Here is a 72089-nt window from a genome sequence, read left to right as displayed (position 1 = left end):
CCTCTTTTGGAAGCAATGCTTCCTGGGAAATGATTTCCTCAGTTGAACTGCTCCTCTGTTATTTGAAACTCTGAAGAACTGTAACTGCTTCATAGCTTTGACTGTCTTCCATTTTGATGTTTTACATAATCTGAAAGGTCATCAAACCATTGGTTTTTGTCTTTTTATGCAATTATTTCTTTGTGTAGGATCTTTTTTGTAAAGGTCCTRCATAATTGAAGGACATAATATTTCAAGGCTTGTAACACTTCTGTTATTGTGTAGCAAAGCCACGATTTGCTCCAGGAATTATTTTTGGACAAAGCAAAGGAAGAAGAGCAAACGGCTGTATCTTCAAGACAGGACGAAAAGCACCTCATTGAAAGATTGCTGAACTGTTTTTCTGAAAATAAATCTGATGTGCCRACCCATAAGGTAACTTGAGTGGTGATTTTGGCCTTTCATCACATGACCCTGCTTCTCACATTTGTAGAATGTAGATGAGGGCTGAAAAATATAAATAACCAAGCTCTATTTGATGCATTTCAAAGGGCATCCTGCATTCTATTGGTAGAAAGCCATATTTGTGACCACTATTTTAAACTGGTCTGCTGCAGTTTTGAACAACTGCTTTGAACATTTTGAAGTACAGCCTGAGAGTTAAGTGATCCTGCTCTTCTGACACATCTAGGGCAGCACTTTGAACTAGTGCAGAGCACAGATAAAATTGAACTGAATGCAGTGTTTCCATACATGGCAGTCTTCATTATGTAACCTACAGCAAAAAAGCAAGTTTACAAACCTATCAGTTTTTCAGAAAATCTATGTTTTTTGCTAGATATACTGTATATATGCACACACAATATGYATATATACACATACCATATATGTATACACATGTAGCTGATCTGTGTATCAGCTAGTAATAGGTAAGCAGCTGGGATAGGTGAAGCAGTGAATGCTCCAATAACTGGTAGTAATGATGCTTTTCCTGTSAGTTCTGAACTCAGAAATGTATTTTAAGGTTTCAAGGCACTAGTAAGTTGGAATATGAAACAAGAAATGCGTCCTTTTCTGCATTCTGATTACAAGTTAGGCTTCATCTACGTTGTGATTGTTTTCCCATTTCAGATCTGACAAAATTTTAGGCTTTCAAGCACCTAATCATGTTCCATTTAYCCACAGGAGTAATCCTGTTTAACTACTCACTTCATAAAGTGAGATATTTTCAAAATTAAAGACTTCATTATGTAAATAAAATTACCTGATTCTTTTAAGTTATCTATGAAGTCTGAACTTGTGTTTTTTAAGACAGGGGGAAGTCATGAATCCGTAGCACCTGTGAAAATATATAATTTTAGTTAAGGTACCTCAAGAAGCAAAGGTTGCTTTAGATGAATTAACTGAAAATGCCATCTTACCAATTTAGCAACTCAGCGTTGTTCCGTACATGCTGATATGTGTTTGGCKTTCATTTATGAAGCATTTTTCTTCGAAGAGATCCAGGTGTTGACTGACTAGAATGTCATTTGTCTCTCTTCCTTTTTATGAAGGYAACAGTTTTTGGCCCATTCAGTCCTTATCAGCTGAAATGCTACAGTCTGACCAAAGTATCCCAATTCAGGTATGAGAAGAGTTTTACTGTGAAGTACAGTCATACTCTTRGCTGTTATCTTGAATAAATAAGCAAAAACCACCTAGTTACTGTTAGAGATTTTCACTGAATTTTTATTCATTGAAAAGATTCAAGTAGTGAATTGTATTAATGCACACACTATTGCTATTTAAAATCTTAGAGTAGTTTTCAGGTGCATTATTGTSTCACAAAGAGATGGTTTAGTAACTGTCATCTAAATTTGCTCACAATGAACAGCTGTTTTGAGTTTGTGTTGTGAATTTAAAATAATTTTTTATTTACATGTTTGAATGAGTTTTGGGATTTTCTAATGTTGAAAATACTTCTTCCCCAGAAATGTTTTCATAAATAAGGAGAGCATAAACTCCGTTGTTGTCCATGATGGTGCAGAAGTTCCCTTTCAGCAGTTGTTGGTTGCCACTGATGTCTCAGTAAATGCAGCTGGTAATGCCTAATAAAAATGTTTGGATGGTTTCTCTAGACTTCTGGTTTTTTTAATGAGTAGTTCTATGAACAAATATGTCACTGTAGTTCTGTTTTTGAGGTTTCATTTTCATTAGATGCTTCTTAGAGTTATTTGAATTTTTTTTTTTCTGGTGGCCAGGGTCTGTGGTGTTAGGGGAATCATCTTTGATGCCTCCTATTCATGGCCTGCTTGCACTCCTCAGCATGCTGTTTGCTCCTGCAATAGAACTCAGGTATTTGTCCATTTTAAAGTGGTGGTTCTTATATTATTTCTTTAGGATCCTCAAAAATTTTTTGACAGATTTTATTTCTTTGTTTTCAGCATTTTATATATTCTCTTCCTGGTATTTTTTATGAGTTTTAGTATAGTATGTAGGTAAAATAACTTGTTTGTGTACTTATGAATTGGTGCTGCAGAGCATCCCCTCATTGATAAGGAATTACAGCTCCTGGCAGTTGTGCTGGAAGCCTGGGAAGGTGGAGCATGTTAAATCTACGTGAGGAGAGGAACTTCCATAACTTTTTGTAAAAGCTGAGTTCTGGCAGTTGCATTACTGTTGTGTTTTCTTCAAATTCTGCTATTTGTCATTTCAACACAGTGAACCTGGCATTCCTTTATTTTGCTTTGGCACGATTTTTTTTGTAAATTTTGTGAGTATATGCTTTTATAACCAGAATTTTAGTTTTGTTTCATTACTGTATTTTAAAAAAACAGTATGACTGAGTATGATGGCTCTCAATTGTTTTAACTTGTTTCAAACATGAATTGCTTTTCATGGCTTAGACAAATTAATTTCAGTCTGTCTCCTTAAGAGTTTAGTTTCTTCATCTCTTGGTGAGACTGTTTCCTTTCTTTCTTTCATACAGAGTTGATAAAAGTGGAAAGTATTTTACTGGTGTTCTGTGTGGTTTGGGTTGTAGTCAGACTTCTGGAGCTCCACTGCTTCCAGCAAATGATATGGAGYTGACATTTGATGTGCATTTTGGAGTGGAAGACATAACAGAGGTAAAACTTGCATAAGAATTTTTGCTACGGTAGGAATTCAGTAGAAGTCAGTGCATCTGAACTTAATGTAGGGTTAATAGAAAAGCTTGTTCGGACCTGTGGGGTTTGTTTTTTCTGTGGTTTTGTTTGAGTTTTTTAATGTACGCCCTGTTAATAATCTTGGATTGTTATCAGGAAAGCAGTTGCCCACTCCTTGCACTTTGAAAAAAATGTTATAGAATGTTACGCACTTTCTAAAATACAGTCATCAATTTTGCAGTAACCAAATGTCAGTATTTACTAGTTTAGTTCTTAGGATTATYGTGGCTTTTACTGACAAGCAGAGCACTGCTGCTTTTCAGGCTTCACTTTTSATTTTACAGCTCTGATAAGTCATCTGTATCGAGCTCTCAGAACAGATCTGCCAAACAAACAATAAAACYCCCTACATTCCTCATTACTGCCTTTTGCAACTCGGAGTGAGGTCTGTCAGAGGGAAGCACGTACATGAACGGTGCAGTGCTGGACAGTGGCTGTGTTTGACAYGTGCCTGAAGTGAAGGACGTGCCCTGGTTAGGTCTGTGTGTGAACTGGTTGCTTGGGGTGGTTCCTAGAGGTTTTCCAAGGACACAGTGGACCTGCTGGTGCACATATYTGTGAGCTGTTATTGTCTGAAAGCCCTGACTCGGTGTGATGTCTGTATTCACAATGCCTTAGACTGAATAGTAAKGCCAAGCTGTTGTACATGTGAAAAATTATGGACAGATAGAGATAATTCTTAAAACTTTCACAGAAGGMATTCTGCATTGGAACAAGTCCAGGCAAGTGGTAGCCAGTGTGTTTCATGGTACACCTGAGTAACCTTAAAGATTGTGATATTAGCTACTAACATAATTGACCATTAGAGGTGCATCTGKAGGAAGTGTTTCTGAAGCTTCAGAAGTTTTTGCTTATGCAAATAATATTCCAATTGAATTTCAGTGATGTGGATGCCACRACTGCCTTCATGTCAGTGTAATATGGTCCAGACTTAGTGCTGATTTAAAGTGCTTTATATTCTGTCACTGATGTTTTGCAGATAAACAGTCTAAGGACAGCCATGAATAAACTGCTCTGTGAAGATGCAGTGCGTTCTGGACAAGAGGAAGTGGCACAGCTGCAGGAGAATATTCGTCAGAAGCTTCTATGGTAATAATTCTGTAGAAAAAGGATCTGTTTCACAGTCTCAGCAAAATGAGTGATTGCTTGGCTTGAAGCATAGTTCAGATTAGGCTTTGGAAAAATAATGCATGCTCTCATTTAATAATGCATTTCATTTACTTTGTTTATTTATAAAACAGTATACTAAACAACCTTGGACTTCTTGTGGAAGCACTGGTTATTCAGGGAAGCCAAATCACTTAGGAGTCATGAAACCTAGACTGTAAAACCTGTTCTGCAGGATATCAGCTCCTAGTTATCCTTGTTTTTTTTGCACCCAGGACAAAGCTAATGGAGTCCTATGGCATAAGAGTGCAGAAAGAGTTAGAATTCTTTCTTCCTGTGCACTAAATTTGAATCGTGTGTGCTGCCTTTGCTCCCTCAGCAGACCGGTGCAGAGTAGGTGTTGGCCAAGTGAATTGGAAGTCCCAGGCTAATTTAGGAACTGACGTAAGGCTACCTGCCTTTTTCCCTAGCAAGCCTCCCTCCTTGTTGTAAGTGAAGCAGTGGTTCTGAAAAGACCATTGTAGTTCAGTGCAGCCAGCCTTGAGAATTTTTTCAGCTTGCATTTTGGGAAGAGTGCAGTGAGCTGTCCCAGGAACAGCTCCTTCTAATGCCTGTMCCTCCTGAGCATGATGTGAAAAATCTTCCCTTGTTTGTGCACCCAGTGTTCACTTTAGTGCTGTCTGTATCATCAGGAGAATTTTCTCATCCTGACTTGGCTCTCTATTAAACTATGTTAAAAAGAGCTCTGGTTCAGAATCCGTAACATAACTCTTACAGCCTCATCTCTGAGAAATGAGACTTCTTTTTCCCTGTAGAGCTTTTCTGAAGTGACTGTATGATGTCAGAGTGAGGCAGTTCTTCATGCTGATAAAGATCAGAACCCTGCTCTTAACCAGGGTTATCAAAATGATTATCAGAGCAGCTGTTTATGGTGATTTTTCAGGTGTTACTTGGTTTTGAACATACCTCCTCTTATATCTGTGGAAGATATTTCACTGGCTTGAGTTAAAAGCAAGCACCCATACTTCCTCTTTTCAAAACTCCAGATAAAATTTGAGTGCATTCCATTCTGAATTAACAAGTCAGCCTTACCTTTTGGGGCACTAGAAATTAAATTAAAAGAGCACAAGCAGTAGAGAAGTCAAGAAACGTGGATAGGCAGAAAGAAGCAAAGCCACAATCTCACAGTGGAGATATGACTGTGACAGTAACAGCTCATGCTAGGACATCAACACTTACATGTTAAATTCAAGGCACTAAATGTCACTGCTATTGCTTTAGATGTGTGAATGAATACTTGCTACGGTTTTGGCACCTGTTTTGGGCTGATTGTTCAGACATCTCCAGCCAGCTGGGAGGGGAAGGGTCAGACCTTGGCACGGGTCCTGGGCACTGATGCGTTCCCAGCTCAGACAGCGCCGACTGCCTGACTCGGTCTCTGACTCTCATCAGCCTCTGGGCTTTTTTGTCTCCAGGATTTTATACCTTTCTCTCCTTTTCTCTCCTGGAATTTTTGTACTTTTACTGTCTCAGTGTTGTCTTCCAGTGATTCTAATAATTTTCATCTAAAATTTTATTTTATTTTATTTTTGTGTGTTGTTATCTGAAGGAATAAACACTCTGATTGTTATAATGATTTCTTCTTTTCCCTTGTGTAAAATCTCTCTTGATTTTGAATATTTTTTTTCCAATTGTACTTTCTGTGTTTAGGAAAAAACATGTATTAATACAAGTACATAGGTAAAAATTTAGTCTGAACAGTCTTTCATAACTGTTTTCCATTTTTCAAAAGCTAATTGTATTTACAACATGTCACCACTACTTAAGACTAAAATCAGTTTTTGAAAAACACATCTAGACAGAATTAATTAATGTCTACTACTGTTGTACTTTGCACAGCTTGAGGAAATAACTGGAGCAGACAGACAATCTATAGTAATTGAGTTGTCATGCAAAACAAAATATCCTAAAAATAGCAGTATTATGCATTCTAGTGAGTAAGCATACATAAAATATAAGGACTAAATTAGAGTTGCAAATTCTACAGCTTTGTAAAAAAACCTCATTATTTTCTTTAGAAGAAAATACATTCTGATACACTTAATGTCCCTGTGAAAAACTGTATTTTGACTTACTACACTGGATGGGGCAAAGTACAGAGAAGTGAACAAATCAGACTGGATAAACAGCAAAATTTAAAATTCCCTTCAGCACAGGCACCTCATAAATACCTGGTTTTACCTAGTACAAAAAATCCTTTTTCTTAAAATTAAACAAGTACAAGTGTTTTTCTTAAGGTTGTATTTATGTAATTTCAGTTTAGTCTGCAAATCAAAGCCTCGAGWTACRATTGATCCTACCTGGTATGAGCAGCCATATATATGGAATCAGGTAAGAGTATAAAGATATTTTTYAAAACATTTTTTGTGAGGAATTTGMGTACCCCAGWACATTTAGTTAAGAGTRTTAAAAGGGCAGMCTTCCTTTGGAAGGATGKCTTTTTTGTTTATTGAATTTGAGAATACTGAAAGCAGTGTAGAGTCAAATTTAAAGTGTAAGAACTTCTATTTATGTAATCACCACTGTCTRTTGATATCCTGTTTTTGTAGAGTCTGTTTAGTTCCTGGGTGGTTTGGTTTTTAATTTCATATATATAKAAAWATTTAATGTTTTCAAGCAGAACTCTGCCTGGGTTTTAAGAGAGAGATTGTAAAGGCATTTGTTCACTCTTGTTGGAAGTTAATATTTTCTATTCTTCTATTAAGCAGCTGTAGTTACATTTTTCTTACATAGGATGTTGCTGAATGCAGTGCATTTTAATTTTATTTTGGGTTGCTGTGCTTTGAGATGGCTTTTCCTTTCTAAGCAGACAGAAATATGGCTTGTTTCAGAAAAAAAAATATGGTGGAATCAGGTAGGAGGGAGGGCAGTTGTTTCAAGACCTAGGAGGGTTTAGTAAGAAAACTCTCCTAGCTTCCTACTCTGAGAAATCTTACCTTTCTTTCTGTAAGGGCCTCTGCAGGCCTCTGGATTTCCTGGAGAACAAGTAAAGTTTCTTAATTAAAAGGGGTTGAGGAATTAGTGAGTGCAGGAGTAAAAGTGTTAGATACACCCTCCCTGTGCTTCTCCCACCCAGAGGCCCATAAAGGAGGGGTTTGGGTCCAACTTCTTGAAAAGAGRGACAGCAAGAGAACAAGCACCAAGGGCAGTTATTTCTAAAAGGCTTTTTTTTGAGAGTTGTGATACGCTGCCTTAGGCTGAAGTGTTTCTGTTTTCATATTTCAGTGTCATTATCCTTGGATTTAGGAAGGTAGTCTATTCACTTTCATTGGTGTTGTAGTTTCCTWATAAGCTAATGTGTAGGCCATGGATCAGGATTTTCCCCGCTGCAGCTGAAGAATCCCAGGACAACTTCCTTAAATCATAAAATAAAATACTACCTGTATTGCTTTGGAGTTGACTGTGGAATAGTGTTTTGACACAGGCATGAGATAAAGTGCTTTGTAGCACTGGCACTTTTGTTGGCAATGTGTGGCATAGAACTGGAATTCTGCATGATTTAAAGCTCAAAAGTCTTCGGGACTTTTTCTTAGCTATGTTATATAGGAAAACATTAAGAATGCATTCTGACTTTCATCTTGCTTTTGACTAGGTGGATTCTCAGCGTATTATTGATGAGCCTGAAAAGCCACATGAACGAGGAAATTGCATTTATCAGCTCCACAAGCTTGTTTTGTTGAATGATTAAGTATTTCTAGAAGCCTTTCAGAGGATGGGGTATTATGATGGGTCTAAAAATTACCTCTGTCTTATATGCATGTTTTGCAAGACTTTGTTAAKATGAGTACAAGTGTACTGAAAGTGTTTGAAAAGTTTGGAAAGTGTTTGTGAAAAAGCTGAGGTTTGGTGGCCTAGAGCAGATAAGTTTGTTCATAAAAGAAACTGATGTAAATCAGGATGCAATTTTCKTTAATAATTCTGCACAGGTTTATCACAGGGTACATGAATGATGAAGCAAATCTAGGCAAAGTTGTTCATTTACTGTCTAAAAGCTCATGAGGATATTATTTCATCTTTAACTGCAAGTTGCATTTTTGTGTTTTCTTTTTTGTTTGTTTTTTTTAAAAAGCATGCAATGAGGGGATTTGGAGTTTTCCTTAACCAAGAACTAGAAGTCAGAGGAAACTGATGATCTAAATTATGTTCTGATCCAAACTGTATCTTCATATACTAGATACAGCTTTTTCATTAGTTTTTTTTGTACAGCAGAACATAACACAATTTATTTTTYGTATGGCAGAAGAATGCTTTTGAATTACTGATTCATGGCACTTTGTTTCATCCTTTCATCTTGTTTTTACCTGGGAGATCTTTAGTCCTAAAAATTAGGTCAATGGTTTCAGAATAAAATGCAGAAATTAAATAAAATGTTTTTGTCTCTTCCTTTAGGCAGTCATGCTTAATAAAAGCTAAATTTAGTTATTAATGGTATGTGATTGCATTCATGAAATACATGAATACAAAAACAGTATATGTGCGAGTGTTCATTTTCACTGTTCACTGAGTGATTTGAAGGTCATGTAATACCCAGTCATACTCTGGAGGACTGAGAATCAGTGGTCACCATGAAGAAGTGGCAGAGTTTTGAAAAATAAGGGGATGCTTAAAATAAGAAATTATTTTAAGCTATAATTAAACAAAGGGATGACTGTGTAACAGGCAATTATGGTGGTTTATTAGAGCATTACTTCCTTAGACCCATTTTACTGATCCTTGGGAATTAGAATAGTTAGCGAGAAAGGTCTAATGAAAAAATTACATCTCAAGTGGCTTCGACGAGAGGATTTCTCAGCCAAGTGTTGTACACCAATTAAGTGTTAAACACCTTTGGGGCTAAGTGGAACAGGCAGGATTTCAAATCTTACTTTGTCTATTAGTGGTAGGAGTTTCCATAGGAAAAGGAAACTTGGCAGTGCAAAAAGGCATGAGAAAAGTAATGGCACTCATTCCCCATAAGCAACGCTGATTTTTATTTTTTTTTTAATTTTTGAACTCTTGTTTCTCCCATGTGTGGGTCTGTGTGTGTGACTGTGCTGCCACCAGGTGGGAGCTGCTGTGATAGAGGACAGAATAGCCCTAAAAGAAAATAGAGCGTACTTCAAGTCAGCCTTGCTGGGAGATGTTGTTTGTTTGCAGATGTATGTATACAATACTAGCATTTAAAAAGTAGCTGTTGTATTKTATTGTTTGATTTAAGCTTCAACAGCATTGCAAAGTCACTTGAACAAGCTTAAGGTAAGTAGCCTCAGGCTATCCCCCTCAAAGATTAATAGTATCTCACACTGAAGAAAGAAATACTGTAAAATAGTAGTGTCTGTGTTGCCATGGATCTGATCCCACTCATCTGTCTGACTTTTGGAGGCTACTTCTATAAGAAAAAAGGCCGTGACTGCTTGTCAAGATTTGCTRTATTTCTGGATGCTTACCAACATTGAGCAGAATGAGATTTCACTTACCATAATTTGTTAGTGATTTATGTACTTCTTCACTGACTTGAGGTAGAAATATTTGAATCTATAAATGGTCAGATCAGTGCTCTTAAAGCTTCCAGTTGTAATGCTAAAGTGACTGTACTGATAGATGCTTCTAGAATCTGAAACAGTGTGCATTGACTGTTATTTATAATTCTCCCACAGCTACAATGACACCTGATAGCAGTTTTAAATCAAAAGGAGATTTTTTTGCTGTTGCATGTAAATTATTTTGAAATTTCTGTCAGAGCCTGTGGCAGTAAATCAAATATATAAACAAATAGAAGAATGAATTCGAACTCCAGGGAAGGCAGATCCTTCAATAACTGTTCAAATTGAGGAACTTGAATTCCCAACCTTACTGAATTACAGAACCTCAGAAAATATACTGAAAGAATGTCTGTTTTTATCCTTGCCCAAGTGTTTTCTTATGGCAGCTATACAGGTAGAGAATATTGGTTACAAATTCTATTACAGAAAAGTCACCTCTAGTTGCTTGACTGGTTCTTGATAGTGCTGCAGAGCACTTGCTCTGTTCTTTCAGGAGAATCACATTGTCAGGATGAACAGTGAAAGGGAAAAGGATGTAACACAGTTGGGAGTGTCACAATTCCTTCCCCAGAGAGGGGTTGTGGGGGTGTGTGTAGGGATTAGGGTGGTTTGAATGAACCTGTATGACTCGTGCTGAGCCTGTGGCCACTTGCACCATGGCAGTTGTGCTCTCTGCAGGGAGTGGGAGCAGGGAGATTCAGGTGAAAGTGGATGCCAATGTAAATGATCCATTTCCAGAGAAAACAGGACTGTCCTTTTTCAGCTGTGTGGAATTTTAGGAGGTWTAGGTGAGTGCATGTACACCCTATGGAAGCTTTGACCTTTCCTAGCACAATTGTGCTGCTGTTGGCACTTGATCTACCTATTCTGAAAGCTTGCCCGTGGTTTATACAAGAGCTTTTGTTCACAGTGCAAAGAGAAAATAGAGTTACCAGGAAAAGGAAGGYCAGAGATGGAATGTGAGTGATGAAGGGATGGTGACTTTATAGGGCACAATGAGTGCCGTCCCAACAAGTTCAATTTAGTGCCAGTGTACATGAACATGTTAGGAGGCTGCATGGATTAGGATAAATTACAAAATTATGGTTTAAATCAGGATACAGGTGTTGGCATAGACTGTGACAGGAGTCGCACTGATTTTGGAAAGTCATTAYGTTTTGCAAGGACCAGAGTTTGTCTACCTCATAGAAAGGGATAGAACTGAACGAAAAAATTAAAACCCCGCCATCAATGCAGAGTTTGATTTGGAGTTTCCTTTCTGTAAAAGAACCTTGAGACAAGCAGMTAAAACCCCAAAGAGGTTAATAAGTTAAAGAAATCTGAGGCAAAGATGGTAAGTCTGATGTGTATATTAGTCCTCTGAAGGAGTGTTGAGGGAAGAGGCAAGCTCTGAGCTGATCTGGTGAATGTGTAGGACGATAAATTGCTCTTTTGTCAGTCATTGAGTGCAGCTACATGGGTAGGTGTGTTTGTCATCCCTGTCTGATGCTCCTATATTTAGCTTTCACTCAGGCTCTGGGAGTGTCTATCTAATCTGTCAGTTCTACGACTTAAATCCCTTGGGGAAGCAGAGCTGGTGGTTGCTGTCTCTGCTGAGAGAGCTCTTCCATCCTGCAGGACAAGAGATGTCCTGTAGCTTCTCAGAGATTCCCCCTTCAAATCCCTATGAGTGGTGGGGAAATCGTGGCAGATGTTTTATGGCACAAGGATGAGTTTGTGGCTGTTTCTTCTTCCCAGGGAAGGGGGCAGAGAGCTGAGCTTGCATGCTGCTGCTCAGTGAGGGCTATGGTGCTCACTGCTGGTTTTGCCACCAGACTGGTGAGTGGGCAGTGGGTTGAGGTGAGCTGCACATACCATGAGCCTTCCCAGGGTCATGGCCTTCACGCCTTTACCCACAATTTCCTCCTTCATAGTGAGCCACTCTGGGCAAAGRGAGAAGTGGCACTGCCATTTGGTTCCGCGGAAGGGCAGAGGCAAAGAGTGTGGTTGAAATGTTGGCATTCATTTCTTCCTGCACTCCAAARAGTGCAGAGGCTGCTTTTTCCTGTGAAAAATTCAATAAAAACAATTTCACTCATCGTGAGATGAGTTCACAACTTCTGCATGTAATGCTTAGGAAACTTGTCTCCTCTCTGTGCRAGTCAGGGTGATGAGCCCCAGGTGCTCCACAAACACACCACTGTGATTGTTTTCGTTCCCCCTCCATTGTTCTTCATACCACGTGGAGAACCACGGAGGGGTTTTAAATATTTCGCGTCTCTCATTTTATTTTCTTCCTAAGCAGAGCATAAACCACCCAGGAGTACCTTTCTCCCTGGATACGTGTCTTTGCAAAAGAAAGAGTACAGCTCTTGGCTGTATTTCAACATTTACAAAGCTCTTTGTTCACTTTTGGTCTGTTAGAAGCAAAAATGTAGAGTGCATAATCAGGGAATGAATAGCACAGAGGATGCATATGTATCTCTGGGGGCTTTTTCRGTCTATCTTTAATAACGACAGAAAGGCCACATTTAAAAGACAGGAAAATAGATGACATTTTATTAAAATTCTTGATAAAGTGTCTTCCACAGCCCAAACTTCAAGAGATCACAGCAAATAGCTGCAGAGAGTTCCTCTCTAGTTTAAGATGTTAGCTCTGTCTTGAGCTAGTTTTACTTGGTCTTGACAGCAGTTGTGCAAACAGCCGCCTCCTGCACAGTTGCCAGGTAAGATGGGAATTGGACGGGCACACTATACATCTGATTGTTTTTCATGTTCTCTAAGGAATAGATACTGCTTGAATTTTATTTGTAAAGGAGAAGGAGGTAGAAAATACACTGGGAAAAACAAAGTGATTGCTGCTGTTGGCAAGTCCTAAAATTAGAATAGTTTCTGAAGCTAATATATTAGTAGASATGCTCCATAGGATGTCTGTGCTCCAGGATGAGGAATCTGCTCGGGAAAGCACAGTCCATGCTAACTTGGGAGCTTCCAGAGCATTTGTGAGCACTTCTGGAAGGAATATTTCTCACTTCCCAAATGGATGCTTTCAGCTAAAGGACAGGAATGACAGCAAAATAATCCATTTAGAGATGGATGTTCTGTAACAGTGTTGTAAACCTTCATACCACAGACTGGAATCAGAATGGAGAGAACTTCTTGTATTCTTCTTCTCTGCATATATGTGAGAAAATATTCTCTGATGTTATTATCTTAATTTTCAAATTAAAATCCAAATTCTTGTTTTAACTTAACTGCTKCTAGTTTTCGTGTTACTCTTTTTCAATTTATTTGATCTGAGACAGTTCTTAATTTTTTTTCWCTGTTCCTCTACTAAAACAATATAATCTCATGTGACAGCTATAAAACCAGTTATATTTCATTTTGATACTCTGGAATGGTTTCACACAGCTCCTGTATTTATCTCATTCTGAGTACTGATATACAGTCAACTTGAGCTGGCTCCCTTTTGCTAAAAGCTTTCCCAGGTCAGAATAATTTCAATAGTTTAAATATAATCTGAAGTAGTATTGAAATGGAAAGAGCTACCACAAACTTTTCTGAATAATAGGGAGATTATAATTTAGGGCCACATTATCTGCTCTAAGAAGCAGTTAAATGTCTGCTAGTTGCAATAAAATACTTTCATTACATGATTTTGTTCTTTACAGTYTCTAAACACAAGAAGGATTATCTGTGCCATCTCAGATTATGTATTACTGCTTGATTCATGTAATGTGGTAATAGAAAAGTTGGCTAGAGTGGTGAAGTATTCTGAGGTACTGGACATAGTTTTCAGTTCTCTTTTATTTAGTGCTGGGGGTTAAAAGGAGGTACGTTTTATATTTGAGCTTTTTGTGGATTAGAGATTTATGGGATTGGAATAAAAAGGATCWTTTGGGCTGAAGAGGCTGTTGGCACTAGCAGCCATTTACAGGAAAATGACCTTTGACTTGTTTGGTTCTCCTAGATATTCAAGGAATTTTAGAGGCTGAGGGAAAATTTATCTAGGGCTACACTACAAAGGTGGCTCCCWTGTGGTTTTCTACCATAAGAAAAAATTGATGCAAGGAAAGAACTTCAGTGATTCAAGCAAGGGTGGCTCAATGTATGTGAATCTGGACATGTAGTCCAGGCACCTGTTGTTAAATGACAGAAGAATATGGGGACACACCGGCAAGGGCTCTGGTGTTTTATGTATGCAACCCTGAATTATGTCAGTGGCTAGTGAAATACCAGTAAACAAAAATAAAAGATTGAATTCCAACTAGACACATCCAATATCAAGGGCTGTAACAAGCTTCTCGGCAGTTGCAGTTAACCATAACTTTTAAAAGCTCAAGACAATCTAGARGCTGGCCAGTTTCCAAAGTACAGTACTTGATGGCCCCTGTGAAGAGCAGGTTCTTYCTAACCCTCAACAAAACAAGCAGTTGTGAACTTCCCAGGACTCCTGCTTGCACATTTAAGGCTATCCATGATGCTGTGTTAGGCTCTGATGCTTTTGGCCACTGTGAGCAGCTCAGAATCCAGGGTGTGTTAATTGGCACTTGTATGATTTCTGYCTCCCTCACTGAACTTTTCAGTAGGTCTCACTCCTCAGAAAGGTAGGAGAGAACTTGAATTTAGCAATTTGCTTTTATTGCAGTTCACAGAAAGGATATTGCTCTCTTGGATATAGCAAAGAAGCCACATTTGATAATGTACCCCTTCTCTTTCAGAGAATTTCTGAGATACAAGAAGGTTGAAAAATKACTTCCTAAATAAGCAAGAAGAGCTTAGAGCAACAAAGCAACTTTCTGTCTCCCTGCCCACTCCCAGTTCATAAGGACTTGGTGTGATGGCTGTCATATTGTTCTAATAATTGTTATTGTAGCTTAAGTTCTGCCAGTACATTGAGTTATTTAGGYTGGCATTTTGACTGAGTTTGAACAGAATGCAGAATTGATGAGCTAAGAAACTCGTGAATTAGCATAATGAACACCACAAAGGGAAAAATAAAGTGTGATTAAGACAGCTATGAATAGAAGAACAGGAACATTGCCTCCCAGTCTGTTCTTTGGAAGTGATTTCCCAAGAGCAGGGAGGAAGAGCATCAACAAGGTGAAATYACTGTGCCCAAAAGCACAGCAGCCAGGCATTTTTGGAGTTGATGTGACTCAGTGAAGCATGAGCTAAGCTTCAGAACTAAGGAGACAAGCCACAGGCTACCTTATTATTTTGGGGGGCTGGTGGTAAATAAAATAACAGCAAAAATCCAGGTGGGGTCAGCAGAATTGGACCAGTGATGGAAGCCTCAGTGGATAAAAACACTTGGCTGTGGAGAGCAGTGTTTTCTCCAAACCTCCTCAGTGCAGGTAGGTTTGCTATTGGAGCTTGGCCAACAGACTGGTAGGAAAAATCTAAGAAGGGTATTTCTGACCTGCTATTCAAAATCTGTGACGTGTTTCACACATCCAGACTTTCCTCTTGTGCCACAAGTACTCCAGATGGACTGTTTTGACCTCATCATCTGCAGGTTTTTGTCCCCCACCCTGACCTGCTCATAAGCTGGTGTGTGGGTCACAGCAAACAGATGTCCTCCCTGAGGCTGATCACAGCATGTGCTTTATTAACTCAACCTCCTGGCATTTGTTCCTTTTTCCTACCTGTATGGCAGGATGGATTTTACAAGTTTTGTTTCATTTTCTAAAGTCTTAAAAAACATTCCAAGTTTATCTTGCCTGCAGTCTCTGTGAGGCCTGAGGCTCATGCTGCACTTCAGTGCTCATTTACCCTGCCTGCCTTCTTCCAGTTTTAYTTTCCTCTTGATGCCAAATTACTTCTCTTACTTTGCCTAAGGTCATTTTCAGCCTGCCATTGCCAGTGCCTACAGCCTGGTGCCAGACTCTGCTCCTGAGCACCAACCTGGTGSAGGATCTGGTGCCAGCTCACACCCCAGAGGTGAAGGAGAGGTAACTGCAGAATTTCTTCTTAGTGAGTCACTTCACTGCTGCTCTTGGCTTACCAGCTCTGGAGTAGCAYGTTTTGTGTCACTGGTGGTTTTTCTAGAGCTACAAATACAAGGTTGAGATGGGATCATTTCTTCATAGAATGGTCACCGATCTTCCCAGTGCCTCCTCAGCCAACACAGCCAGCATTGAGATGTGATTTCCCTGTTACCAGAATGGTGATTAGGGCTGCACAGATCCCAACCCTCAGCTTTCTGGTAGAAGTAAAAACAAAGGCAAGGATTAACAATCGGAAGCYGGAAAACAACCAGGGGTGGCCAGCCTCTCTTGCAAAGTAATCCTTCTCCTAGTTCTGCTACCACTTAAATGTCATATCAGGATTTGTGTCAGCATTTACACTGGTGTTTTAGCAAGTGAGTGTTTCTATGAGACTTGATACATATGACAGACACAATTCCAGTGGATTCACCACCTTTTAACATGGAAATACCTCTGCCACTGCAATCTGAGTGGACCTTATCCTGGACAGGGAAGTTTTGGTCCCATCCACCCCTCAAAGAAAGAGGAGTTAAACTTGTGCAGCCCAGTGTAAAAGTTTAACAGCATCTGCTTTTCATTCTCGTGTCCCTTGTCACTGTAATCCGTGWCTTATGGGGCTGCAGGCTGAGAACTGATGGCACAGCATGAACTCTGACCTCAGTATTCTCTGTCAGCAGATCAAACACAGAAGAACTAAAAAAACTCCACAAACTCAAACAAAAACCTAAGTACTCTTAGCTCATGGTCAACTATTGTGAATGCTGGATGTGTACTATGCCTYTCAGGAAACTGATCGTTATCGTATTATTACTAATCACTAATTACTAAACTAATCAGTTGAGAATAGGTATCTGTCTTCCAGATAACTGGATTTACTAAGAAGATGAATCTTACCTCTGAGGTATATTAATTGATATGTAACTGTCAAAAAAAATTACAAATTAGTCATTTAGTTGAGTATTTCAAGTAGAATATTGCTTGGGTATTTTTCCAGTGCGAAGACCTAATATCTTGATTAGATATTAACACTGTTCTCCCCTCACCACTGATCCAGTCACACAGTCAGAGAAGGCTGTCTGGTTGATCAAGTGTGATAAATCTGACTACTTCTAACTGCCTGTTTGACCTTCATGTTTGGAAATACCTTCCAGATCTATTTGCTCCACCACTTTTCCAGGACTGAGGTGAGGCTGAGCAGTCTCTAGTTTCCCATCTCCTTTTCCTTCTCGCCATTCTTGAAGTTAGAAGTGACATGTTTTCTTCCACTCCTCAAGAACCTTCCCCTGACTGCCATGACCTTTCAGAGATTATTAGGTGTCCTCAGATAGCATCAACCAGTTCCCTCAACTCTCATGGGTGCAGCCCAACAGGTTTCAGGGACTTGTCAGGGTCACCCTTTTCCAGTGACAGGAAGTCTTCCTTGCYCTGCATCTTACCTCAGGTGTCTGGGTTTCCTAAAGGCACACACAACCAGTAAAGACAGAGAAAAGGGKCATTGTCAGCTTTCGCATGTCCTTTTGTCACCAAGTGCCCTGCCACTCCCCAGTGGGCCTACCTTTTCCCTAGTCACTCTTTTTAGCTTTTTTACCTTAGAAACCTTTCTTGTTGAACCTTCATATCCCTCTGTAAATTAAATTTCAGGTGGGCCTTGTCTTTCACGACAACATACCTGCATACTCTTACATTATCTTTACATCCCTCCTGGGACACCTGTCCCTATTTCCACCTCTGGCACACTTCTCACGCTTGATTCTTGCCTGGAGTTCCATGTTCATCCATGCAGGCCTGCTGAGCAGGTGGGAGCCGTGTTTTAATGTGGGCATAGGACAGGGTTTCCYCCAGCCAGCAGCGGGGTGATTAAAGGTGGGCTCTAGGGAGTGGGGAAAACAGGGCGGGCAAACAGACAGGCAAATGGGCGTGGCACATATCCACGGGCGTGACACTTCGCGCAGGCAAGGTGACAGGTATTCTGCTAGTAGGGTTTGGGGTTTTGTTTGTTGTGTTTTGTTGGCTGGTTGTTTTGGGGTTTTGTTTTTTGTTAGTAATGGTTTATACATGATCAAAAACTGCAGTTGCTACAAGTGTGTAGCCAAATGGAATCCCCCAAAAAAGATGTGTCTGTCCAGGCCCATTCTTGCACAGAGTGTTTGTGCTTATACCAGGGGCATTGCAAAAGAAGTGTGCCTGCAGTGTGAACAGGTGAATGATCTCCTTTTGCTCATGGCRGAGCTCAAGGARGAAGTAGAAGGGCTAAGGAGAAAGCCAAAGGGAAATAGAYTGGTGGAGCTYGGCCCTTCCATCCTTGAGGGAGGCCCACCAGGAGTCAGWGGACTCCYGTGCYTYCCACTGTCARRCAATAGGAYACCTGGTGGATGACAGGGAGTGGAAATKTGACCCTACTCAAGGAGGTAATAAAAATTCCTCCYGACCCGTATCACCTACCTAGGTGCCACTTCAGAATAGGTATGAGGCTCTGGATCTAGAGGATCAGCCAGATGATGTAGCAGAGAATGATGAGAGGAGCATCAGGGCAATTAAAAGGGTGTTGGGCATGGGTTGGACTTGAAGATCTTGAAGGTCTCTTCTAACCCTAGGGATTCTGTGTTTCTACCTCTGCTTGGTCTCTTCCTTGTTGGAATGGACAGATCTTGAAATCAGATAAGGTGATCCTCAAAAATGGGTCAAAAATGTATGGAGATTTAAGAGCTTCATTATTTTTGATGGATGATCCAGGAAGGCAATCACCTCAACTGTTGTGAAGCAACATAAATAAAGGTTCACCAGAGCTTACAAAATGCTTGCAGGAAGACTATTTGCTGGACTTGCTTTTGAGACWGTAGTTAGCTGTTGTGTACTGAGATCTCACTATTGGTCACACACAACGTTTTCCTTTCTCAAGAGCAAACAAACTCCACAAATCTTGGTTTTAGAGAAAAGGCTCTCACCTTTGGTTAGCAAGCTGCAGCTTTTCTGTAGTTTCTCCAAGACAATTCTGTTCACGTGGGCCATCATTTGTGTGACCCTTTAACAGTCTTTTGTCTCACCCAGTTCTCACTTTGGGCACGTCAGAGTTCTGCAGGAGGAGGTGGCCACTGTAAATAAACCTGAGACACCTGACCATGGGCCCAGCAAGGCAGAGCCTGTTGGGACTGAACTCACTATGCCCTAGAAAGTCACCATCCTTTCATTACTCAAATTCTATCTCTGGCCTTCCTTTTCTTGGTAACTCAATTTTCTCTTTGCATTGTAAACAAAAGCTCTTCTGGATTACAGAAGTGATCTCCAGTAAAGTTGCACTATTATATCTAGGAAGGATTCATTGTGCAAACTGTAGGGTGGAGGGCAGAAGATAGAAGTAGCATCTTTTCCAGAGAAGCCAACAATAGAATTCACAAGAAATAAGAGATGTCTTAAAAGAGATTTCCTGCACATGGCTGAACAGCAAAGTGGCATTCAATAGTAGAAAGTGGTTATTTAATGTTCTGTATCTAATAGCATCCCACACGTTAGAAGGAATACAATGGCACTCACTAGTTGGAAGGAGTTTCTGCCATCACAGCAATTACTTCTTAATCTGTCCATCAATATCTATGAAATCATACTTTTAAGTRTTTTGAAGAGTAACCATGTATCTTTGATATTATTTGACTGACACCACCATTTAATTTAAGCCTGTGAGCAGCCATGAGGTACTAATGCCTTGTAGTTATGGTTTTGAAGCTGACAMAGCAGAAACGTCTATCTTTGTGTTTTCCTACTACTGACCTATTCTGACTCCTGAAGTCTTAGCTGTTGTACTGTTGCTATTTTACCTTAATCAATAAAGTGCCTTTGTGTTATAGGTGGGAAAGTTGAAATGTCAAGACTCAGATGATGGAACTCGTTGTCACGTTGCATTTTGTGAAGAACCTTTAAAGCTAGTCAAGTATGGAGCAACAGCTTAGGCCAAAGGCAGATGCRGTGCTACCCCACTGAGGAATGCAGTCCAGCTAAATTCTAAAAAAAAATATTAGCATTGTTTTGTTTATTTTTTCTTTTACAAGATGCATTAAATCTTTTAYGTTCTATCTTGGGGGTTTGTATAAATAATTTTGAGTGTAAACCAGAAAGAAAAGTACCTTGTAAGGTGCATAGAACAAATCAATGTACTGTGTATTATTTATCAAAAATATACCCCAAATGCATAAAGTCCTCTACTTAAAAATMTTTTTAGGGAGAAAGCCATCATGAAATTCTTTTTTCATTAGTTGGCTAATAGTTGCTAAAAAGCATTCCCCCAAGTAGGACATTGTGGCAGTGTTTTTCATCTGTTTTTTCAGGCCTTGAAGGGTCTGCATTGTTTGTTTCTCTGACTCAGGTCCCACACACTCATTTCTCAGTCTAGTCCTGTTTAATACACAATGTTCAAAACAACAAAGTGGTACTTTTGTTGCTTCCTAGCTTTTGTTCTGAGATGCACAGCCTGAATTAAAATTCTGAGTTTGAGTTCTCTGCCCTCATCTGCTGCCTGTTGCATCATTACAGGGAAAGGCATGTGTTTTAATCCTCTGAACATCTCCATTATGTTTCTTTTTCTATTGTCAGGATCTCTTATTTATGTGTTATTCTTACGAATTCTGTTGTTGGTTTCTCTGAAAGTGCAACCACTTGTCTCCTGTCCTTCACCCTTCTTTTTGTGTAATGCATCATTCACAGGGGAATTTATTTGGGTCACTTCTYTAATCCAAGGATGCCATTCAGAATTCTGTATTCCAACACACAAAGTGATTAGCAGKTGTATGCAGTTAATAGTATACAGTTTTGATTTTTTAAAATAAAAATATATTTTATGGAAAAACCCAAGATAAATAAACAATATGTAATGTTAAAAAAATCCAAAAAAACCAACAACTTTACTTTTTTTTTTTTCCAGAAACATTTTCAAAAGCTGATTATTCTGTGAAAGAAAGTGTTGAATTCCTGACCAACTCCAGTAATCCTGCTCTAATGGAACTTCAGTTTTGTTCTTTCTGGAGACATTCCCACAGAATCTAAAATGACCTTTCTGTAGAGTTAAAGACTCTTCTTTAATGTGATCTTGATTACGTTTTTTTKCTCTGAGTAGGGAAAAGGGTACAACAATTAAAGATGCTTTGAAATCTGTGCTAGAAATATATGAAGAAGTGGGATGCATTTCTTTGATACATAATAAGAATTAGATGCAAATTGTTCATCCTTTTGAAAAAAAAGTTTCCCTGCAGCAGATGCATAATGTTTGTTTGTTTATTTAGAAATTTGTGTTGTGGATATGTCAATACACATAGTGTACTCTWGCAGCTGCAGTTACTACACAGTTTGTTTCTGCCTTCAGACACTGCTGGGTTTTTTTCAATAGCCTACAGTATAGATAAAAAAATTTAAGTAGCAGCTGTGCCACAAGGGCTTGGGGGTCCTGTGGACAAGTCATGTATGAAGCAGCAAAGATGCTTGCAGCGATGAAAGTGAAGGTGAGGCTGCACTAGCAGGACAATTGTAGCCAGCAGATAGCGGGGAATGATTACTGCCCTCTACTTGGCATTTGTGAGACCGCATCTGGAATTCTGTGCCACGACTTGGGGGGAGTACGTAAAATTTATTTCTGTTGGAGTACTAAGTTGTAGAAATTGGAAGTAGAAGAAATTGCTTAGACTATCCCACAATCCCTATTTTTTCCTTGAAATTGAGTTAAATTTCGTTTAGAAGTTGCTGTGCAGGGTACAAATTAAGTTCATATGACTAGGAGCCACAGAAAGTCCCTATCACTTTCCCAYAGGAAGCATGTTCTTCCTTTGGCATTTTGAGTAACTCAGGCACTTAAGTGACTWCTTTAGCCCCAAGCTACTTGTGCAGCAGCTACTCATCAGCTCCTGCAGATGCTGCTTCTCAGCAGTTACTGTCCCCCGTAACTGGCTCGTTGGGGTTTAGCCAGTTGCTTTGCTGATTTGGCTTTATAGTTGGCCAGTAATAATCTCATGACAACAGACCTCAGGATTTATCAGATTTCCTTGAAAACAACTCCAGCCTTCTCATACTCGATCTCCTACCAGATCCTCAAAAGAAACTACCATATAGTTTCCAAATGCAATTCTTAGAAGTAAAACCAGTAGCTGAACTCGACAGTAGAAGGTTTAATAATTTGTTTTATATCAGAGCTTAATCTGCCTCCCTTTCCACAGTTAATCTCTTCAAGTACATAAGGTACACATTTCTAWTTTTTTCTGTAAAAAACCTTTTCTGTAACATCACCTTTTTCATCATGCCTCCTTCACTTCCTTTAGATACATCTGGATTAGAGAGCAATTTTGTATCTGCTATTCTGACTGAGACATGAAAACCTAAATTTGCATTTTGTTTTGAAGCTTAATATTTCTATACTGAAGTACCTGAGTTGAAGAAGGTATGCCTTGTATGCCTCAAAGCTTAGGATGAGGATGACTGTTGCAGGGAGACAGAGGAAGATCTGAGATACCTGGTACATCGTTGGTAAGGTGAAATATGAACTGGAGCTCATGACATTCAGCTCCTGGTGATAATCAGCTTTTTTTCAGATGGGGCAAATGACAGCAGACATGATCATCAGGATAAAACAGACAAATATTTAGTGTCTGAGGTTGGTGTACTAAGCTTCCCCCTCCTCTTTTCTGTTATTTCTTTTTCAGAGGTTTCAGCTACATGGATAGAGGTGGTATCAGCCCACACACAACTGTGCGTCTCAGCTTGTTTTACCCTGAGCACTTCTGGCAAGMCTGTTGAGAAACAGGAGTTACCTTTCACAATGCCATGTAGGATCTGGCTATACCAAGAAAGATTCTGTGGTCAAGGGTTTCCATGAAATACCATGAAATCCTTGAGGGTAAATGTCCTTCAAGGGACAGAAGAGCTCGAATAAAGGAGTTTGTGGGCTGAGCAACCCGATCTGATGGTCATTTCTGCCCAGGGCAGCAGCATAGGTGAGGGTCTTTGAGGTCCCTTCAATGCAAATMATTCTATCATCTTGTGATAATCTCTGATAATATTGCCACTCTGCAGGAGACGACTGATTAAGTAAGAGATCAGTCTGAATAGGTTGTGGGTTTGCAAGCTGCAAAAAACCCAGCTCTCGTCTTTGCCCAAGACCTTTCCCACACAACCCTTGTGTTCTGTGTTACAGCTGTACATACATCAGGCACTGTCACCCTTTAGCCCGGGGCCCGGTGCAGCCTGAAACTGGAAAATTCCCTTTCTTGCGAGAAATCTGGATGGAAGCCGAGGGTGTAGCTTTAGGAAGGTGGAATAGAGGGGAAGGGGTGCTGCCCACRCCACGCTGTCTCTTTTTGGAGGCGCTGGGTAGGCAGGAGCCCCCTGAGGCCAGGTACGCAGGGGCAGCTCCCGCCTTCTTCCCCTGAAGGAAAAGGAGAGGACGCAGGTGCCGCTGCCGGGCTGGCCCTGAGCTCCGGGTTCCCCTCTCTCCTGGCCAGGCCCAGAACGCCGGGCWGCCGCTGCTCTTGTTTTCTCCTTCAAGCATGAAGGGCTTTGGCGCTGCCCCGCGGCGCAAAGTGCAGGGGGCGGTGCCGGGGCAGCCCCGCCGYGGCCCCGCTGCCCCTCACGGGCGCTCTCCGCGCTCGGGCGGGCGGGCGCGGCGGCTCTCCCCGCCCCCGGGGCAGCGGRAAGGGGCGGCCCCGCCACCGCCCGCCCGCCCCTATAACTCCCCGTTGTCCGGGCGGCCGGGAGGTAGCGGATCTTGCGGCGGGATGGAGGAGGCGGCGGCGGGACAGCAGCGCTCCCTGCGCAGAGCCCTGGCCGGGTCCCGGCCCCAGGAGCGCCCCGGCTGCCCCACGGCCCTCTCCGCCAAGGCCGAGGCGCGGGTGCTGGTCATCAACACGGGCGGCACCATCGGCATGGTGCAGGACGTCAAGGGTGAGGGGCCGGGCGGCGGGGCTGGGGCAGGGRTGCCGGGGGTGGCTGCGGGGAGCGSGGCTGGCCRTGGCCGTGAGGGACCGCGGGGACCCGGTGCGGTTTGCGGAGCGGCATCGCTGGTGTGAGAGGCTTCTCCTAATCCCCGGCTCCCGTCAGCTGGGTCACTCGGTAGCTCAGCTGATGGGCATCCTTGTGAGCGTCACAGCGAGCAGCAGCAGCTTTTGGCAGGGGACAACGTGTTTCCTGCAGCGTGAGTCCTTTCTGCCCTACCTCGCGCGCTGAAAATGAAACCAGCGTAATCGTATTAGTCATGCAGGCTGTTTTTAGCCCTAAATGAGCCGCTGTCACCGGCCACCCTGAGAGCCTGTGCCTGGCATTCCTGCTAGGAAGAGCGTGGGCCGCTGGAGGTGATGGCCGTGACAAGGATTTTCCWGTGGTGACCTGGCAGGCGCAGCGGATGCGAGTGTGGCAGCTGCCAGGTGTCAGCATGAGCGAGGTCACACGCAGTGTCAGTGTTCACCTGCCTTGGGACAGGTTTCTGCTGCTCTCTCACCAGCTCGTGGATTCCTTCATGATATCATTGAAGAGTTCTGCCTTGCCTTACCTTACCAAGGGAGGGGGAGACATACATTGATGAAAGGGCTAGATATGCCAGACTCTCCTCTAGCAGCTGGAAAATGTGTACATCCAATACTAAACTCTGAGATGTGTCAGTATAATGCCTGCATTTTATCTGAAGGCTTCTTAGGTACCAATAGGTATATGCTGTGTGTTTTCAGGTGCTCCTAAATGTCAGCAGGTAGATGCCCTAACTCACCTGACACCTCCACAGGTCCCCACTCCAGGAGCTGGTTGGGGTGCCTCCTAAGCACACCCTAGATCATCACTCAGTATGCACAGATCCCAAGGGGTGCTAGAAACATCAACCCACTAATGTGTGCAGGGAAAAGAATGGATTTCAGTCACGTCTGACTTGCTGTAGTGCTGTGTGCTTGCCAGCATTGGATTAAAAGGAAACATAAGGAGTGGGAGTGAGAGGGAAACAGTCCAGATTTGATGAATATCTATTTAGTTTCTTTCCTCCTGTACTTGAAAGGCAGTGGAGCATCCCAGGGCTTCCAGAGCCTGTGTCTGTCTAGATTCAGAAGCGTGGTTACTTGTGATCCCTACTACAGTGTCATGCTCCTGCCTGTAATACTGTCTCTGCTACTCATTTGTGGGTTTAAAACACTTGGGGCTTCACCTTGGAGCTTCTTGCACTTGATTTTTTTTCTAATGTATGTGCTTTTCTCTCAGAAGACAGTGATTGGGTGATCTTTATTACAGGAAAGATGCTATAGGGTGCTCTTTGTTTTTTATTGGTTCATCTTTGTGCTTAATCTATCAAAATTGTGAAAACAAAGTCTGTATATCAATGATGTGCGGTGACTTGCCTTTCTCAGTTTGCATTGTTTATGCTAAAGTAATTTCCTGCTTTTATTGCCTCAGCTTTCTAAATGCCTCTTTTAAGTAAATAAATCATAATCACGTGTCTCATTCTTTTATGAATGAACTTTATAAYCTCTTCTCATCCTGTATCCTTTTTTTTCCTTTTGCTTAACAAGTATCAATCATTAAAGCATGTGCAAACAATCTAACAGTTATGATCCAATGATGCTGACTTGCTGCATCCCAGTGAAGGTTTTGAGCTGCTTTTCATACCCAGATCTAGCTGCAGAGCAGCCAGAGTACCTCTTTCAGAATATTTGGCAGTCTTTAGTGTTCAGACAGAAGTTGGTGAAAGGGCATGGGAAAGGCAGCATGCTTCAAGGGAAGATACAATAGATGCTCATTGCTTTTATTAATCAGTGGATGGAAAGTGCCTGTTTACAGCCCTCTGTAGAGCCACAAGTATTTTACTTCAAGCACACTGAAGAGAAGTAGCTTATCTGGCAACTTCAGCATGTCTTGGACCTGTTGGAATTTCTGCACACCTACGTGTTACCTGTGCAGGAGTCGTTTTCAGAGGATGAATAGTCTATTTCAGTTTGTGTGAGTTGGATGACAACCAGACTCAGGTGCAGACTCTCTCAGTGTTCATATTTTGCTGTCAAGCCACTTCAGTAGTGTTTTTTTTAAAGTGTTTTTTTTTTCAGTTGTTTTTTTTTATTACTCCTACTTATTTCCTCCTACATTGGTTTCTTTTGGCTCATCAGTATTCATTTCAGAAAGAGAACCTTTCTGCACTCCAGTTTGAGGTTACTGTGATTGTGATCTTTCCATTAAGTTTGTTCTGGTTCCTTCAGGAAGATCTTTTCCCTGGGCATGCAGGCTGGGTCTCTTTTCTAGCTTTTACCTGTAATAAGGAAAACAACCCCCAACAAATCGAAATAGAACTAAGATAAATACCCTTAGAAAGATTACCTGTCTTGCAATAGTCTGCTTAGGTAACGTAGTTATTTGTCTTTTTTTTCTGGATGTACTAGATTGCCAAAAGACTGACTGCTGTAGTCCAAAGCTTTTTATGTTTGAAATCTGACTACCTTATTTCTGAAAGCTCCGAGTACTGCAGCTGCTGAAATTGATATTTCTGGTCCCTGTTCTCTGCAGAAGCACAGATTCTGGGATATCTTGTTTGGCAGGCAGCTATAACTGTGGTGTCTATAGCACCAGAGTGAAAAGCAGTCCTGGACTGTAGGTGACACAGAGCTATGATTGTTCTCCTGGACCACAGGTGTCTGTTTGCTCTCCYGCCTTTGTCTGCCCACTCTGTGATGCAAGGGCTGGCCAGCTAAGGAGGGAAAGGACAWAAGTTGATGAGAGCTGTTTGGACGAGTCACATGGCCTGCCTCTTCTCTGCAGGGGTGACGTTGCTTCAAATACTTGGTCAACAAGCTTGGCTCACAAAAGCTGTTTTCCCTGCATAATAAAGTAGAAGTGTTCTTAAAACGTTGCACTTGAGTTCCCCCATGCTTGCTCCTTGAAGCTGTAAAGCAGAAATCACTGTTCTAAGTGGGTCATCTTGGATACATCTGCAGAATACCTTTAAAAAAAGGTTTACATTCAGTGCAAGCAATTACAGAAAAATCCTGACAGATTGGTGATTAAGAGATGAGGAACCGCTGTTTATAGAGAAGGGATTAAAGAATATTAACGTACATCACTCTCCGCTTCCTGTGGCAAATACAAAAAATACTCAGTCTAATCCATTGTCAATATTCAGAGCAAGATGAACACTAGACAAACAGACAAATAATCAGAAAACACCTAGGAAACACTTGAAACTGGGCTACATTTCTGAGCCAAAATGACTCAATGCCCAAGTACAACAGAAGTGGCTGTTTTGTGACTAAGCTAGGAACATCTTTCACAGGGAAAGCAGRGATTATAGCTGAATGAATGAAACATCCAAGGCTTGGAAGTGTTTTAAGTATATTTTTTAAAACAAAGTGTTACGGCAGTAATCCAGACAAATCCACTCAAATGATGTTGCTGTCCTGTGAGGAAGTTGGCCATGAAGAGGACTGCTTCTTCATTTAAGGCAAGCCAAGAGGGAGATTAGAGAGTTCTTAAGGATTTTTCCATCAGCTTAGGAAATAAAATGAAGAAGAMATACCATTGAAAATATTCTCTGTGTTTTGAGTATTTAAAATAAATCTTGTTGTTTGAAGGTGAACCAAAAAAATTGCAGAATCCAGCTTGGATGAGAATCATGTTTAAATAGAACTACGAAGTAGGAGAGAATTCCCTGACCTCACATTAGAAATAACTAGAACTAACAGAAGTAGAATAATGAGGTTCAATAGTTTGTTCACCATGTGAATAGGTGATATGAAAGACTGAGATTAAACTGAACCTGACTGTAGAATCTCAAAGTCCAGAGGAAAGTACCTCTGTTGGAAATTCCTTGAAGGAAAACCATCTCAAGAAGTCAAGACTTCAGAAAAACAGGGTGGATGCCAGGACTGTCACTGTCATTCCTGAAACAGAGTATTAGGAGCTGAGTTTAAGGTTGGGTTCACAGGTGAGCTCAGTTCTATGATGCTGAGGACTGTAACATCACGACATGAGGTGCCTTTCTGGCTAACAGAGAATGGCATGCAGATTCCCTCTGAAATACCTGGTTGCAAACAGGACACCTGCAGGTCCACGAGACACAAAATGTGTTCCTATGCTAGTTTAAACAGCAGCTCTTTTGGGGTCCCTGCCACAGACAGACCCCATCATGGGCAAGGATAGGGAGAGCAGAGTTTGAGATGCATCCACGCTTTCAACTTTTTCTGTTCAGCAGTTTATGCACCCTTTTACCTTTCTTTCAGTTCAGGTGTTCAATCCTAAACCTGCCAGTGGGAAGTATCTAGCGTGTATCACATTTTGATAGTAAAAAATAGTGCTGGGTGCTTTTTAAGTCTCCTACCACTAGGTAGTAATAGCTATGGCAAATGTGAAAGAGAATGGTGCTTTCCACTACAATTGCACAAAAATTGGCTTCCTGTCCCTGCTTCTGATCAGTATTTGCAGACAAGCAACAATGAAAAATAGGTAGAGCATAAAAGTTTGATGTGGAGGAGGTTTGAAACATTATTTCACTTAAATAAAAGATTTATTTATATCAAGTCAAGAAAAGAATAACTGCATGAATATTTACTAGTTATGTTCATTTTTCATGGTTTTAAACTGGCAATAGACTGTTAAACTTTACTTGGAAGAATGGGCAAACTGCTGTTGAACGTGTCTTCTTTCCTCCTTATTGTGTCACTCGCTTTCTTCCATCCCTCCTCCTTCATTTATTTCCTTTATTCATTGTTTTTAAGGTCTTGCTCCCGAGGCCAATAAATTAGTACACAGCTTGAAAACGATGCCAATGCTGCATGATGAGGCATATGCCCGGGAAACAAAACTGAATAACTCCCATGAATTTCCAGAGAACACATTGGTGCTCCCGTAAGTACAACTTCCTTGGGGAGAGGAGGGGTTAGGGAGTATCTTGTTATTTTTCAGGTAATTACATCTCTAGACATTTGACATGAAAAATCCTTAATGACATTAGCAATAATGTTTATATTAGTTTAAAAGAAAAACGTCCACCATGTTGGACATGACAGAAAATACTTGTTTGGATATATTTGCAATGAAATGCCTTAGAACTGCCTTAGAAATAATTTTTAATTGGGCAACAGATAACCATTCTGAGCAATCTATTCCCAGATTTTTTCTTTTGTATATTAATTTGCTGCTGTACAAATTCTACGGAAACTAAGAAAACTGGATATACAGCTCCATGTGAGTTATCTTCAGCATATGTCTGAAAAAGTAGCATGTAATTAATGCATCTGTGAATAGGCCTCATGCTTTAATTCTGTAGGCCTTCTGTTTTTACAAACCCTAAAAGGTGATTGTTTTTCCCAAATTTATGCAACATTATGATAATAAACTATGAGCTTATAATTAATCTGCATGTTGGGCAATGATTAATAATCTTATAGGTTTTATTTAGAGGGTGGTATACTGATTTGAAATATTCCCCAGCTGTGATGAATGACTGTACTCCTGTAAATATGCTAACTTTGCACAAAGGATGATTTTACGGAGTTGTTCAAAAATAAATAGGATTTTATCTGGTTTGCTGTAAGAGTCAAAACAGATACTCAGTAATATTTAAGGAGAAAACCAGGACATTCAAAGAAAAGAAAATGTTTATTAATATTTTTCTAGTTTTTATTGAAGCCTCTATATAAAGCTTTTAAAAGTAACCACTTAAAAGGCAGATAGCAGCAAAAAGAGTAAAGGGAAAAACTAATGGACACCTGGTCCAGTAGTATTTATATGAATATACTGTTTGTGTTAAATACGATGCTTACACTAAGAAAAATGGAGCTTTATTATGATGCTGTGCATGAATAACTTCTAAATACTTAAGAGATTAGAAACATAACAAAACCTGCACTAATATACCCATATGAGTCCTAAATATACTTTTCCTGGCACATCTTTTCCATGAAAACCAGAAAAGCTTAAAACAATCATTCACATTAAAAACCRAAGTTTAAAATCTAATCTAGTTTTGTTTTTCTGGCACTGCTGAGTGCTGTTTCTGGAGGTTAGTTATGGCAATTTGCCATCTTGTCTTTTGTGCTAGCTAGGTGATATTTTAACTAGGTGGTTGAGAAATATTGTGAGTTCCTGAGAGGAGAAGATTTTGTGAACTTTGTATATCTGTGTGTAACRTCAATATAAGAGGAATGGCATGATCTCATTAAAAAGAGAGGCATCAGAAGTTGAAGACAAGGCTGGTTTCTGGTATCAGGATGTCATGTTTTATTTATACAGCACATTCTCAGGGGAGCTTTTGTGTCACAGATTTCCAGCTGACTTCCAAAGTTACTCAGCATGTGTAAATGTGATATCTAGCAAGGCAGTTTTTCATGTGAAGTCTGACTTCTTAGGTACAGTATGTCAGTTTAAACACATTGTTTAAATGCTCTCTCTGCATTATGCAACAGTCTTACAGGCTTCATGGGGAGGGGAAGGGTCTGGTGGTTTTACTAAAAGTCTCAGGTGACTCAAAAAAGGGAGATATTGTACCCATCTTTGAAAAGGATAGAAATGAAGATCATGGCACCCATCAGCCTCCCCTTTGTGCCTGGGAAGGTCATAAAACAGAGCCTCGTAGAAGCTCTTCTAAGGTGCATGGAGGATAGGAAGATGATTTGGGACAGCTAGCATCGCTTTAACTGGGCTCCTTTGATGTGTTCCCCTACAACATCCTTCTCTCCAAACTGGAGAGAGATGGATTTGATGGGTRGACTGTTCAGTGATGAGGAATTGATTGGATGGTTACAGCCAGAGGGGAGCAGTCAATGGCTCAGAGTCATGATGGACATCAGTGACAAGTGGTGTCTCTCAAGGGTCCATATTGGGACGAGTGTTGTTTCATCTTCATTGTTGTAACATCTTCATTAATGACATAGAGGGGTTGAGTGCAGCCTCAGCAAATTTGCTGGGGAGTGTAACTAGTAGTTCTTTGAGGTCCCTTCCAACCCAAAGCATTTGGGATTCTCTGAAATTCACTTCATGGTTTGTATTGTTAATATGTTAATATTGTGTAAATATACACTAGAATTCCAAATGGGAACAAAACTTGCAAATGCTGAGAGAAGGTAATCAACTTTTTCATGCTCTAAGCCCATTATCTCAGAAACCTTTTCAAATCCCTGCAATATCCTGATGTTTTTCATAGCCTTTGACTGTCTTCCAGTGTAAATGTTGAAGTATCTATCACAGTTAACAGCTGACAGGGAACATCCAGTCATTCAGGTCATCTGAAGGTGATCCTGTTCAACATGCTCTGAATGGCTCTGCCTGGAAGAGTGAGTAGGAAGGGCAGAGTTGGCTGCTAGCAGCTCTTTGTAGTCTGCTTGTTGGCTGCCACATTTGGAAATAGAAAGATATTTCAGCTGTAAGAATGGTTGAAAATTATGGATATTCTTTCATCTTCGAAGCTTCAGAAAGGTAGGAGAAAATATTAGTAATAGGGTTCTTTTATTATCCCAAATCTAAMCTGCCAAATTGAATTTATATGTGGTTGACTTTATTCTGAGAGGTTCGAAAGTTAATGTGGATAAATGAGCATGTTTTGTGGGGTAAGATACATGCTCTGTGGGCTGTCCATTTGGCTGCYAGATCAAAGGTGTTTGAAGAGTCAGATTTCTTGAGAGAGGCAGGTGGAGAAAGGGAGAGCTGTGGTCCTTGGAGGCAGGCAGGGAGAGCAGACAGCATGTTTGGAGCTAGAACAGCCYCACTGTGATTCCACAGCCATCACTGCCTTTGATAAGGCCTCTCCAAATCTRGAATTGTGTATAGATGTTTGAGTGTCTAGACACTTCTTAATCTTAGGTCTCCATCTGCTGGGCTTCACACTATATGGTGTCTGGAAGTGTCACATTCCTCATCCCCGCAGGTACTTTTGGTTTGGTTTGGGTTTTTTTCCTTGTCATAGTTGCTAAGGCTTGTTTTTCTTACACTTGGAGCAGTTTTTCCCAGCTGYCAAGGCTGCATTTGTACAGTGGCCAGGAATTGATCACTGGTGAGTTGTTTATGGTCCTGAGGTCTCTGTTTTCAAACTATGCCAGTATTTTGAGATCTTTGCTATTAACACATCCTTAGACTCTACATARCAAGGGACAGCTGGTACCATAAAGAACACTTCCTTAACAAGGTGACAGCAGGTCTGAGAGGCTGGGACCAGGCTTTTACAAAGTTAGCCTGTTAGCAAAGACAGCARTTCACTTGAAGAACCAAGATAGGTTTATTCTGAGATCTGAGGTCAGAAAAACTGAATYTTCTAAAAGCTGCAAAAATGAATCCCAGTCATAAGGCCCTTAAGATACCCTTTGTGTCAGGAAAGAGTATCTATTATAGGGTATTTATTTATATTTATTAAAGGAAGAAAATGTTCTTGCTACTCTCTTTTGACCCCCTTATAACCACTGGGAGCTTTATGGATTCCTCTCAATAGCTTACAAACCATTTTTAAACCTTAGGGCTTGGTATTGACTTTTGTTAAAACTCAGTTCCAAATGTAAACAGTGTAAGTCTGGGTAAGTCAGTCTTTCCTGACTTTAGGTTTGACAGCTCCTCTCTGCCTTGCAAGTTGTATTTAAAATTAAATTAAATTTAGGTATTTATGTTTTAAACCATGAACTTCTGAACTTGGAAATGAATTTCCTGATTTAAAATATTTTTCACCTAGATTTGGGGGATGGGGAGGAAAAGTGTAAAAACTACTGATTTAAAAAAAATCAGAAGTGATGAGATTATGTTAACGCTATGTTAACGAATGTTTTTTTCCCAATTCTCTTTCTTCATAGTATCTCTAAGCAAAACAAGAGAATTTTTTACACAATCATCGAGCTCACACCACTGCTTGATTCCTCCAACATGACACCAGATGATTGGGCCAAAATTGCAAAGAAACTTAAGGTACAGTGGTGTGGGATACGAATTTATTTTTCACTTAAAGAAAACCGCCAGTATAACTAGTATTCTTATCAAGATAAAACAATTCAGTAGTGCTGTTCATGTTTATTTGTTTCTTCAAATGTAAATGTTAAGTATCTTAATTAGTTACTTGAAAAGTAACAAGTACTGTGCTTGCAAAGTTTGCAGAATTTTTTTTTGTTTGAAAATGTTATAAACTGCTGAAAATTATATTATTCTTCCAAGGATAAGCCATGCCATAATTCCATACAATAAAATGAATAGAAAAATTGCAGCTATGATTGAATAAGGTATGTAGTATGTAGGTTGATGTGTCCTAAAACCTTGATTTGAAATTGGTGTCCTAAAGTGTTGAATAAAAGCCTTAGGTGTGGGTAACTTAATTGGGGGCTGCTTAGTTACACATCATTTGAGTGTTCAATTAGCTTAATAGTTGGCTATTGACACAGAAAATAATTTAATGTCTTCATGCCTTTCTTGCTCTGGACACACATGGACTTGACTTGCTTTGACTTTGAAACCAGTCGAAAAAATTGCTACCATGGGTAGGTTTCCCACAGTGGAAAACGTTTAAAGCCTAAGATATTTCTGCATATACAGATAAACTCATTACATCCTTCTCTAGAATAAAAAAATCAGCATTTCTGTGCTCCTGTCCCTTGTCTGAACTCAGCTGTGTGCTTTTAAAAAAGCAAAACTGCAAAACACTTCAAATGCTTCACACCAGGAGTTCATACATAGCTGACAGAAATAAATAACTGTGGGGCTAGGAAGATACTGCTCTTTCACTCTATGATAGTGGGCTTTATAGTGTAAATTCCCTTCTTCCACCACACTGTAGCAGTGCATGTGAACAGTTCAATAATGCAGGGAATGATGCTGAAGATTCAGGTAACGGTTGTTCATCTTTAGGTTCTCTAATCTTGAAACCACCAAACTAGGGAGGTTGCTTGTCCTGTCAAAGAAGAGATGGAGCTGGTGTGTACATGGAAAATCTCTAGGAAGGTGCAGGGGTGCAACTGGGCAGAGTCCAGGGCCAAGGGAAGGCAGCAATCCCATGCCTGAACAGGAGACATTTTCTCTTTTTTTCTTATTGGCATATTTTTATTACAAAAAAAAAGTAGTGTTTTTCTTGTACACAGAATGCATGTTCTCTGTATGTCCGGTTTGTGTAATCCAAATGAAGTGCGCTGAGAAGGCAAAAAAAAGAAACCTTTTCAACTCTCCAGTCTGTGTACACACACTGACACTTTGTGTTCATTTTGGACACATGCCTGGCACAGCTGTAACATGCTAATGATTTTCCAAACTAAAGCATTCAAAATGTTTCCGTGGGATATCTCCTTAATTGGCAACCTGATCCTTTACATTATGTAGCTTAAACCAAGCCATGATCTTTTGCATCTAAAAAGGTTCATAAGGCTGAAAATACTTGTGAGTGTACTGATTTAGAGAGGACAGGTGTCTGTTTCTGTGATCTTGGCCCTTCTGGAAGCCTCCTTACCTTGTTGCTGCCTTGGTGAATGGCTACAGCATGGKTTTTGCATCACATTGTAGTTTGGCCTGCAGAAAGACCTTGCAACACTGGCAGTTGTTGCGTTGGCCCAGTTGTAAGAGATAAGCAGAAATGCCCTGAAACTTCCAGTAGGCAGCAACAGGTAGACATGAGTATCGGTGAAGAAATAGCACAAGGACCAGTAGGAACCTACAGATGAGTTTGTAGGTGACCTTATTATCAGGAGGTGACAAGTGTGTGTGCCTAGTGTAACATAAGGAGTGTAATTGAAAAGAAATCTTGTTTAAACCTCCTTTTTCCTCCCCATGCTGGCATTTCATGTATCTTGTTTAGGAGTTCTGTGTAATCCTTTCCATGTTACCAAATTACATCGGTGTCYCTCCCTACATGTTTGCTATGTCCATCATTCTTAAAGTAGCTGAACCAATTCCTTTCTCTTCCAAAAGCCAGCAGGTGACTTTATTCTAAGAGCATGAGCAGTGTGATTCATGGCTTTGTGTTAAAGAAAACCCACCTCCTGTGTACAATTTTATGTAGATTAAAATAATTTAAAAAATCATTTTGATAATGCATGTGCCTGATAGTGTAAGGCCCTTCTCAAAAAACAGCAGGTGAATGTTCATTAATGGACAGGAAGCCTCTTGCTCACGTTTCTGCTATGGAAAGGATGGCTTTCCATCAGAAGAGGGCACTCTKACACTGGTAGTTTGCCTGTCGGCCACACGGATTAAATGGACTTTTTTTCRCCATATATTATGATAGCCGTGGTTTGCCTAATCTGTTCCTGTAAATGATGTAATCCCTGAAGTAAAAGCAGCAACAAGAAATCAGACTATACRACCAATTTGCATATGTTAACATTCCTGTTTAAAGCCATTGCTAAGCTTTTCTTAATTAGCAGTCTTCTGGTTTAAAAATGCTGCATTAATATGTATACATAGTAGAATCCCTTTGACTGTTCCATAATTAGAATTACTGGCTCTAGTGCTTAGTGTCTGATTAACCCTTAATTGTGTTTTAACTGGAAACAGGATAATTTTAGGAGGAATTGTGTGTGCAGTACCCTATAAAGCATTGTGCTGTTGCTGGTGTTAGTGAAAGTAATGCACCGTGCACCTCACCTGCTGGTGCATCACTTTAACAGAGTGAAAACTGTCTCTCCACCTCCAGGAGCACTAYGAGAAGTACGATGGATTTGTGATCCTGCATGGTACCGACACTATGGCATACACAGCTTCAGCCTTGTCCTTCATGTGTGAGAATCTGGGCAAGACTGTTGTTCTGACAGGATCTCAGGTAATACAATTCATTTCAAGCTGAAGCAGGAATCCATATTTTTGGTTTTTACATGCAGAACTTGGTTGTGTCCTGATTATCAGCTTAGCAGTGCAGGGCAGGCCCCTGGCCAGGGTGAATGATCACGGTGTTGATAGAAATGAGTGGGAAATGACAGGCTCACCAGCTGAGGATSTGCCCCATAATTTTATCATTAATGACTTTACAACAAATCAGAGCAGAAGTTCGTTATAGCTGGGGCCAGATGATTCAGAGAAAGATATAAAAGCTTGTCATTGGCCATTGTCTATTAAATAGTTTATATGAGAAGCACTTTTACAGCCTCAGGTGGCCACTGGTTGTTGGCTTTCTTTTCTTTAAAAGCCCTGAAGCTTAATATATTTTACTTCATCGGTTGTTATATCAACTTATGTTACTCATTGTTGCATTCTTTATAATTTTTTACTMAACTTAAAGCATTAGATGCGTTTTTGGTCGTTTCTGTTCCACAAAGCATCTAATATGGTCTGTTTCCTTTCCTCTAAAGACTACATTTATTAATTTTCATTCTCTTACCTGGAGATCAGCCCTTTGCATATTGTCTGAGGGGGAAGGGTTGTCTTACTAGAMTAGCTTGCTTGAGTGTAAAATACAGCTCTAATCACAAAGGAGAGATGAAACATCACATTGAAAAATTCCCCTCCCCAATCTCATAACTTCCCTTTCACATGTGGTCTATTTGAAGTCAAAATACAAAAGTCTAGGAAGGAGTAGGCTCCCACTAGCTGTCTTGACGTGGGGCAGTCTTGTCGTGATACATCACAGTCTCAAGGGTTCTTCTTTTTGGTTTTATTGCTTGGAGATCTATCTGACATGTGATCCAGAAAGGGAGCACGTGGYTTTTCTTTTTATAGTTGCTGAAAGAAGCACTCTCTGTTAATAAAGAGGCYGTCTGAAAAGGCATAGAAATCATCACTCAACAGACTAAATTTCTGTTTTTAATCTTGCCCTTTTCTGTCAGTAGTAACCTGCTGGTTCAGTTTTACCATGCTATGAGGAGAGATGGTGCAAGAGAGCTGTTGTGAAGCCCATACTGACAGTTCTGTATGATCTGGGGATGTTGTTTTTTCACTGTATCATCACTTTTCCTATGCCCAGTCACTTTTAACTATGCCTACTTGCTAGTTTTGATATTTCTCCTGAACCAGTGTTAATATTCTCAATCACATTAGCAAAATCTAAATTAGAAATATTAGTATTTAAGCACTTGGRTGAAAAAATTCTGTTAAGCAGAGCGAGAAATCCTGCCATCTGCTGCAGTCTAAAATGGTTTGGGTGAAGAAGGAAAACTTTTTTTTGTCATAAACCATTGTTACATAAATTATTCATGTATTTGTATTGCATAAGCTGGACTCACTTTTTCTGCTGTGTAGGCTTTGCATAAGGGCCAGGGTGTAATTCCTGTCTCTGCTCTTCAGGTGCCCATTTATGAGCTGCAGAATGACGGCCGAGACAACCTTCTGGGGGCGCTGCTGATGGCTGGGCAGTTCGTGATTCCTGAGGTCTGTTTGCCTGSGAAGATCATCTCAGAGGCTGCATTTCTCCCTCTAGCCAGGACCCATACTTAGATACTCACTAAAAATCCAGTAGGCAGTAAGGAATTGCACTTAAGCAGGAAACATGAATGGATTCCACTGAGATAACAGCGCTTGCATGGCAAAATATGTGCTGTTCTCAYTGTAGTCTATCCCATTTGACCTTACACAATCTAGCAAGACTCTCAAGTCTGAAATTTATGCTGTAGCAGACTTAAAACTGGAGGTTTTCTTGCAAATATGTGGGATCTGAAACACTTGTAAGTCAGTTTTTTAACTGAATGTTACTTTGAAGTTCTGCTGTTACTGTAGAGCTGGTAGGAATGTCTTCTAGCTCTGTTCCTGAAGACTGAAGTTTTGAGGGTGATACATCTAATTAACATGGAGGTACCTCCATAGTCTCAGCACCCTTTGAAAGGTGTTGGTGCTGTGCAGCCCAAAACTCAGAGAGAAAATGGGTCAGGTTACACCTYGTTTTACTTCTGCCATGCTCACAAAGCCAGTTCTTGTAAAACAACAGCTATAGCTGACTGGCCAAGATCTTAATAACTGATAACAGCATTGAGGCATCTCTTTTCCTTCAAGTTGACAAACTTTAATAGACTTGAGAAGGAACACAATTATTTACACATGGTTGCCCTTTTGGAAATTATCCTCATTTTCACCAGGCCTTTTGTTATGTTTTGGACTCTGAATTTATACATTTACTGATGAWTTTATTAAAAAGTTCACAGTTTCTTTCCTCCATCTGTGAAGTGGACTCAGGTAAATTTGCTGTCTCCTAGACTAAGCCTCATGAGAAGATTGTGAAACTAGTTAGCTCTTAACTTGTTTTGTTCTTAAATTCTTAAACCAATGTGTGACAGATGTGCCAACCCTTTTTGAAAGGGTTAGACTTGTAAACATTTACTAGCCTCTGAGTTGCTTTCAAGATTTAGAAAACACTTTATAAAGGATGGACTACAGTATTTATCTACTGCATCTTTTAATTACTGGCTTATTCATAGACCTGTTTCTTTACTTGTCTTGCAGGTGTGCCTGTATTTTTATAATAAACTGTACAGGGGAAAYAGGGTGACTAAGGTGGATGCTGGGAGTTTCAATGCCTTTTCCTCACCTAACCTGCCTCCACTTGCAAATGCTGAGGTTGATATTACAAGTAAGCAACATCATCTCTTAAGCTGTATAATTTATGCCGCATGCAATAGAACTGTAGCTGAAAAGAGCCTGGGCTTATGTAGTTGAAATACTGTTTTTAAAGTCAAATATCTTTGAAAGTCCTGTAGCTTGACTTCATTTTTTCTGCTCTGAATCTGTTTAAATATTACTAAGGCTGAGACTTTTTGAATCTATMTTGAGTATAGATGAGAGCTAGACTGACTTTGACTAGAGATCCAGACTAACCAGTGGGAATGTTGCCCTGGAGTCAGGAAAAAGCTTGCTCCAAAGATAAAATGAGGGAGTTAGGACTGAAAGTACAAAGAGTTTCATCTCATTAATGACCATGCTGGGCTCTGAAATCAGGGAAAAAAGTCATTGCAGAGTTCTTGCAGATTCTCACTTTGATATATGTCATTGTGTAAGATGTTTTACTGGATATTTAGGACCTATCTGAACTGCAAATRCACTGACAACAGCAGACCTAAAATATGTGAAGGTTTTTTTCCCCCCAAACTTAGGCTCCCTGTAGTTTCTATGTGTCTGTTTCTTAAGGAGGGGAAAAACTACAGAACACGTTTTCAAAGTCATTGGATGATTGTTCTTGGATAAATGGCACCCTTTTAGGACAGGGGAGAAGAGAGGCACATCTGGAATTAGCCAAATGAGGAGCTGCCAGAAAACATACAAAAATACAGTTTTAAAAAATATGTGAGCTGCTTTTGGATAGACTAGGTATTAAAAAGGAGTAGAACTTGGTGACAGTCTCCATGATTACAAATTAAAAAAAGGTAGCAGGACGATGTTCCTGAATTCTTCTGCTAAGTGCCATTGGTGGCTGTAGGAGAGCTAGCCCTGTGCCATGCAGTGTGCCATTCTGAATGGATTCTACTGCTGAAGAAAGACATTCTGCAATCTGGAAAAATAAACTTATCCCTTCCACCTAATGAGTGGGAGTCACTGAACAAAGTTTCAGGATCCAAGTGCTGTGTTTGTAGCAGCCGGATACAAACTGAGGAAGCCTGTGAAATACTGTAGTTGTGTGTAAGACATCTCTCAGGTAGAGAGTCTGCCACTGTTGTGTTACTGTGCTGTGTCAAATAGGATGTTTGAAATCAGCTGAAATGCTGCCAGTTGATTGTTGCAGTAAATTGGGAGAATCTTCTTTCTTGGGTTTTTATGAGCTGCATCAAACAGGGTATGAATAAATTCCGTTTACTGACTGATCAATAATGAAATCAAGCTGCAAATTGCATACTGTTTCTCTCTTGGATTTGAATGATCTGTTTCGTGATTCCTTGTCTAGAGTAGAAAAATGAGGAAGTTATTAAGCACTTCCCTTGGCCCWTATTCAGTCCCATTATCTTTTCAGTAAATGCCTCATTGGGATCAGTGGGGATTTCTGATTCAAAAACTGATGGTGTGATAGGCTCTWTTTTTATTTGCTTCAGTTGATTACCCAGTTAGGGTAGCATCATTTATCCAAGATGATGGTGTCACTATTGAAGGATTGTTTCATTTTGAACGAACATAGTTTATAGTTGGGGCAATCTACTGGTGTTGCTTTATTTTGTCTAAAATAATTGTTTGAAACATTGCTGTCTCCTTTGAGTTTGCTTGTACAGTCCTTCTATGAAGCTTTCATGAAGACAAGGAACCACTTGGGCTTTTAAAAACAAACTAAACAAATCTCACATATTTTAGCTTTTTTTTTCCCCCCAAATGACTTTGTATRCTATGTCTTAATCCTTCTGTAGACAGGGCTGACTCTGGCTGATTCAGCATTACAGAGAGCAGCCCGAGGATGCCAGGAGGAGTMGGCCATGTGCAGAAACTCTTCCTCAGGCTCCCTGCTTCTAACAAAGGAATGAAAATTCCAGGGAAGCAGAACAAGGGTGGCAGGATGGAGGAACTGGGGAGGATAGTGGGATCATGGGTTGGTGCTTAGGAAGGAGAAGACAAGTTGTTCACAGCTCAGTAGAGCATATAAAGGTAACAGTCTACTTTAGAGCTGGAGAGGAGAGGGAGAAGCTTAGTCCTCTTCCCTCCCTTACCCTTCCAGCTCTCTTCTTCATTTATGATATCCATTTTTTATCTCGTTCCCTTTTCAGATGAGGTTCCCAGTGGATTTCTAATCCCATAACTGGCTTCATTCTCAGCCAGATCCTTAGCTGTATTAGCAACACCTAAGAGTTGCATTACCCAATTCTAGATGAGCAAGTGTGTCAACTTCCTTATGACTTTTAACTTAGCACAAGAGACTCCTGTAAAAAATGAAAAATTCTAGCCCACTCCTGAGCTGAGTAAGAAGCCCCATGCCAGTGGGAAATACTTTTGAAGCAGAATCAGAAATCTCTGTGTGAAATGGATGGTATAGAAATAATAAAAAAAATTTCTCAAATCTCAAAGCTTATCAAGTAAAAGATCTTACCTTATTTCTCCCATATTTTGAAAACAGGAGAGASAGGGAGAACTATTTGAAATGTGTAAAGATTCTCAGTATATTTTGCAATTGATCACTTTCCTCTATTCTTGATTGTCCTACTGAAGCACACATGAAACTTGCTTTGTTACTGTGGCTGGACTTTCTTCATCACACATGAATGTGACTCCTGGGAGTGGTGCAATGTACAGGACCATACGATGAGAGACAAGCTGTGCAGGGGACAGAGCCCGTGGCACAGCAGCAGAAGGCCCATTTGGGCTCATCTACCCACAGATCTCATTAGAGAGAAGCTATTAGTCACTGGTCAAGTCTGCATCTTGCTTGGTTATTTGTATAGAAAGGCCAGGTCATTTACATATGAAGGTAAATGGCAGCTCTGTTCACTGGAGTGCTTTTGGTCCCCATCCCCACTCCGTTCTAAGTGGGTACCTTGCTTGTTGCAGTAACACCAGTCAATTTAAATATTTGTTCCCAAAGATGGATGTTGATTGTTTTGTAACAAACTGCTAAAAAAGGGTTTGTGCTCATTTGCCTCCTTCAGTTTGCAGCAATAGGTTGGCCTGTGCTCCCCACCCCTCAGCTTGAATTGCTATGAATGCTGGGGCAGCTTATATAATGATAGGGCTTGCCCATGGCCCAGCACAGAGGGATGAGAGGAAAGCACTGCTGTTTGTCTGGAGCTCTGCAATCAAGAAAAGCTGTATTTCTTGTTTGATTTCATAACTCGGAATTCAGTCACCACTCCTAAGGGAGGTGTCGCTCTGAGTTGCTGCTSTCCTGTTATAAGTTGAAACCTGCACTGTGACACAGGCACTGTTTAACAGTGTGTGTGTGTGGAGTTTCTGCTTTCTGATCTGTGCAGAGTTACTTTTGTTTTAAGGCAGGTTGATGCTTTTTTGCACTAAACCAAACACCATATTTTGTGTATATGTATGAATAAAGCTGTATAAGATAAGGATGCAATTTTTTGGCAGTAATTGTAGAGGCTATAGTGTTCAGTATGGAGGGGGAGGTTGGAAATATCAGACTATTGTTTATGTGATTGTTTGGTTTGGAAGAGTAAACAGAAGGCTTTAATATCTTGAATAGATATTAAGTCTGTTCAAGTCTCCTTGAACAGAGCAATCTATCCCAAGCCATGATRGGTGCAGTATGTAAATAGCCATTACTTCTTTATTTTATGTACATCACTTTAAAAACGTTCTTTTCTGCTGGGCCACACCAACAGCTGGCTTGTGTTTGTTCCTTACTTTTGTAAGTACAATTCGTTGTGCTGTATCTGTTAAACTCTTCACAAGCCCCGGCCACCCAAGTTAGAGCAAGTTACTGTTTTCTGTGCTGTGCCAAAACGGAGCATCCCTAATTAATCAGTCTTATCCATAAGATAAAAACTGTTGTAAACACCAATAGATGCAGCCTTTTGTACTTCACTTGTTTGTATATGAGTTTTTACTTAAGAGCTGTTAGTGATTCTTAWGTTTCTGGAGTTTTTTAACTTACCAAAAAGAAGGAGATTACTGTGTGATATGACAGAGCAAGACAACTGGTTTATTCAGTACAATGAAGGTGCTTGAACTTAGTTATGTGACATAAATATTGTTACTTTTTGGATATAAACTATGAAATAGAGGATGCAAAGGGTGTGTTCTAATTTTTTTTCCCCTGCGTGGTGTCCTGCCTCACAACAGTTCTGAGTAAATCTGAGATGAAGTCAGGTTTAAATATATATTTGTTTGTCTTTGGCTCTTGCATCACATTTGCCTTTTGTTCTGCCTTTTAGACTTGTTTGGCAAATGGAAWACTGACATCTGTGGAGTCTGCAGCACCAAACACGTTATGTAGGCTGATGAGGTTCATGACCAAGTGAATGTTAACGCAGGGGCAGGGCAATCTTTATCTTTTTTTTTTTTTAATATAATTTGGAATTACATCACTATACTATTTCTGCATGCATTAAATTTATCTTGGAGATGGTATGTTATTTGGTAGAGCGTACTCCAAGAGTACAGGTATAGGCCTGGTGCAGGTCTGACTTCTGAACTTGTCCTCTGATCTCTTTCCTTGGTCTTCTGCTTTTGGCAGTGTCTTGGTGCTCCATGCCAAGGCAGGTTTCCTCAGTTCATTCAAGTTGGTTGCAGGCATCAGGGATGCTCACAGTTGCCAAACGTAGTAGAATGCATTTGTGAAGATTTGGCAGGGACTCCTACCTTATGGAGGATAAAAGGAAAGCAAGCTGTGATACAATTTTATTGCCATCTTTTCTTATAGAGGAGGCCGTTTTTAAAGAGTTAACCTGTTTTTAGAAGGCTGAGATTTATTGCTTAACACTGCTGCTTCTTAAAGCACAGTGCTCATGATWGAATGTGGTTAGCCAGGCCCATGAACCTCATGCAGAACAGATGCACAGGCTCTGCACTTACCTGAGTCCCTCATGCAGGTCTCCAGCTGGCTCTGGAAGGCTCAGGGAGGCCTTTGAGAACTATTTGGATAACTACTAAGTCCAGCCAGGTGCTTTCAGAATCGTGCTGGGCAGCTTATCAGAAAGAAGGAAGCTGTACAAATGGTTCATATTTCCATTYTCCCAATCCCAGGGCAGTAGAAATCCATTTGCTGAAGTGTGACTGGTTGGACAAAAAWCTGCCAAGCCAACTGCTTGTGACCTGTTTGATGGTCATTTTTGCCGTTTGATACGGCATTTTTTAGAGAGAGCAGAGGCTTGCTGACAGGGAAGAAAAGTTCAAATAGTCTTATCAGAGACTGCTGTATTCTGTCCTGACTTAATGGAATGTAGTTTTTAGTATCTCTGATAATGTGGCAGTGGAGCAGGCTTCAATGGAGGTTTTTAAATGTACTCTTGATTTTTTTTCCTTTTTTTTATTTTTTCAAGTGGCTGTCTGCTGATTGCAAGAAATTGCAACAGTAATTGGTGTGAGTAACTCTCTGCATGGCTGAGAGCAACTTGGTATTATGCATGCAGATCTTTCATCTGTCTTGCTGCTTTGGAGTTTCTCCAAAATCTCAAAAGCTTAACTCATGGGGAAGCAGGCAGCTTTACAGCATGGTCTATTTTCATGGAGACACGACACTTCTGAGCTGTTGGCTGCTGTTTGTTAAAACTCTTCCACTGCCTTGTAGGAGCCATCAGCGCTACCAGTGCTGCGCTCCTACACTGAAGTAATAAAATTTTGAAATCAATAATGCATGACTTGGCTCCTAATAATGCAACACAAATAAACTATTAGTTAAACAGCTGGCTTCTGGCTCTAAATGTATAATTGGAGTTAATTGAATCCTTGCTATTTTATTTAATCTTTAATAACTACCTAACAAACTCTGGAGGTGATTAGCAGCARCAGTAACTGCATTTGTCATCTCTTACATCTGAGAAGATCTGTTTCCTAAACATGAATCCAGGGTTGTATCAGGCCAACTATATAACAATGAAGTTCAGGTCAGTGTATGACAAACAAATATTTCACCTATGCCAGACCAGTTGATAATTCTTCTGTCTTAAATAGGCCTTTATTTCCTGTTTAAAAAGTACATTGTCTTTCATGAATCCCCTAACTAAGAATCATTTTAAAAGCAGAGTTGTAAGCATGAAGTACAAGTGTGCTTGATACTACATCTTAATATTAAATTAAAAAGGTCATTTCTTTTAATAGTAAACTGGGAAACRGTTTGGAGACCCAATACCAAAAAGAAATTTCGAGTTCACACCAATATGAACAGGAATGTTGGACTTCTGCGGATCTTCCCAGGAATCACTGCTGCTGCTGTAAGTGTCACCACTTCATTTAGAAATGGGTGAAGTGATGCTCAAATACTCAAATAAAMTGCATTGTYTGGAGCAGTGGTTGAGGTTTTGGAGGGAAGGGAAAGGATCTGTCTTCTCCTGATAAGCATTTTTTAAAAATATTCAGAGGCTATTTTCAAATGCCATAAACGATTGATAAAAGCTTTTCAAATATCTTTTGCATAAACTGCCTGGGCTCTGAAACTTACAATTAATTTCTTATCAGGGCTCATAAATAGGTCAAGTGTGGTTTTCTAGACAGGTGCAAGCTACAGTGTACARTGACTAGGGAAATACTCTCCTGCTGCACATTGAGGCATATTAATAGATACCTTGTCAAAGAATAGGCAGTGTGRTGGGTACAGTGTGATTATTTCTACAACTCATGCTTCTTTTTTAAGGTTTATTTTGTCTCACACTGATGGTTAACATGACCCTTAGTATTCTGCAGAGCTGAAAATGAAAGGTGGGATTTTGCTGCTGAAAATGAGAAGTGGGATTTTTTTKCCTTTAGAAATTATTTTGCAGACTGTGATTTTAGATAAATTAGTCTTTAAATTTTTGTCKAATATTAGTTCCATTAATTTGACAGGTCTTTTGTGGCTCTTGCCATCTTAAATTGAATCCAGTCATTTATGCAGCACTCCTCAATTATATCACCATTTTTTAGGTGAATATGAACAGATGGAAAGACAGAGGGGTGGTATATTTGCAATAAAACTCCGACTGCATAGTTAGCCTCATGGGGGTTTACAGTGTATTGCATTTAGCATATGTGATCAGCAAGGAAATGTCCAGGTTGTTTAAAATGCATCTTTTTAGGAGAGAACTTTGCTAGGCATTCTCTTGTAATGAGACACAATATCTACTTCAGTATCAAGTGGCCCAGAATATATTAATGCCTCTGAGTTAAATCAATTTGGTTTTGGGTTAAAAAACTTCAGGCTTCATTAGAATGTTCTTTCCTGCGAGGTGAAACACTCTCTCTCTTAGACAGACATTCGTTAACAAAACTCTCTGCTAAAGCARAAAAATCTTGGCAGGGGTGTGGAGTTCTAATCTCATTAAGTAAGTCAACATTTATTTCATAAGTGTAAATGTACCTTTTTGTTGCACCGAACAGTGGTGCAACAGTACAGGCTGTTAGTGGCACTTGAACAACAGCATCCTTTTCCACATCAGGTAATGCCTGAACAAAACAGTTTATTTTGAAATAYAACCCTCTAGGAATTTTAAAGGAAGTCAGAGAAGGAAGGTAGCATTTTTTAAAGCTTATTCTACAGTCTCAGTTACTGCAAATGGGAAGCACAGATGAGTGTGAGAAGATGATGGTAATGCATGAGATCCTGTACAAATATAACAGGAATAGACCATTTTAAAAAATGCTATGCCATACATAAAAATTTTAAGGATTGCCTAAATGTACCTTTTGTTTCTCTTCCCTGTCTTGTTTTTAAACAGGTAAAAGCCTTTCTTCAGCCTCCAATTGAGGGCATTGTACTCGAAACTTATGGAAGTGGCAATGCCCCAGATAAGAGAGAAGATTTGCTGGAAGAACTGAGGAAAGCAGCTGAACGCCAAGTGGTGATTCTGAACTGCACCCAGTGCTTACGTGGGTCTGTTAAAACCGTCTATGCAACAGGGCAGGTGAGGGRTGTGCAACCACTTCATTCTCCACTGCTGTGTAAAAGAAATAYCCTACTGATACAATTTGATTGTAAACTTCCAGTAGCCCCAGTGTATTAAACTGGGTTTATGAACTGTAAAGTTGTTGCTCATAAAATAACTACATCTGAGAAATCATAATCTGAAAGCATTTAAATATGTATCTACAAACTAGTATGGTCGAAACAGTGAGCTCAAATCCCAAATCARTGACTGCTCACTCCTGGCATGTGCAGTACTCCAGGATTCTTTGCATTTGATCTGTAGTATATCTCTCAGAGGGGTTCCACTGAGCTATCTTAGGGGTCAGATGATCAAATAAAGTCATATTTGATAGGATAATAGTTGCTTAGTTACAATATAGGAGCATGAAGAAAGCCTGTAGATGGAAGAATATTCCAAATCCCAGTTCTTTATTTGACTGGAAGTACAACTGAATTCAGGGCGAGATTGGAGAACAGTATCTAAGGAATTGTCTGTATTGAAGAGTGGAAATCAGTTTAGTTTAACCCGTGAGGTTTGGCTTAAAGCAGATTTTGTGTACACACTGTTAATATTCCAGGACATTTTATGGTGAGTTTCTCAATTGTGTACCAAAACACAACATCACTGGGACTAATAAGAAAGAGCCCAAAGCCATTTRAGAGTATATGCTGCATGTATTAGTGTGAGGGAAGCTGGTTTAACTGGCCTTTGGAAAAGGACCATCCATTAAATAGCCAAGAAGCACTACCAGAGGGTGACTCATCCCACTGCTTTGGACACCTMATTTTTTTGGAGCAACCACCCGTCTGGCAGAGCCAGCCTCTCTTTGACTGCATGGCAAATCTAAATACTCTGGTCTGGTGCTGAAACCTGCCTCTTTTAGTTTGGGTTTGTCACAGCTTTAGATAATATTTGCATKATGTCTGTTCTGAGGAGAAAGAAAAGGACATTCTAAGAGTTTCTTTCTATCTCCTTAGTATCCAAACTTAGTATTTTCTGATATGGGCAATTATTTGGATGTTAGTAAAACTTTTGCATAACTTATTGCAAATGTTGTGAGAATTAGTGCCTTTTGCAAAGGTCCCATGCTCTGTAGCAAATAGTGTAGGAATATGTGGATTATACAGAACAGCTCACTTGGAAGGAAGAAAGCAGTTAGGTCAAAAAAAGACACCAAATTTGTAATTGAAAAATAACRTGAAAATGAAGCCTAGGTTTTGTGGGGTTGTCTGCTTGAAATGAACTGCTAAAGTGTATGGAAAAAAGAAAAAAACCCTTTCCTATGCTCTGTCCAAGCAGACATCTGAAATGGCTTTTTGCACTCTGATCCAGACTGTTGATATGCTGCATTGAAAGATTCTGCTCAGGTCTCACTGGACCACTTTAAGGCTATGTGGAAATGTGTTCCATTCTGGCTTCCATTCTTTTATATGGAGTTTGTACTATGTTGCTTCAGCTTAAGTTATTGGAGGCTGCCCTGTTTTTGTGGCATATTTTGAGAACACTGAACAAGCCAAGTCCTACAAACTTCATTCTTATKCTTTCTTCTCCTTTTCATGAGGAACTACTCAGTGGAGGAAATAYCATGAGTGAATGCTGTAAAGTTGCTGTAATGTTAATTTTACTTTGATTTTTCTTTGAATGAAATATTTCAAAGGTCTTTGCACATGGTTGGGCCAGTTTATACTCATTCGAACTAGTCAGGTAAGTCAGCTGAGTCCCTGGCTTTGCTTGAAGTGTTTGTTTTAATTAACTGAATGTCTGGCCTCTGATCCATCTACACAGTAGAAACTTATAATTGAGGGGACTTTATGTATAGGAAGGAAGCTGGGAAATCCATTCCTCCTCCTCCTCTTTATCAAGCCCACTGAAAAGGCCGTAACTGTTCTTTAGTTAGCTCTGCAGTACAGAAAGTATTTCTCATCTTCTCTGTATATATTTTCYTAAGGGACTTTAAAAAATGTTACTCTGGGTCTCTCAGGAGTGGTTAATGAGCTAATCAAGGCTTTGTATCTTGCTGAAAATGTTAGTTAAGCTGCAACAACTTTTGAAGATGAAGTTTATATACAAGTTATTTAATAGTAAAATGCAATGCAAAGAACCTAGTTTGAGATGCTTAACTGTGAGKCATCACTTTATGGTAAGAGGACAGTCTGTGATTTGCCCAGGTAGAGTTTAGTGACCAGAGATTTCAGATCTCTTTGCCTTTGCTGTCTTGTGCACTTATGAGGCTTGTTGACCATAGCAAAAATCCTTCTTCTTTTTGCTTTTGTTCAGACAGTTTATTGTTTTTAGCTACCAGGAAGATAAGTTAAAAAGGTCATCTTTTTCAGTTGTTCTTGTCAGAACTGTGTAAATTACATATTTTAGTTGTATCTTCTAAATCATACACTGCTAGCACAGCCTGAAAGGATCTGAAAGCACTCCTGCTGTGAGCACACTGTAGTGCTGGAATTCATCCAAAGCAATGCCCCATAAAAGAATGGTAAATATGTCTGTGTGAGAACAGCCTACTTGGCAGTGTTCAAAATGCCACTGGGTTAAAACAGAGTAACTGCAGCTTTTCAATAAAGGGAATCTGACAACTCTGCAGATAGYTGATACGGACCTATAACCTTTCCCTTGTAGCATAGTAAGCGACCGTGGCAAGCATTTGGTGGAATTCTTCAGTGTTATTGCATGAAAAGGAATTTAAAGTAAAAGTCATTTCTAGTCTGATTGCTCTAGTATTTGCTTGGTATTTGATAACTAAAAGTACAAAAATTACAGTGGCAGTAGGAGGAGCAAGAGAGTGGAGGCTTGGCTGCATGTTGTATTGTGTGTAGCTACTCACCTTTCAAACACCTTTTCTGTATGTGCAGGTATTTCTGAATGCTATACTAATTAGAATCATTATTCCTTTTTATTCAGACTCTTGCTGATGCTGGAGTAATTCCTGGAGGTGATATGACACCAGAGGCAGCCCTAACTAAACTGTCATACACGCTCAGCAAGAGAAACCTTAGCTGGGAGGAGAAGAGGCAGGTAAATATTTCAGTGTGACCTTGAAAGACTTTAAGTTTCTCATTTGCTGTACTAACTTCTACTTAGCTTCATACCTTAAGCTCCTCTCTTGCATTTAAAAGCAATTGGTTCCAGGACCACAATGCAAGCACCCCATGTTGGTTTTTTTCTTACGGAAAATAGTGTTAAGCAATCAAATGTATGAAGATTGGTAGAGAAAAGAGTTCTCTACGTAAGTCAGGTGAAGACCATGACTGAGCCATAAAAATGCCATCTTTAAATGGTAGTAGTCTAGCTTGGACACTTCTGTACTGAAAACTCTATGTGGAAATTCTTATGGGAGACAGAATCCCAATYCTACTGAAGTCAGCAAAGATCTTGTCACTGATCTTAATGTGGTGAAGATTTCCTCCCAGACTCATTCACACAAGGCTGATTCTGAAAATAGATAYTGCCTAAAGCCTCTTCCTTTACAGTGTTACTCATAACAGTATTAGATTTTATTTCTCTAAGAGRAGGTACATTTTATAATACTTAAAATGTAAAGGATTATTTTAAAACCAGTTGTAACTGCTTTTAAAATCAGAACCCCTTTAACAATGTTCTTAGTGTTCATTGGTTGCTTATGCAAGGCTTTTTTTCCTGCAAGTTACATAGCTGTTGATCATGTTCCTTTTATAAAATGAACATACAGCTATGAATTAAATAAGGGAGCAGCAGTCTGCAGGAATGCATGAATTTCTGTGCTTATATGTAGTGAAATCCTAATCCTGACACTTTGGGAGATGACATCATGATGAGTCATTCTCCAGACTTAACACTGTAGGCACACRTGTCTCTCATGATGGTGCTTTGGTTTTATTAAAACTGAAACAAACCTCGTAATTATTTCATGCTCCACATCTTCCAAACAGTAGCAGCTCTTGAGACAAACATTTTTGGATACCTGTGATCCTAAGTGTAGTGGCTGGAAGTACCACTTTCCGTGCTTAGACACAGTTGCAACGTCTGAGCTTGCAGTTGTTGGCTAAACTGGCTCTGAGAAATGGGAGGAGGAGGAGCTGTGTGTGTCTTTGGTGAGGATGCCCAGAGCATGCTCTGTGCAAGAACGTGCCTGGCAGGCGACACAGCGCTGTGAGGAGCAGGAGTATTGGATGTGTTTGTGCTTTTGCACTTTAGAAATCCCAGCTCTTCACTGCTACCCCTTTGGCACACTCACTGACCCTGGAATATACACGAATGAGCTTGTTTGGTTTTTTCAATGCAGAACTTTAATCTTCTTGCACAGAGGATTATTTGACCTGGGATAGGTGAAGCCTTCCCAGCTGGCTTCTTGCCTGGGTATGTGAGTTAAAACTTARTTTGAGATCCAGTTTACTGAGGTGAGATAGCTGACTTACTCAGGYGATGATTTGATTTCTTTGTTACAAAGAAATTCCGCATTTTCATGTGCTGTTCTTTGGATTGTGCTACACAGTTTTTGCATGGTGATGTGCTGGATCTCCTTTATATGGTTTGAAAAACAAAATAACTTTTGCAATTTCTCTGAGTTATGCAGGATTGGTTTCCTCATTTGACTCATTGTACAGACCCACAAACAATTGTGTTGGCACAACTAAGGGAGCAGCAGCATGCTGCACTGCCTGGGCAGGAATGAGTTATAGAGACCAGGAAAAGAAGAAAGCCTGGAAATATGTTGTCTGTGGCAATATCTTCAGCTAAACATATCACCAAACAATAGTCTCCCAAGAGACAGAAGCTCTCCTGAAGCCGAAGTGGTTATTTTAGGATTCTCTTTCAACACAAAGAGCAAGGAATGTGCCCCCAGACACATACAAATGTCTGAAGAGCTGGTAGGACTGAATAAGGCTCTGCTCTGGGTGCATTTAGCACAGGTGCCAATTGCTAAGGTTACCTGTGTAAAGCAATGATCTCAACCTGTCAAATTCTAAAAGTGTGCCAAAGCAGTCGGTATCCTCTAAGTTACATGTATATGGGACTCTTCCAGCAGACAGCTATGGTGTTGTCAGCTCTTGGAGGTTTTTTTTTTTTTAAATAAAGGGCATGCCTAGGCATAAGTAAACCTGGGGCATTCCTCCTGCCAACATCACATCTGTTTCTTGCAGACTTTCACAATCCTGCTTTTTAAAATTCTAATTGAAATAACTGTGTGCTTTATAGCTGCATCAGCAACCTTTTGTGAAAGAGTGCCAGTATGTAAAATTGTCAGAACCGAGGGAACTAGTAGCTTTTTGTTGATGACTGGCTTCTATCTGTGTTCTCCCAAGTTTCCCAGAATCTGTGTTTTAGACTATTTTMATTTCTTTATTGTCCTAATCAAGTACTTTGTACACATGAATTGGCTGACCTTTTTACATTTTCATGTTTTTTTCCCAGTTATATTGCATGCACCCATCCTACAAACCGTTACATGCCTGTTTGGATACTGAATGACTAGTACTACTGTAGATTTTCTGCATTCAAGGCTGGATCTATATCCAAATTTTAACAAAATGAGGGCTGATGGAGCTGTTTGAAAAACCCATGGAAACACGTGACTGTCTACAGGCAGCACTGGGCTTTGTTTTGAGGTCTATATACAGAGTCTGTGTAGGAGTCCTGAGGTTTGTGAATGCTGGCAAAAGGCAGCATTTCAGAATTTTCTGGTCTTAAGCCTCGCTCTCTGCTCATTACTCATTATCTTTGTGTTTTAAGTAGGCTGCAGCTTACCCCACTAGGGAACTTTTGTCTGCCTATTCAAAAAATTGGGGTGTTTTGTTATGTGCTTATTTTGGTTTCTTTGCTTTGGAAGAAAGTTTTGTTTGCTTGTCTCTCTCCCTCCTTTGTCTTTTTAAACGTGCAGTCTTCATGGGACAGTAACTATTTCTTTAATCTTTTGTCTGCATTCAATTAGTTTCCATAATTCCTCCAAAGAATTTTCTAATTTGATTCTAAGTTTTTTTTTTTTATTAGACTACCACCATATTTTTCCTCTGCTAACAAAGGGTCTGATTGCTTGCTTTTCAGATGCTGAGTGAGAATCTAAGGGGAGAAATGACTGTTGTACCCACAGGAGCCAAGATCTCTTTGAGAGATAGCAAGTTTATTCAAGTGATTGCCAAATCTCTAAGTATCAGCAGCAAGGAGGTATATACTTAAATACTTAAAATTAATATCATGTAAAGCTGTAAACCAAGTTAAATGAGCCTAGACAAAAGATGAGCAGCAAAGCTGAAAGAAAATCGGAATTTTGTGTTAGGGAGAAAGGACACAATGACAGTCATATAACTGTTTCTAATTAGAAACATATTCACTTTTTTCCCCCTTTTTGTAGCCCCATCTTGGGTTTATTTTCTTGGCTGACTGGTTGCAGTAACAAGCCTGAGACAGATGCTGTAATTCTGGGTATCAATGATGTGAAGATGTGCTTTATATTTTTGTGGTCAAATATATTGAGAGTTTGGAGCAATCCAAATAATAATAGGTAAAAAAATTGCTYAATTGTACATGTTGATGGAAGCATGCCATGGAAGGTTAATACTAGGGAAACATTACACAAGTGTAATTTGTGGTGTTTAGTATTAGTCCCTTCCAATTAGAAAATAGATAAATATAAGTTAGATAATGAAAGACTGGTTGTACAAATATTCAYTTTTCTCTTGACTTGGTTTCAGGGAAGATGGGGCTTTTATTAACTAAAGAATACTGAATGTATGGTTCTCCTTCAGTAAGCATGAGAAAAGGGAGAATATTCAGGGRGTCTAGGAGGCTTGTCAGGGTAGGTTTGGAAGAACAGGTTACACAAGTATCTGAGAAATCATATTAATAAAATTGATCCAAGCTTGAGGATAATGGACTATATGGTCTTTTCCAACTCCCACCAGCACTGTTTCTCTTACTGTACTGATGTGTAGCTGTGGCAGTACAGACATGGCAATTTGTGTGYGCACCTTAAATGGTTTATAAAGATATCAGGTACTTGTAGTGTTGCCAGGGAGGAATATAAATCTTACAGATGTGAGACCGACAAATGTAAAATAAACATGAGACTTCTTTCCTTCCAAGAACTAAATGCTACCATTTCTAAATATCCAAATGACTAATTTGGAAACTTGACATGACAGCAAGGGCAGTGTTTCTATGACTTGGGTGTCAATCATATTAAGGATGTGGCTGATATTAAATGTTTAATTTTATTTATTTCTCAGGAGTTAGAAGCTGTACGAGATGCATTAATTCCACCTTTGGCTTGTGCTGCAGCTAAACTGGGTGACATAGGTGCACTGAGAGCCATAGCAGAAATGGTAATGTAAAATGARCAGTGTGTACAAAACATTAATTTTTAAATAGAGCTGTAATTGATAGTAGGAAGCCATGCTCATGGAAAGTGACAACCTAAGTTTTAGAGCCAAGGTGCTATGACTGTTACAAGTGATTTCTAGACTTCTTGGTCTTTGCTTTTCAGAGCTCATATGTTCTTTTCCCTCCCTGGTTTTCAGCTKTTTACATTTTCTTTTGAACTGTGAAAATACAGTTAGATTAAAATGCAAGTTCTTATCTGCCAGCTTTGGAACATTTTAAAATGATTTGTGCTGCTTTCTTTTCCCTTAACTTTCTTTATGCATATTCATAGTATCCACCTTTTGGATGTAAATCTGTCAGGATTAAAAAACCTTGAAAATTATATTTAAGCAAAACACAGTGCAGTGCTAATTCAGGATTTCTGACTCGCCATAGCTTTGGTTATACCTGAAGAAGAAACAGGCATATCCCTGATCCCTGTCATCTCTTTTTTTTATTAATTTTTTTTTTTTTTACCCTCTTTGCCTTGGTAAACCTACTATTGGGACTTTGGTAATGGGCCTCAAGAAAGGAGAAATATATCTTGAAAGTAAGAATGAACTAAGACAAGAAAAATTAGCAGTCTATGGGCACAAAGCTGCTGTATGGTGTGCTGTAATAAAGAGCATATCTCAGCAGGAAACATGCAGAAGGTGGAATAAATAYCTTTATTAGCACTAAAACAATGCTGTAAGATAAATTTTAAGTTTGACAGGCTTAACAATCTGGTGGCAGAATTAAAATGTGTTGTGTGCATCCACTGTGTGACGYTTGCAACCATTACCTTTTTGTGAAGGATATGTCCTTTTGTAGGGTGGAAACCTGAGCTGTGGAGACTACGACGGCCGAACCCCACTCCACATTGCAGCCTCTGARGGACATCTGCCCTTGGTTGAGTATTTGTTGACGTCTGGTGCGACTGTTTATGCCAGAGACAGATATGGAGCTACCCCACTGATGAATGCAATCAAGTTCAGGTAACAATTTATGTACCGCTCTATATAAAGTTTATAAACATTCTGTTAGTGGGTTTCAGGTCCATCCCTCTGTTCTGATCTTGTCTCAGCAGTCATGTGTAAGTGACAGCAGGTAAAATAGCACATATCATATTTATTTTGAAGGATGTGACTAGCCTAAATGAAAAGATTTTTTAAAATAATGTGGAATGAAAGCAAACAACTTGATATGCAGAATTTTAGCATAAGATAATTATTGCTGTCCTCTTGCCAAGACTTTGTCCATAATTCAGGGCTTCACTCTTTATTCTGAAGCTTCCTTATAAAACAGAGCCAAACTGATCACTCCTTTTGACTGTCAGAAGTGAGAGTGCAGGACCATGGGCTGTCTGTTTTCTTTGTGCCTTTGCCTTTCTCATCAAGACCAGRCTGTTTCAATTGGCACAAAATATACCGGTAGGTTGACATGTTTTAATCTTCCCCTTCCACCAGTACTTTCCTGAGTCTCTTGCTGGATGACTGGTTTTTTGATTTTTCCCTTCCACCCACTCAAAAGGGATGGTTGCATGGCTCTGCCTGCTTTGTGGATTTCCTCTTCCTGCTGCTTTGAATGTCAGCAGTTTTTAAATGGTAGTCATGGACCTGCACATTTCTGGTCTCTTCCATGTTGTGTAGTCCTAAGGAATGGCCATAGCATAGGTTATAAAAGTTATCAGTAATAAGAATTTAATTTTCTAACATTTAGTTTGTATAGCCTGGGGATTCATGTAGCCATTGGTCTTCCAGCGTGTTAAAAGCTGCACACCATAATCTCTCCTCTTTGATCCACTTTCAGCTCCTTATCTCATATTCAGTCTGTATCGTGGCAGGAGAAAAGACTTTTTTTCTGTAAAGGAGCTTGGAGGGATTGAATTTTCATGGTCTTTGTGGATGAATGTCTCCAAATATTCCTGCAGCTTTCTAATGTTGACAGGTTCACCTGGTCTGTCAAGCTGGAGTTACCTCCCTGGGAGGTCTGACAGTCCTGGATTTCCATGGGCTGCAGAAATAACTTGAAGGCTTCTTCTGTCTCAAAGACCAGATGCAGAAAACTCACAGGGCTCTGTTACTGTGTGCCCTGGAGTCCTGCRTGGCTGCGCTGTGCTATTGCCATTCCTTTTGCATGGTCCCCGATGGCTTTTGGCTGTTGCTTTGCCTTATGAATATATAAGCTCTCCAGTCTTAAAGCAAAAACAAGCCCAACAGCAAATCAAACAAATAACCTGAGAGTTGAAYAGAGGTGGCTCTGGTCCAATGTGAGAAAATGCTAAAGCATTAGATACTATTAGATGTTCCTGCAAATCAGGCACCTACTTTTTTTACCGCACCCATCTACCGCCTGAGGAATTTCACATGAGCTTGTTGTTTGGATTCCTTAGCATTGCCACTCCTATATTAGACTCCTACTATGACTCTTAAGCTCTTTAAAACTGCACACCCATTTTGATGCAGGCAATTGTAAAAGGAAACTGCACCATAACCATTTTCAGTTTCTCTTTTTGTTTCTACTGTTGGAATGAGAGGAAGAGTTGACTTACAACTAATCTCATAAATGTGTATTTATGATCTGCTGTGTATTCACACTGCATTTCACACTGGTAAGCATATAAAGGAGAATGTGAAAGAGCAGACAGCTGTATATGTGTGTAATTAGATACCCACTAAAAAGATTTCTGCTACAGAAGTATTTAAATTCTATTTATTAAACACTTGCAAGCTGAAAGAGATTATCCTGATAGAAAGTGGCAGAGAGGGAAGGGGTGGGGGGGAAGTGATTATAATGAGTAGTCAGTGCTTTAAACTGTTTAATATTGTAACTTTCTCAATTTTACTGAACATTGCATCAGCTTAATCCCACTTTCTGAGAATTAATATTTGTGTAATTGGCATTTAAGTGCAATACAGTAGCCACTCATCTTAAAAATAGCTTTCTTCCAGTCTTTTATGTTACATTTCTCGGTGGCTTGCCTTTTAACCAGCATGCAAAACTGGTTAATGACGACTGATTTCTCACTTCCATTTAATAATTTGTAAAGATGATCAGGAGTTATGTATCTTCTTAAAAGCTTCTAAACATAGCACTGTCAGCTGATAGACCAGTGACTTGATTTATGTCAATGATAGTCTCTTAATTTTTTTACTTTGAGCGACTCATTCTTTGTTTCTTTCTAAATAAGAAATAAACTACTGCATTTCCGCTTTTTCATTTGTAACTCTGCAATTTGCCTGTAGTCTCAATCACTTTATGCATGAAGCTAAACCAGACCACTGTTAATTTAGGCCAGTTGCATGACATATCAAAATAAGTAGCATTCCTTTAATTTCTTACAGCACCCTCAAGGGATAATTCATTTTCAAAACAATAGAATAATRTTTTTTTAATAACAGAAACTCTCTAAGCAGGAAAATGTCTTGAATAAAAATTGTGTATATTTTAAGTAGTAAAAGCACTTCCATTTACTTGTAGAACAGTGGTAAAAGGTTGAAAATGGGGAGTTGCTCTTACAGGGCTGYGAGAACATCAGATTAGAGGCAGTAAAATTACCTCCCACGTAAATATGAATTTAAATACTTGATATTTTGCAAGGTTACATTTACATTACTTCAGGAAATCTAAGGCAGAGAGAAAAACTAACCACCACTGACTCCGAGAAGCACACTGAAGCTTGTCTTGACAGTATTTGAGCATAAAATTCCCACTGATACTGTGCAGGAAACYGAACAAATGAAACTAAGCTGATCCTGCCATAACCATTCTGGTTGCTAGGGGAGCAAGCATGAAAAAGAATGAAGCCAGTCAAGTTTGGATATACATTACACCTGCATTTCTTTAAAGAGAGTTGGTGGAAGGTGTGCACCCTAAGGCCCCAGCCCTGCAAACTCTTACATGTGTGTTAATTTCACATGTATGATTCATCCCTTTTGAAGTCGATTCACCTTTAATAAGTGTCTGCCAGGTGAAGGCCTGAGATGATACATACTGTACAGAACCTGGATTCCTGTGAATCCAGAGCTCTCATGGACTACAAGAGTGTGTATCTCTTTACCTAGAACTCAAACTGCACTCCTAGTGCTGAACGTTGAAGACTGCACCAAATCAGATACTCTGCTATTAATRCATTAAATTATTAGTATACACTTGAGTTTTAATGTCCAGTGTTATCAACAATGGAAACTAGCAGGTAGGAGACATTAGAAACACCATTTTTCTGTTTGTTTTTTCCTTCAGAGAGGGATAAATAACTGATACTATCAAAAGGCTAACTCAAMTAACATATGCAGAATAGCATTGCTTCTGCAGTCTATGTCTGACCGAGACAGAGCACACTAAGAAAAGGGAGGGTCAGGAACAGCTCACAGATGGGACTAGACTGGACCTGCAGCTGTGCACCCCAGGCTGACATCCCTGTACACCTTGAGCTTGGACTGTCCAGGAGTTCTCTGCTCTTGGTTTTGTGCTGTCACCTTAGAACAGGAATTGCATTTGAACTGTTCCCAAGAAGTTTGTGGCTCATGACATCTGAACTTCAGATCAGCTCAACTGTGACCCTTGTGAGGCTTTTGTAAAGCCACAGGAGAGCAGCACTTAAAGAAACAATTTCTGAAGACAAATACCTCTCATGTGCCTAAGACATAACAGTATCAGAAAATTCACAGCCAGCCTCTTGAGATGTGAAAAATGCCCTTGTGGTAGGTACAAGACAGCAGAAGTGGTGCTCTGGAGAGGGCTTAAGTTTGTTCAGAATGTAGATAGCGTTTGGGTGCAAGTAGGAACAAGCTGCAGCGCAACTTGCCTCCCGCATAGTTTCCATGTTGAGTGGTGGGAATGTCAGAGGTGGTCTGTTTGGTTTCTTGGAAGGATCTGCACTTCATAGCCACAGTACTAAATCTGACACTTTTAAACTTTGCATTATTACTTGTCCCTACTTTTCCTCTCCCTTACCCTGTCTTTAACAAGCAGTTGTGCRCAGCACTTCTTCACATTATACCAAGAAATGTGATTTTGAATGACTCATCAGGACATTGTACTTCTGTTTAGAAATGCTTTATTGTAAGCATTTATTGTAAACACTCTCAATGCTTCTAAATTTATTTCAAGCTACTTCCCCCTCCCCCCCTTTAAATTCTGTATTAGGCAAGTGGGGTAAATGATCCCAAATCTGCCTGTACCAAAGATTATAGAGTCCCACTTAGAGCAGTAATGGCTGTGTGGTGTGAGTGGGATGTGAAGTGCTTTCTGGAGGGACTCTTCCCTACAGGTAAGGAATAAATAGTTCCAACAGGAAGAGAAAACCTGGCCTTTGGACCAGCTTGAAAGCCTGGTATCCTGAGCTGCAGACATCATAGTGGGAGCACACTGAGAGAAGATACCACACAACATTGCACACTTTTCAGCCTTTTCAGTGCTGTCCCGTAGCAAAGCTTTTATTTTAAAAAGTGCTCATTTCATGCTGTGATTTCCCATAAAAGGTGGGAAATGAGGAATACTCCAGGGCAGTTCTTGGAGAGTAAACAGACACTCCCCATGTTCTGTTCAATACCCAAGGAAAGCCTGAGTGAACAGATATGTTCTACTTTCATCTATTTCAGGTCAGATTTCATTTCAGCTAATTACTGTTTTACTTAAGAGTAAGAACTAAAAACTTCACACATGTAGAATTCATTCTTCACCACTGATTGAAAAGTAGGAGACAATGCCATTATTTGCTAGCTCAAGGAGATGCTTGTGGATGACAAGCCACATCGTAAGGGACCCACCTAAGAAAATATTTTAGATAACTGAACAAACTTAAGGCATGTRCTGTTCCAGCAATGCTTTGCAAYGAAGCAAAGRGAAAGATTTTCATTTGCCTGTCAGYTGAAACAAAAYACAATTTAAAAATAAAATCTGTCTCCTAGGGTCAATAACCTGTGTTTAGAAAAGAAAAATGATTCCTATAGCACATGTACAATTCTTTGGTTAGTTTATAAATGAAAGATCTTATATGAAACATACTAACTTACATAGGCTTTATATGGATAACTGTAAAGTGACTCCTGATTGAAGATGGGATTTCCTAAAAAGAGGCAGAGGGATTAGATAAGTAGTTTAGTCCAATTCAAAAATTAAAAGGCCCATGGCTGCCACAAGTGATTAAGCAGAAAGTGTGTATAAGCTTATTTTTTTTATTTTTAATTACTACAGATGAGCTTTTAGGTAATGGATTGGAAAAGCTAAGAAATTCCCTATTAAATGACAATCCTACCTCTTTATTTTGAAGTGTTATAGTATAGCAACGTACCTAAAATAGGAACTGTGAAATTATTCCTGATCTACTGGGTCATCATGCTCTTCCTGGAGGAAAAAAAAAGTGTTTTTGTTTGTAAACTAGATCAGTTACTTAGCAGAGGAGCACTCTGTCATCTCCTTTTCAAACCTAGCTCTAAACCTTTCACTAGGTTAGTTACTATTTTGCAGATTTTTTCTTGCCATGGTATTTTYTACCCACAGCAGTTCCTTTAGATAGCAGCTTTTTCCATAGAGCTTGTCGAGCATCCAACGAAGGTGTAGATGTTGGCTGGTAGTGCCATTTGTCCCTTTATCTCAAAGGAAAGGACAAAGAAGGCCTCCTGAAGTATCCAGGTAGAAATAAATAATAAAGGAGTTGGGAGGAGGAAGTTAGGAAAAGTGTGCTTTTGACAGAGGGTCATAAGAATATTTGCTGTCATTTTGAAGCTGTAGAAAAACTGATTAGCTTCTCCATTAACATAAAAATTGATTGCTTATCTGCAAGACACAATGTTTTATTTAAGACTGATATATATGGGTATTGTATTCTTTAAAATACAGGAATGATGCTATGTAATATTCTGCCTGTTTGCATGTATTTCAGTTACTAATATTTCTAGTGTTAAATTAAACTAGCAACAAGGTAAAGATTAAGAATTTTTGGAAGAGAAGGGTATGCATCCCTTTCCTTTTTAGAACTGAACTTAACACTTCCTTGAGCTTCGTGTGTGAATGAGTTTTTGGGAGGGTGGGATGCTCTGTTTACTGCATCTGTCACCTTGGAAAAGATTCATTGGTTCTGTGACAATGTAAGAGCTTTYACTGACTGTTGTGCATATGACAGTGCTGGATTCAGGGGGAAAAACGCTCCTCCGGGTCAAGCCACTTTCTCATTTTTTTCTATTCCTCTCATAAAGGCACATACAAGTGATTAACTTGTTACGAGAAACAGGAGCGCACCTTTCAAGCAATGACTCGGAGGATGTTGGAACMATACTCTGCAGGTAAATGTGATATATGGTGAGGTGGCCCTAAAATAGGTGTGGAATGGGATGGTTTTTCAGAGGAGACTCAAAAATTGGGAATTTTCAATAAATGGTTGGGTCCCTGGCACATGAGGTGACTCTTTCTGTGCTAGATGAATAATAAAGCAACAAGWGAAGTGATGAAATTAAGAATCAACTCTGTTTCAAAGCATCAGTAACTCAAGAGAGTTCCAAAGTAGCGAGGATTGTGGGGATAAGTGAGCTGCAAATAAATATTTTTCCAAAGACTTTTTCTTGAGGAAAGGTGAGAAGACACTGTTCAAAGTGTGGTTTTGTAACCTCTCCCTTTAAAACTAAAGCTGCCCAAAATGCATAATTTTTATTGTCTTAAAGTCCATTTTTCACTTATATTGGAATGGCTTCTTCTCTAGCAAGTATGTAGTATTGTTCTTAATTACTAAATCAAATAGGCAAATAGGTTTAATGCCCAAACTTGTGAACAGTTGCTCACCATTTCTATATTTAATTTTAAGAGGATATAATTCTCTTAGAGCTGGTTTTCCATATGGTTACTTTCAAATAGATGTTAGATTTAATTTTTTCCAGTACTGCTCCTGAATCACAAATTACTCTGAAAATTGTGAGAAGGTTCCATGTATTTCTGAAAATTACTTGTAGTTTTTACTTCCTCTCCTCTCTTTGTTTTGRAAAAACAAACAAAAAACCYCAGAGTACTGGCCTTTATATTAGAACTTGGCAGCAAGCTATGAGACTTGCAGGGACCAGCCAGTGCTGTATAATGCCTACAAAACAAGGTCAAGGTAAAGCTTCTGTTTGTTCTGTTTAGAAACTGGACTCGGTCCTTTGATTAATTCTGGAATTAGGAAACTAGCTGGAGTGTTTCCATTGTCATAACATGCTCAGAGGAGACTGGGTAATAAGRCTTTTACCATGGAGTCAAAATATGCACCTCCCAGGGCACTGCAAGTGATAGGACAGAACTGAACCCTTGGTTTGTGCAGTTTCCCTCTGGTAAAAGGCAAGAGGAATGGTTTAGGGAATGACATTCCTCTGCAAATAAATTGGCCCCTTGCTTAGTCCTGGTGGCACATGCAGAACCAGTTTGGTTACCTGACCTGGCAGTTTATATGTCCAAAAAAAAAAAAAAATCAGAAAGAGAAAAAGAGTTCCTCAAATAAAATAACAAAAAGTGGTTTTCATGGAGTTTGTTACCCTTTTTTGGGATCTTTGAGCACCTCAATCTATATGGCCTGTACAAGGAGCAGAGCCAGGCAGTGGTCAGGCTTTGAGACAGTGCTAAAGTGGCTGTTCCCACACTGCTCCTGCAGAGCTGAAGCACTTCCTTTGCTCTTTCTGTTTTAGAGGGCCTGGCATCGTCATTTCTACCAAAGTGGACTTTTCCCCACAGAGCATTAATCAGGCATTAATCAGATACCTAGAAGCTGTTACATCTTAGGTGCTGGTGTTTACCCTCTTGCCAAAGTGTCTCTGATACTTCTGCATTGTCCTCAGATGACCTTACTGATATACTCATTTTTCCATCATGCTCTGGCTCACTTCTCTGTCCTCTCTCTTYAACTCCTTATTTTAAGGCCTCTCTTTGCAGGCGCTGGCACCTTCATGGCAGGCAACATGTCCACATGGTCAGGCTGCTTATAGAACCAGCTGATCATAACATCTCCCTCTGTCTAATTTGAACTATTTTCCTACATTTCTTCTATCTTGTAATGTGCCTTAAGCTGCAATTTGTACCAGTCTGAATTTGTCACCAAGGCAGTATGTCAAGTTCTTGGGGTTTAGAAGGATAAAGCTGCTTGCTTTCSGATGAGCTCTGTGTTCCTGCACTTAGCTAACTTAACATTTTCTCCTCATGCAGTTCTCTCTGAATTAAATTGTCATGTTTTCCCCATTTGTTACCTACCAATCCTTGAACAGACTGTTACAAAAGATCATTAATAGTGATTTTTGTGTTCTAATATTGTCTCTTCAGCCTCTTTCTGTTTAGTCTCATGATTTTAGAGTAGAATAGAATAGTTCAGTCGGAAGATTGTGGAGATAAAAGTTTTAAAAAAGTGTTCCTTTGGCATTGGTGATGTTTGAGTGGGAAAGGAGTACCAGCCAGAACTGAGAGTTGGACAGCATCAGTGGGAACTCTTGTGTAGGAAGTGGAGATGCATGTAGTTATTAAATCTTTCATGGTTTCATTTGCTGGTGTCTTTTTTTTAAGTGAGAGGTGTTGGTCTGGTTTTAGAAGCACTTTGTTGATGTTTGGTATCTGGTTTGTGACTTTGTTTCGAAATGAGATCTCAATGTTAATAATCTGTTTAAAATGTCAGAGTATCTTCTCATATTGCAGAAGYATTGTCATCTGTCTGAGAAACCAAACCATGATGAGAAAAATTGGGACACTCACACTTATTCTGAAAATTTGTGGAGTCAGTAAACAGTTGATTTGTGTTTGTTTTTTTAAAGGAAAAAAACTTGTATAGAATTGAGGTACTTCAAGTCTGAAYTTCACAAAATTAAACAGAGGCATAAAGCCAAAACAGCTTTCTCTTTAATATTCTTAGATTTCATAAAATGATATGGTATATGATACAGAAGGGCACAGCCTTTCAAAATCAGCACCTTTCAGAATAAGATATCTCTTCAATTTAACATAAATTTAAGGGGTAAGGCTGAGAAAGGAAGGATAAATATGCCTCTGCATGAATTAAGACCAAGCTTCTACTGCCAGCTGTCTTTCAAAGAASTCTGTCTGTCTCAAGAAGGTAAGAGCAGCATTCCCAAATGTGTTCAGGACAGAACAAACCACCATGCCTTGTGCTATTTTTTTTGAGGATCTTCATCTTAACAAAGAAGAAAAATATTTTTTTCTCTGCTGCCAGGGTGATAACACACCTGAAAAAAAGAACGTCTTTYCTGATCACTTTATACAGAATCTGAAAAAGGAGAATTGCTGATAAAGCACAGCTTTGTGTCCCTGGGAAGGATGAAATCCTTGTCTATGAGGAGACAGGAGGAAACCCCAAGGTGTAATTTCACTTTTTGCTTCACTCCTGATCCCCTGACAGTAACASCACCCCTTAAACTGCAGCTTGATGTTGGTGTGATAGGAGGCATAGACAGCATAATTGCACTATCACAATTCTTGATATCTTAGCTCTATCATGATCATGCCTACATTAGCCCTGCTGAAACTGTGAACTGGATATATCATAATTTTTTCTGATGCAAGAGTACTGATAGGCAGGATTCCTGGGATAATCTGCTGTCAAAAGTATCACAGTTTAGTAAAGTGTGTTTAGTAGTTTTTTATCAACAAAGCAGATTTTAAACATCCTGGTAAGTGTATATTAAAACTATCTTTATTCCATTCCATGATATAAAAGTGATGGACTCCCTGCTTAGAGGTTGCACTTGTATTTGAAATTGCTGGCATAAATATCTTTGAGACAAATATACAGCCATGGTCTCTGTAGTGTAAATTGAGAGATCCTCAATTGAGAGTATATGAAGTACACATACTGTGTGTAAAGGAAATACAGATGTGTACAGCTTCACTGTGGAAATCTGGAATTGGAGAAAATGTTTTGTGGTGTTCTTGATGATAATCAATTTAGTAAATAGTAGGTATCTTCTGTTTAGAGTGGTATCTAAATTTTCTCACAAGCTGCATAACCTTTTGTTCTCTGGGTCACTGTGCCCATAGAATAAAATTGATCACTAAATGGCTGCTGCAAAATTGAAAATACKTCTGTGTATTTGGTTTGCTGTAATGTCACGGAAGGAAACCACAGTTTTGACCTCTGTAGTGAGGGTTAAATTGCTCTTCTGAATAGGTGCTATTAGGCAGTTAATTTTCAAGTAAAGGCAGCAGTCCTTGTTTGTTGCTTACAGAGATGTAGCTGAGTTGCCCTGGGTATGCAGGTTGGTAAGATTTCTGAAAGTCTTTGACCAAAGTGGCTGTGCACATGGCTGAACGTGTTTGGCAAATACAGTTCTTTCYGTCCAGTGTTGGTGATGCTCATAACTCTCTAGGTAGCCTTTTTGTTTGCTCCTTAACCTGTGACCTTTTATAGTGTTAACAGCAAGAGAYGAGCCCTTGTAAGTAAAGATAATTCATGTGTTCCACAAGTGCCTGCTAAGCAATTTTTTGCTTTGCTAATGCTTACATTTTTTCTTTACTAATGCTCACTTCTTTCCTACAGTTTCCTTACCAGCCTCCCTCTGAGCTTCCTGCTGGACTTCCTTTGCCTTCCTCTTTGCTGTTTCCTTATTGCTTCTGAGGGGCCTTTTTTTTTGTGATGGCAGTTTTCATTAATGATTTATTGATCCTTTCCTTCGTGATGCCAGAATGAAGCACTGTTAAGCCTCTTAGCACTCCACTACTACTCCCCTGTCCTCCAAAGGCCTCAGTTGTGGGTCACCTGGGGGCTGCATGGAGGAACACAGAGACCATTTGCTTTCCCTTTCCGTGCCCAGCCTCTGGGACTGCTGCAATTAGAGGCTTCCACTCCCTGAAAACATATTTTCAGGTACTTAAGCGATTTAATCAACAACAGAAGTGATTTCARCCTAGCAGAGAAGTGAATGTTGCGGCCCTGCTTTCATGGTTTCTTCCATGAGTTTACCTGACTGGCCCTTGCATCTTTGAGCCTTCTCCACTCTTTACCAGGTCTGCCTGGCTTGGTCATCACACTCAGGAGCTCGTCACCATCTCCATCCCTGCTGCCAGCACAGCCTGTGACCCACAGCAAGCTCTGGTTAAGGCAGCAAACTCTGAACTTAATAATGTTGGGGAGGGTTCCCCTCTCTTAATGAGATTCACAAACCTCACTTGATGATTATCAGCAGGGTTCTGCTGAAACAATCTGTTAGCTCACTGCAAGCTCAGGTCTGAAGCCTCACAAATGCTGGTATCCTGAGAGAACTGAAGGTTGTCCTCCCAACCTTTCCATCAGACTTGGTACAGACTGGCATGATTTTGCATATGTTCAGGCTCTTCRCCCTTTTACCAAAATGAGAGTTAAAAATGAACCTTAAGTATTACAGATGGGACTACCAGCAGAGGTGTGCATTCCTCTGACAACTTTAACTYAGTTATTTGTGTAGGATTCATTCTGATCCTTTCTCTTGCTTGCTACATGTGGCAAACAGAGGTCATCTTTGAAGAGCTTTTTTCTTTTTTGCTTGCTGCCCATTTAAATCCTACAAATTGTTTTGTGAAACTCAAATATAGCTGTGTTACTGTCTAAATGATATCACATAAATGTACTTACTACTGATAGCAACCGCAGTTGGGCAGCTTGTGATGGRGGTTTCTTAGTGGGTTTAAATAAGTCCTGTGGATTGCTGGTACATCTGCTTGTGCTCTCACTCAGCCGAATCTTGATTTAGCCATTGCCCTCCCCCCAACTCATTTCATGAGATAAATATTGTGTTGTGAAATATGAAACTGCATGACTTTTTTTTCCCCTTTGGTCATAGTCACACCCACTATGTGAAACTGGCCTGTTGTAAGTACTTATAGCACAGCCCTATTAATTTAAGGAACTGATTCATCAAGCTGTGTTGCTTGCTCAGCTATTCAAAGCTGTTGTAACAGTGCTTCTTAACTCTCTACGCTGGCARCCATGCTGAGGCTGGTTCAGCCTTTGCATGCTGAGCTCATTGACAGGACCCAGGAGCTCACTGAAAATAATGATAAGAACCAATMTTAATTATTCTTTTTCAAGTCTTACAGCTAAAGGTGATATGGATGGGCTGGATGCCTGGTACCTGGCTGGTGTAGACCTGCAGCAAACTGGTTATGATGGCAGGAGTCCCCTACAAGTAGTAAGTGTCCACACAGCTGTGCTCCTTTGGTGTGCCAGTTGAGTGACTAATAACACATACTCATGGATAATATTATTCTGGGAAAAATAGATGTTGCATTGTGGACTATCAATTTGTTACAAACTCAAATCTGGTGCTGTTATAAAGTAATAAATAGTTGGAGCGACAATTTTCTCATCTATATCAGAGGAATTAAAATGTAAATTGGATTTTAATTATTTTGTGGTAACATAGTCTTAATTCTCACAAGTGACTATTTGCATGTCCTGKTGCAGAGAATGGCAGGACTTATTTATGTTTCTGCTTGCAGGCAGAGGCCACAGGACAGAAGGAGGTTCTTGACTTCCTTAGACAAAAGCAGTTAAAAGGTAAGATCTCATTCTTAATAGCTGGAGTTTTGAAACATATGGATCAGCGCAAATATGAAGAGAGATCTTGTGTTTAAGTCCTAGTTCACCCTGGGACATTTGGATTCATCTGCAGCCCCTGTGTTGGTCTCTGATTTGACTCTGAGTTCTTTAATCCTTCTTTGTAGAGTGGGGTTAGTGTTTATTACTCTTTCTGCYTGAACCTGGAAATGCTTTTTTGTGCATTCCACTGTGTCATTCTGAACTTGGTGGGCAGTGTAAAAGCTATTAAAATAAAACTGCTGAGGGCAACAATGTGACGTTCCATCAGCCTGTTGCAATAATTGCTCCTCTGTCTTGCCTGTATTGGAGAGGAGATGCCTTTATCACACACGGTTGGCCATGCTGGGCTCTCAAGGTGCCATGCCCCCAGGACAGGAGTGTTCCCTCACAACCACCAAAGCCAGTCAGGAGGGGCCACTGTGCCACCTGAAGCAWTTCCACCTGCCCTCTCCTGGCTTTTAATGGAGCACCCTGCATCTGCAATCTCCTGGTGTAACATAGTCAGCCACCATGGGAAACGTGTGCCAGATTCATCACAGACCAGAGTTATGTGCACTCCATATGTGGACTGCAGAAGGCTCTGTCACAGAGAGCTCTGCCCAGGGCGTGCTGCTCCTGCTCTGGGCACAGGACAGGACAGTGCCATGGCCTCCCTTTTCCTCAGGCCGCAGATGCAGCTTCCTGGCTGTCCCTGACATGAATCCCGTCTGTTCTGCCATCATTCCAAGGGGTGTTTCCCAGGCCACATGTGTGAGGCGTGCATGTGCCTCATGTTCAGAGCATCAGATCTGACAAGTCTCTCTATATGGAACTTGTTTGGGYATTTGACCTTCTCCAGTGCTGTGCTGTAACTCGAAGCATTTAAAATACTCRCCTTTCATTTCTCAGAGCTCTTTTCTGATGCAATACATTGTTGATTTAGATTTCTACAATACATTGGCAAGTCCAATCCCAATTTAAATACTGGGAGGAGATGATCTCTTTTATTTATTAAAATTAGCACAAAATGCAGTTTAAGGTTTTGTTGCATCGATGGTTATCTAGCCACTTGTGTGTCCCATTTGAAAGATGTTATTGGGGACTGCAATTGGAATTTTTGATTCACTCTCTACTGTTTTAAATGAATGAAGGACACAATCAGGCAGATTTTTTGCATTCCTTTAAGGATTTTTCTTTGGCTTTACCTGATATAGAAGGATTAGATACAATTACAATCTTAAGCATTTAAATGGAAGTTTTCCAGCGATCAGGATGGCAATGCTACAATACCTTTAGAATATGAGTTATGCTGCAAAGGGATTTCCATTTTCATTGAAATAGGTCTGCAAAAATCACTTTTCTCTTGCAAGTGAGGAGTGAATGTGTTAAATCCTTAACTCTTCCATGGATCACCTCATAGTTCCTTTGGACTGAGCCACCAGTAGTGTAGGCGGTCTGAAGGAAGTCTTCATCACCGCGTGAGAACTGGCTTGGCAGGCTGCAGGTACTCTGTTCTCAGGAAGGGTTTGGGTATGGCCTAGTTCTAAACATCCATTTTATCTTTTGCCAGGGGCTGTAGAAGATGGTCACTCCTCATCAGGAATACCAGCGTGAAACATTCATGGTGTTAAGCCATTATGGGAGGAAGAGAAGAAATGAACAATGGTGGCCTTGCTTGGGGCATACAGGAAAGCTACAGCTTAGAAAGATATTTTATTTAGAATCACATTGTCTAAAAATCATTTGCTGCCTTTATATTTTAATTGCCTTTTTGGAAAGAAATTCTTTCTAACAAGTGAGTGCAGAATGCATGGCTGTTGCTGTTACAAGTTCTGTTTTTAAACAGGCCTTTTGAATGTTCTCACGTTAAATCACTGAAGAYAGTATTGCAGGCATAGCAAATGGAAATGCTGTGGTGAATTCATACCAAGAAAAAGCAGTGATTGTGCATTTCTGGGTTTCCGCTAATAAAATCTCTGAGAAACAATGTTGATTTCACTTTGTTTTTTGCAATGACTTTTATCACTTCTGTTGCAATTACAGCAATTTTGAGTGTCAGTGCAAACAATTGAATCAGTCATGGGCATCTGCCTGCAGTTGTGTACCAATCTTCACCAATGTGTCACTATAAACCCTCACTCGAAATGAGTAGGAGGCAGTTGCCATAAAGCATGTTTGTGGGACTGCCTGAGTGAATTGATTGTTTTGTTTCTAATAGCATCTTTCCCACATCCTGACCGGAATAGAATCAAGATTGCAACATGCTGGACACATAATTCTTTGGACTGCAAATGGGATCTCAGTATTAACAGATCCCAAGTTTAAAGTCCCAACACTTTCAGACTAAAGAAAGAAGGCAATATGTATCTTTACAGATGTCTCTGCCCCAGAATATGTAAACGTAGGGAATACTTCAGGCAAATGCATATATTGGAGAGAGCAACTTTTAATTTCACCTACAGCTTCTGCAGTAATCTGTGTGGATTTTCTATCTGCTGCATCTGAAGGGAATCTTTGAAGTGCAGATAGTTTGTTCTTTTTCCTCTTTATACTACTCAACCTTCCCACAGCTATTTCTTATCATGGAGAAAAGCTGCAAGGACTACTTGCTAAGCCTGCCAGTATTAAAACATTCCCAAGGTATACTGCATGTTAGATCACACTAAAACAATGGAACTGGCATGTAGTCTGAGAAAATGCGATACCCACTCCAGGTAAAAACAAAACTAAACCATAAAAATGCCTGATTAATGTGAAGAGTAGTGCACGTCTTCACTATGGTCACAAAAATTACAACTATGCTGTCTCATTATTAAATAATCAATATTACATAGAAATGAACGTGCTTTAGATTGAATAAAATGAATACAGAATAAAATAAATGAGATCTAACATCAAAAATCCAGCATCAAATTTKACATATTTTTGGTGTCTTTGTCATGTATTATGTAAATACATAAAGGTGATGATGTACATAGCAAAGTAATATTTGTGAAAATTGTTATGATCAGGAATAAAATCATGTACAGACTCTTCTTCCTRTGGGGCTCMRAACTATTATCTTAACTCTTGCCTCATCAGTAGTCTAAGTGTTGATACAATGAACCAGGCAATCCCTTGACAAACTTCTCTCCAAGTGACTTTCTTGGGATTGAAATATTTTCTGTTTTTTAATTATTCTCAGATGCCATCATTTGTTCACAACARCATCCATTCTTTATTTCTGTAACAAAATGACTGCAGCATAGACAGAAGCATCAATATTTTCCTCATATTTTCAACACAGGCTCATCTGATCTACAGAAAACTTTCTAAATAACTTATATTTCTAAAATACAAATATGTTAAAAATTCTTTTGAACAAAGAATTATATTCTGGTGTGAATTACTGAAATAATAGGTCTGAACAGTAAAACTGAAGGAGAGGGAAGAAAACAACCAACCATTTTGGTCCTGCATACAAGGTAGGAAAAGACACTAAGGACAACATTTTGAGATGTGATCCAGTAAGAAGCCTTTTAGTTAGAAGCTCATAAAACTAAAATGAAATGSTTTGGGTCATTTTACAGTAAGAATAAAGCAGTATTAGCTTCTTTCTAATAGGTCTTCAGTGAAATATACTGTTAATACATCATCTTGCCTAAGAGTGTTCCTGTAAGTTTCTAGAAAAAATATTTGTCTTATAAACAGGCCATTGTGTTTTAATGGCAGACATATTAATGCTTAWCTGAGGAAGAACTGGATCTCTTTTATATATGTCAAAATTTATTTTGGGAGTTTTTTACAATCTGCAAGTGTTAAGAAAAGCTGTGTGTAGGGTACTGTGGCAAGAATCACCCAACCAAGGCCATAAACTTTGAGTCTCAATGTTGAAGATGAACTTCAGTAACACTYTGGAGATCCTGTGTTGTCTTGTTTGTCTGCTACACCCTTTGCTTCATGCTGGTGATTTAATAATCATAATTATACTCTCTGTGATAACTCCCAGTCTTATRATGAATCTATTTGTGTGTAGTAACCCTTAGGTTTTGCATAGTTATTGCTCAAAAGTAAAATCTAAATATTAGTAAGGAATAAAATTGTTCTTGTTTGTTTCTACCTATTCGTTGCATTACTGTAAACAGCAGAATGTCTTTCATTTGTTAAAATATGCTAGACATCCCAGAGGCAGCTTAATTTTTTTAAACATCCTAATTTTTCTCCTTCAGATCATTCCTGAAAAGATCCAATACACTCTTTATGCTGCTTAGTGAAGGGTTGCAGATGAAACAGCCCATACAGGTCATTGGTAATGCAAACACACTTATTCCATTGCCAGGACTAACTGTGGGTCCATTTCATAACTTCTCAAATAGCTTTAGCTCCAGCCACCCATGATGTCCRTGTACCCTTCCATAGCTACAGCCAACTGCAGTTTGGGAGACCTGGCACATAGTAGGAGGATCATCTGGAGATAGTATTTTATACACAGTACACATTGAAATGGCATGGTGGAAGATGGATAAAGTTACTTTTGCTTTTTGGGGGTGTGGTTTTGTTTGTTTTAGGTTGGGGGTTTTTTTTGGTGCAGAAAAGATAGTGATTTTTTTTTGTATCAGTTTTTATTTGGAACATAAAGTGGCATTTTAGTTTCTGCTAGGAAATGGCAGTGGCTCCCATTCTTTTCCAGCCTSAGTCTAATAATGCAAGTGGTCAGGTTGTAGTTTTCCTTGCCCTGCAGAGCCACCACTGGGTCAGACACCATGCTAGGAAAGTGCACAAGCTCCCAGGCTGCACCTGTGTGAGTGTCAGAGAGGTCCCTGCAGAGAGGTCCCTGGGACCATCCTGTTGTATAATTTCAGCAGTGACTATAGAACAGYATAAAGGCATAATCAATAATGTGAGACTTGAAACTGCTGCACAAATGTTGGACTTATTTCCAGTGTTGAATGTTTTATGTTGCAGTGATGTTCTGGGCAGGAATGCTGGTGCTGGAACCTCTGCTGCCTCTCCATGGAGGAGACACTATGAATGCCTTCTCTAAAAGTCAAACATTACATCAATTCTACAGCTTTCTTCACTTGAAAGGCAACACCCAGCTTCCACTTTGTTTCTTT

The 72089-nt window shown here is 39.8% G+C and overlaps 2 protein-coding genes across 3 annotated transcripts in view; both read left to right on the top strand.

Annotated features, from left to right (window-relative positions):
* The window catches only part of TDRD9 (tudor domain containing 9), a 53441-nt gene extending 44719 nt beyond the window's left edge, over nt 1-8722 (top strand). Inside the window, exons 29-36 of the mRNA XM_057365687.1 lie at nt 265-414; nt 1533-1603; nt 1950-2059; nt 2220-2313; nt 2948-3086; nt 4144-4253; nt 6590-6662; nt 7924-8722. Coding sequence (XP_057221670.1) covers nt 265-414; nt 1533-1603; nt 1950-2059; nt 2220-2313; nt 2948-3086; nt 4144-4253; nt 6590-6662; nt 7924-8019 — 843 coding nt within the window. The 3' untranslated portion in view covers nt 8020-8722. The remainder of the gene's footprint in view (nt 1-264; nt 415-1532; nt 1604-1949; nt 2060-2219; nt 2314-2947; nt 3087-4143; nt 4254-6589; nt 6663-7923) is intronic.
* A 14782-nt stretch (nt 8723-23504) lies between these two features.
* On the top strand, nt 23505-70013 carry ASPG (asparaginase). Of its 2 annotated transcripts, XM_057365697.1 has the most exons (16): nt 23508-23736; nt 28530-28659; nt 32586-32697; nt 35402-35527; nt 36985-37068; nt 38134-38260; nt 44371-44483; nt 45963-46148; nt 49062-49175; nt 52182-52301; nt 53363-53458; nt 54309-54472; nt 60677-60763; nt 66505-66604; nt 66915-66972; nt 68564-70013. In XM_057365697.1, exons 1-16 carry the CDS (start codon nt 23571-23573, stop codon nt 68605-68607), a joined length of 1827 nt encoding a protein of 608 aa, XP_057221680.1. In that variant the 5' UTR covers nt 23508-23570; the 3' UTR covers nt 68608-70013. The 2 variants fall into 2 exon arrangements, with proteins under 2 accessions (XP_057221682.1, XP_057221680.1); XM_057365699.1 differs by lacking the exons at nt 60677-60763; nt 66505-66604; nt 66915-66972; nt 68564-70013 and adding an exon at nt 54767-54830 and having other exon boundaries at nt 23505-23736.
* Nucleotides 70014-72089: the final 2076 nt, after the last annotated feature.

This window comes from Malurus melanocephalus, unplaced genomic scaffold (assembly GCF_030028575.1).
Source record: "Malurus melanocephalus ecotype Western Australia unplaced genomic scaffold, MMel_1.1 scaffold_57, whole genome shotgun sequence".
In the NCBI taxonomy this organism is placed as follows: domain Eukaryota; kingdom Metazoa; phylum Chordata; class Aves; order Passeriformes; family Maluridae; genus Malurus; species Malurus melanocephalus.
Note: the sequence above shows the minus strand (reverse complement) of the source record. Positions and strands in the feature narration are given on the sequence as shown.